Raw genomic sequence first — 60400 nt, forward strand, 5'->3', positions numbered from 1 at the left:
ATTCTGGGAACAAACGACTGTTTGATGCTGCCGCTGTATCTTGAAGCCCAGCAGAAATGAAGAAATTAGTTTAACTGAGCACTGGGTCATCGGGAAAGAGTAGACATATAATAATTTGCATGAAATAAGGCTACTAGTGACTGTATGCGTGTGTACTGCCACTTCTCTGGGATAACCCAGAGACAGTGCCCAGGGTTGTAAATGTTGTTTAAGACCACCGCCTTAACAGAATGGTCTATTTTCACTGAGTTTCTTATGCTAAACTAGGGCATTTAAGGTCATAATCTTTATATGCATGGGACATGTATTGAGTACTGTTTGGCAGACCCTCATTATTGAATCAGACATTACTATGTGAAACACAGTTTTGTTTGTGTGCAACAGAAACATTCATTTTCCCCATGGAATCTACCACAAGCATTTGCAAACCTCTCTTTCCTGGTTTGGTGGTGGGGGGTTCAGAATTAATTTAAAACAACAGAATCTAACAGATGCAGTCCAATGTTCAAATAATTGCCTCGACAGATGAAAAACAGGGCTGTTGTTCTGATTGAGCAACTTAAAAACAAACAGGGGAGTCGGGGAAAGGTTAATTGGAGAGTGTCCAGACTGAGTTATACACTCTGCAGGCCTAGACCTTGTTAGAAAAACAGCTTGTCATGACTTGTGAGATGTGTCTTACATGATAAGAGGCCATTAGTCATGCATATTGAGTCTACTGTAAGTGGTGTGTGGGATTCAAATCTATGAAATCCTAATTCCCAAACATAATTACAACCACTGGCAACAGAGGAAGAATTCTGACAGCAGGGTACCTGCAAATGTGCTTGAAAGGTAGGTTCACAAAACTATATAAAAAAACATGTAGGCTACGAGAACGAATTTTAAACTATAACAGCCTGTATTCTGAGAATAGCATGCCCATAATACAGCTTCTGTTGTAGAAATGTCATATGACATGGTCCGTGTATTTAGTGTTGTATTGTTGCGAAAGGAGTGGTATAGTCTTTGAGATATGTGATATGATCTCTAATGCAATGACTTACTGTATCCTAACTGGGTGTTAACACCTTCAATAATAAATTAATTGCCCGGCAAAACACAGTTTACATGTACACACATAATGTATCACCATGGCGTGTCTTGAACTGTATTTACAGAAGAATAACTGTAGTGTGAGCAATGGGTTTCATTACAAAGACAAATTGCTTGAATATCCCAACATACACCCATCCTCTGACAATTACTGTGATAAATGTGTGCACTAATCCTAATATGATGTGACAATAAAAGGCTTCATGATGAAAATCAACTAGGATAATAATATCACATGTCATTTGCTACCCCTTTATAACTGAATGATGCCTAGGTGGCAATTTGAATGCCACCAGAATAAGTACCACTGTCTGAGATCGAACACTTACTGTGGAGGGTTAGTGGAGCATAGGGCCGTAGCTACACCCCACCAATGGAGGCAGTTCTGACAACTCACCCATCTTCATCTGGGCCCACGGCAGTCCGTCCGCCTTTGCCTCAGTGTCGACTAATCTTCTCCAGGTCTGCTTCAGCCACCCAACTCTTCTGGTCCCCTTGAGATCCCAGTCCAGTGCTTGCCTTGTTGCCAGATGCTGTCTGCTGGATTGGGTTAGGGTGTGTCCAATCCACCCCCTATATTCGAGTATTCTCATCTTGGATGGTGGAGTTATAGTTGGTTCTCTTTGCTGATGTTGTGGAGCACCTCAGGAGGGATGCCGTCTGGACATCCAGGTCTTGATGGCCTTGATGCTTCTTTGGCTGAAGCTTTGGCTGGTGGACTGGTGTTTACCCTACGCTGTCCCGTTGCTGGTGGTATGTCAGGATCAGTTGGTGGAGGTGGTTGGTTGCTGTTGGTCTGTAAGGAACAGTTGGTGGAGGTGGTTGGTCTCCTAATCCTTCACGGTTTACTTGTTTTGGCAATGAACTGGCTGCCTGTATGCTTTCACCAGCAGTGAAAAGATGTTTTTGCGTTGCTGTAGCAGGTAGATTTTACGGGGTGGCGTTGCTACTCCCAAGCTGATGAAACAAAAGAACTAAAACCCTTCAGATCTTAGGAATGTTTTCAGTTTTCAGTGTCCAAGAGAGAGAGAGAGAGAGAGAGCGCGCGAGGGAGAGCGAGCGAGAGAGAGGCTGTCAGTCAAGGACAACACAAAGCAATTAAATTAAAGTTCAAGCCTGTCATACATTTCTCCCAGGGATGCTTACACAGTAACTCAGAGTAACACAATAAGCAGAATTTATCTTCACTGCACGGAGACAATAATATTGGTACGAAATGAAGTGATTGTACAATCAGTAATTGGTACAAACCAAAGTGATTAAACAATCACAATTGTTATTTTGTAAAAAAAAAAAAAAAACCCGAGCAGAGGATCTCTGGGATTTCTGAGGTTTGGCTCAAAATGGCTGAGTCATCCAGAAGTTAAACCAAGCAGGAACCAGCATTAGCCAGGAATCAGGTCTCTGGATGTGGAGAAGTCCAGATGGAAAGTCTGGATCAGGTTTGTTGTTTCCACTGTCACTGGTTGCTCTTAGGAACCTCTTGGGGACTCATGTTCTCTAAAATATCTCCCTGTGATCATTTCCCTTTCATTCATCAAATAGTGACATGCTTCCTTGGAAAAATACAAATTGGCATGAAAATGCAAAATGATGAGCTGCCTTGCATCACGTTGGTCAACTTGACCTCCTGGTCACGTGTGTCAGAGTGTATGATTCAAAGTCAGATCAGAGGGTGTTTGTTGACCTTCCCTACCCTGTACTCAGTGTGCTAAGCATCTACAGTGTTATCAGCCACCTTAGCTGACACTGTGGCTCTCCCAACACCTTGAGATCACAGGGCCAGATGCTTATTGGTCAAAAGATACCCAAGTCAATTTCATATGCATCAGAGAAGACAAGGCCATTACCACCCACTTGTGCCCGAAGCAGACATTATTCCATGATGCCTTATGTCTCCTGTCACGAGGTTCACGGTATAAAAATAAAAAAAGAGAACTCACAAAGAGACGAATCTCATTTATCAGTGTCATTAATCAGAGAGGAAGATGTGCCCCACACACATTACACAGAATGAGCCCATTACAGAGATAAAAGGCAAAGGATCTGTCATCGCCTCCTGTATAAGGAAGGCGTCATCTCTGTCCCTTGGGTTTGTACTGTGGAGATGGAGTGTAGGCTTATGAGAATGACGCCAGTGATGTTACGAGACAATCAAGGGGTCACTTTTCCAGCTGGGTGGGAGATGCAAGAGAGTGCCTTGTTCCTTAGAGTAGGCGTGTTTCGTTTGTATATCTATTTCAGGCTGGAGGTCCAACCAAGTACTCTGCATCAATAAAGATGCACAAAGTTTGCCAAGACAAGCTTTGAACTGAGTTTTGACGGTAAAAGGAATAAAGTCACTTTTTATTCCTTTTCCGACAAAACTTACCAGTAGCCATTTAGGTTTACCATGAAGAGGTTGAGCTGTCATAAGTATTTACTGGTGGGGGGCACTGTGGCGCAAGCAGAAGCCCAGACCACATTCAGGCTTGACACCCATGGAGGACACTGGTTTGATTCCAGCCCAATGTAATTTCTCCTGTCCATTCCCCACCTCTTCTCCCTCTCATTTTTTGTCCCACTCTTCACTGCACTATTGATAAAAGGGAAAAAAGCCCAAAAATAAATAAATAATAAGAATAATTAAAAAACAAATAAATAAAAAACAGTTGCAATACAGAGTCCACCGACACATTTGTTTTGCCTCACTACCAAAGATAATGAAGAGCAGTCGGCTCTCTGTCTACCCGTAGTATTCTTTGTAAAGTGGCTGTTTTAGAAAATACATCCCTAACATAACACTGTAATAATATAAATGAACTACAGATGGGTTCTTGATAGACTCACAAAATAGCATACGACACTTTACCTCTCAAAGTAAAAGAGTTTTTCTAAGGGAACATTGCCTTACAGTTCCCGGTTTTCTCATAGATTCCAGATGGAAAGGTTCCTGTATGCCAAGCGCATTTAGATAGCTTAGACTGTCCAACAGTACGCCACTCTGAGGAGCCTCCAAGAATGCTCCCTTGGATTGTGTGGTCAACATGGAGAGGTTATATTGTTGGATGTGAAAAAAAGTCTCAATTATCCCGTTAAAATGCCTGCCAATGATGACAAATGCTTACGCCAACAGAGGAGTTCAAATTCTGCAAAGCTTTGGAGGTGAATTAAATGTGCCAGCAATTCGACGTGGTTATTATCCAGTTAGATTGGTCCCGCAGGAAACTCCTGAGTTTAAACACAGGACCTCTGACTGGCGAGAGAAAAATAATTCCTTGTTTTTATTTAATTTCCAATCATCAGATATGCAGAGGATAGAAGCGTGTCTCCAGACAGAAACCGTCTGAGTGGTTTTTGGCCTTCAGAACCCCAGGAAAACAGTACCCTGTCAGCTGGTATTAAAAAGTTCAAATGTGAGAGTACCTGTTTGTCTGTGTCTACATTGGATTAGCTGACCCTCTTTGAGATTAGACACCATTTCTATTTGAATGGGCAAACTACCCTGAGAGACACACCCAGCACAATTTCCAATGGTTATTTGCACGGTGTACATAACAATTAGCGTTTGAATACTAAGCACTTCTACAATGGGTTCAGACAATATTATTATGCAAGTGCAACTGTAATAGATAGAGGACAATTCAAATGTGAACGTTTCCGACCTTTGCTGCTGACTCATTCAACTCTTCCTCATGTCAAGGAAGCCACAGCTGTAGGAAGTGACAAATATGAGCTGATCTCCTTGAAGCGTCTGGCTGGGGCAGATGAGTGTGCTTTACCTCAAACACTTTCTCAGATGTGGCTTAGGAGTGCCAAGGCTTATTTTCCAGAGGCAGCCTGAGGAATCACACTTGCAATCACAGGCGTATTCCATGACGCCACCCAGAACCAAACAAAAGACATCTGCCCTCTCCCTCCAACACACCAGCAGCATTCTTTTGAAGTCTAAAGGGGATGGTTTATTGCTTGGTGTGTGTGTGTGTTTGTGTGTGTGTGTGTGTGTGTGTGTGTGTGTGTGTGTGTGTGTGTGTGTGTGTGTGTGTGTGTGTGTGTGTGTTTGTGTGTCTGTGTCTGTGTCTGTGTCTGTGTCTGTGTCTGTGTCTGTGTCTGTGTCTGTGTCTGTGTCTGTGTCTGTGTCTGTGTCTGTGTCTGTGTCTGTGTCTGTATGTCTGTATGTCTGTTTCTGTGCACGTGCGTGTTAAGTGTGTCAGAGTGGATATGGATGTGGGGGATATTGTGTGTGTCAGAGAGAGAGATAGTGATAGAGAGAGAGAGAGAGTCAGTGAGAAGGAAGGAAAGAGAAGAAGAAATGTTTTTGTTAACGGTCATATCCTAAAAGGGGGTTAAGAACAGACACGACCCCAAAGCAGCCCCTCTCTCCTCTCCTCTCATCCCCTCTCCTCACCTCCACCCACTTCCTCACACCCTCCACTCCCAAGTCCCATCTCTGCTCTTCCTCCTCTGCTGTTTTATTTGAAGTCAACTCCCAAGGAGCCGTGATAGCTAAAACAGATGCCACGCTGTGGTTGTGTACCTCATATTTTAAAGAGTTTGCAAAGCATCGCAGGGTCCGCTCCCATTACAGTGTCAGAATCAATATGCCACATCCAATGGGACAATGACTGTAAATTGAAAGTAGGCCTCCTCAAGTTCTGTGTGGGATTTGGGTTATCTTAATTTCCTCTACATCTGATCCAGTCAGTGGTAATTTGGGATATCAGTATAATATAAAAACAATAAAGATGTTTTGCAGATGTTTAACATATTATGACATGTCATGACTAAGATTTATCTGTTCTCTTTTTGCTATGGCAAAATGAATAGCCCATTGCGTTAAAACCCCTGGGTGGTTTGTAGCATAGACATATATAGTGTATATATGTCTATGGTTTGTAGCCCTTTAGATTGGAGCCTATATTGCACCAAAATCAAACTTCTAGTCACAATTAATAATCAACAACAGTTTTCATAAATGATGGCAATTAACTGCACGTGTACATTTCAGTGTGTAATCCAAACATATTTTCTAGTTTACAGTAACCCTTGCAATGGCTTCATACTGACTCGGAGTTCTAATTTTACTTCCTATTTGTTGTGTCTGTGTGAGCAAATCAATACAAACGTGGATGTTTATGTCTCTTGGGTCTGCGGGTGTGGATGTTCAAACGTTTTCCCCCATCGCCACAGAACGTTTAACTGTAAGACCGTAACTAAATAGCTTTCATATCACTATAGTTTCTGAGGGATTAGGCATGCCCATCTGTTAGATCTGGAGTTGATCATAGTGTTTTGTTTAGGAATCAGATTAATTGTGTCAATTTTGCTCTTATATGCTGTCTGAAACCTCTCCCTGTCTTCTTGTGAAGTGTGTGTTATGGTTCCTACTAAACAGTCTTCCAAATAATTTCAAAAGTAAATAGACCTTCAGCCTGGGTGGCACAGGACTTGCACGGCAGGAGAATAGGGCTCAGTATGTCTCTGGTAGCAAACAGGCTTTCTTCTGTAGACAATGTGTAAATCAATTTGCCAATAAATCCTTATAAGGAATTTTAACATACTTTACAGTGTGTTTTAGTGCAGTTTGTTCTGGTCACGTGAAACGTCTTCGCCTTGCACTGTTTATACTGAAGGACTTTAAAGTGGGAGATAGAAACATTTCCAATAGGTCTGGAAATCTATATTTATTAAAAATAATGTATGGTCAGACCAAATTTGGTGGTATATAGTGTAGTATATAGCATAGTTGCTTATATAGTGTAATCAACCAGTGAAGAAATCAGTGGGATGTATGAGTTGACTTTGCTGTTTAATCTCTACAGGGCCACTGGTAATTGGTATTGCACAATAATGTCTCATGAAAAGTCGAGTTGCTTCCCTTGAGGCCTCTTTCACTCTGAAGTTAATCAAGTGGCTTCTCATTGGTCTCAGTGACTCACGTAGTTCCCAGAAGGCACAGGGAGCGCACGCCTAGGATTCTTGAACCCTGACTGTGTCCATATCTACCTCGCCGCATGCCGTCATCAGGGCGACTTCATCAACCACGGCTCTGTTGTATCTACTGTGGTCAAGGTGTGCTGAGCAGGTGATTCACACTTCTATCATTTTAACCAAAAGAGAAATCACAGCTTTACAGGTAAATGCCAGTTCAGTTGTCTTTGTCAGTGAGTTCTCAAGCATGTCCTCTTCATCATTTATTTATTTATTATTTTACAGTACAGGATGTAGGATACACAGTCACAGCACTCAGATGTGTAATGTGTCAGCTGGCATTACACACAAAACATACAGTTTTTGTGTACTTTTATTGCCACACTATAAAGAGTAAGAGAGTGTTTGGTGTTTTAAGTGTAAATCTGTGCAAAGCTTTTCCTAGAGTTTAGCACAGCCTTGCAGCAGAGACTTAATTTCACTAAATGGTCGGGTTAACCGTTGCCAGTTTACAGTTGTTGCCTCTAATATTCCCCTAATACTCTCAATGTTGCGACTCATGACACTCATAGTACCACAGTATTAGTATTAGTTGTGTAGGAACAACACATGGAGTGTGCACCTATCTATACCAAGTCTCAATTTCCTGATTACTGTAAGTTGGATTAATTTTAGTGGAGGCCCTACCTCTGCATATTATTATTCTCACGGCCAATTAGGCAGTGAACACAAATATAATATATATATACTGTATATATATTATAAATAATGAAACAGACATTCACTGCACATGTTTCAATAATACTGATTAAACACAGAAATCTGATCGGTCAATCACATGTTGATGTAAGAAGACAAATCATATGCGGATGCATCAAAGAAAAAGAAATGAAAGACATGAAAAGGAACAAATATCCCACCAAGGGATATCAGGTGTTTCATTTTGGGAAAAGAAGTAATACTGAATAAACAAACTCTTCATTTGACCAGGGTTCATTCATCATTCATTTGAAATGGCACAGAATCTTTTATTGTGGCTCCTCTAACCTGTTACTGTTTCATCTAACGGACTAACTATACTAGTGTGGAAATGGTTCACTCTATTTGTGGATAATTAACATCTGGTCAAATGAATAAATGCAGCTGTGCTACTGTGTCAACAGGTTTTATCGTTAGTCATCGGAACTCTAGTCTCCCCCTGACGTGTTACCTTAGGAATAGCCTGCGATATGAATAGGAGTTTCCTACTCAGAAGACCGCTAGTCTGGATTAAGACACCCTTCCTGGCTTGAGAGTGATTCCCTCATGGTTCCCTCTTGCTTCAATGAACTTGAGGCACGTATTGATCTGAAATGTTGACTCACAATTCTGGTACATTTCCTTTCGGATCCAAACTCAATATAGGGTTTGTCTTAGTCACCTCCCATAAAATTACTTGACTGACAATGACACTAAAAGGGCATGCCACAGAGACCTGTCATGACGATTCAAAGAAAAACTTTTCCCATTTAAAGGTTAGAGAAACATTCCTGTGTGCGAAATAAGATAATTAGTCATCCAAGTAGGTTAATTTGCTTACGGTGTACGGTTTTGTTTTTCCGTCCTGTGACATTGGGAAGCTCCCAGTTAAAAAATGCAGTGCACATGTCATCACTCGAGGTCACAGTGGATAGCACCTCCACTCAGGGTGGTTAGCTCTCCGTCGTGCCAATTTTCAACTCGGGAGTTCGTAATCACAGACTCTTGTTCCCTGCTTGGCACTGAGCCAACCCTCAAATTTGCTTAAGCCGAACAACAGCAGGATGGAGCTGTTCTCTTTCCCAGGCTTTGTCTCTATCTCTGAAGAATGACAATTTTGGGTGACTGTGGGAGGCGTGGACGAATATGGGATCACCAGTGTGAGATAGTCAGCATAGACAATTAAGGGAAAATGTGTGTTTATAGCTAGAGGACTTCTCCAGTCATGATGATCAAGACTATGTCATTTCTCTTTCGCAGACATGCATTCCACTTATCACCTTTCACGTCAAAGCAATTACAATAAGTAAAATATAAATCTGAAGCTCTTTTTTTTTCCATAAACACTAATCACAAGGGGATACACTGTCTTCTCCACAGATAATAAGAGTGAGGAGAGAAAGTTGTTTTTGTTAGTCAGAGAAAATCTGAACAAGAGCCAATGAACTAAAGCATTTCCTTTCATATCTGTGCTGTTAGTTACGTAAACAAGCACGTCTCATGAACTGAAATCCTGCACACTCAGGTTTTTTAAGTTTATGTCCAAGTGTGTGAATAGCGAAACACAATAGGCAGGATAGGCAGGATAGGCAGGACCACACAGGATTTATGGATATATCTTCTGTCTGTTTGCTAAAGTCCATCCAGTAAACAGTTACGCTATGCGGTCAGCCTGAGTGCAGTGACCCAGTATACAAATGACTTTGACATGGGGCCTTTCTTCGGTGAGTTACTGTACTGAACTGTTGTACTGACGTCTATTTAGAATACTTCATCCCCAATCATAGCTGCAAGATCACCAAGCCTCTCCTAATATTCAGCGAATTTGCATTGCATGTGTTGACTGAATGCACGATTCCACATAACCATCGCTCATACAGGCAGCTGGCTTAACGGCTGTGGAAGATGAATCGTATTTAAAAATGATCATAAACACAATGACAACAGTGGAAGCAGCAAACGCTGTGTGAAGGAGCCAGTGCCTCTTACTCTTGGAGTAATTGGCATGCTTTGAGAATGCAGAACTATGTGGAAGCAGTCCAGACTGCTGTGATGGTTATGTAACGACTGATGGCAACCAACAATGGCCTGATGGCAGACACACATGGCAGTGTGCAGCATTGGATACTGGTCATTGAGAAGAGCTTGGGTTCAACTGTAAATTGCCTGTCTTACCTCGAGACTGCTCTTCACTTGACATTGAACTATGCAGGTATTTTGAAAAACGCTGTCTGAAGCTGGTCTTCTGCATCTACACATACAGCTACCCAGCTAGATTGCTCTAAACCAAATGAACTTTCTGTAAATAAACGATGAAATCCATCTGAAGGAATAATCTGGAACCCACAACATTTGTGCCTTTGTACTCAAACTGCTCTGGTGATATGACACAGCAATCATACAGACCAGACTGTCATTGTGTATTGTCAACAGAGTTTACACAGATCAACATTCTCAACTTTCTCCCTATGTCTTTCTCCCCCCCCCCCCCCCCCCCCCCTCTCTCTCTCTCTATCTTGCTGTCTCTTTCTCCCCCTCTCTCTCTCTCTCTCGCTGTCTCTTTCTCTCTCTCTCTCTCTCTCTCTCTCTCTCTCTCTCTTTCTCCCCCTCTCTCCTTGTTTACTCTGTGCAGCCTGTTCCCAGTGAGGGCCCTGTGTTCTGCAGCAGCTCACGCAGGATGGCTTGGATGTTTGCTTGGCATCGGCGGCCTTGGCAGGACAATAGGCCGGATTCTCGCCGCTCGCCCGCCCGCCAGCCTGCCCGCCCGCACGCTGTGGGAGGCAACAAACAAGACGAGTCGATGAGTGAGAAGTGAAGAGGCTGCTGGGATATGTCATCTCTCGGCCGGACGGAGCGGGAGAGAAAGCGTGCGTGCGTGGGAGGCTGGACACGTTGCCCCTGAACAATAACCACCATGAGACTCCATTCTGTCCTTCATGAGATGGAGACTGCTGGACAAACAGGGCCCAACTGAAGGGTTGAGAGTTGAGAGTGAAAGCTGCTACTGTGTAATGAGTCACTGTTAAGGAGGACACTCGTGCACAGTGTTGAATGTTGAATGGACCTGGTGCTAAGCTGTTAGCTCTGGGCTGTGGGCTGTGGGCGTTGTGCCCAGGATGCGTCAGCCTTGTGACTGACGCTCAGTAAATCTATGTTATAGAGATAATGAGGAAAACATGGTTTCCTTGAAAGGTTAATGGAACATTTGTAATGAGTGTGTTTACGTGTGATTCATGCAGTAACATGAAGCCCTGCTGAATATTCTGCTCACTGCTTCTGTGCGGATTTCAGATTCCTATGAAAATCAAAATGATAACATCTACTAGTAACAATGATATAAAACCACATATACAAGTGTGCATGGAAATTCCACACATTCTGTCCATGGAGCACAGACTGGCAACATTATGAAGAGGGAAACTAACTGTCCCATGAATCTTTCACCTTGAAGACTCTCCCTTCTCACCCTGTGGCGTTCTGGGCTGCGTGCCAAGTGACAGGAGATGAAAACGCCTGAACGAAGCCCAGCGATACCTAAAAAACAAAACCAGAACAACCAAAAGCTTCAAGGCAGAGGGGGCTGGCCACGCCCTGGAGTCAGTAGCAACCCAATGTTTTCACAAAGTCCCGCTGAGGATATGTACTGTGTATGTAAAAAGTGACTGATCTGAATGTTTGACATTTGAAAATATATATGTGGAAAGTGAGGAAAGTTAAGCGAAGCCTTCCAGAAGTGTCAGGAAAAGCACAACATTTAACATGACTGAGATCTGACATATAACTGTATGTACATCATATACATTTATAAATAACCTGTCCAACCACCTCATGGCGACATTTATAAAAACATGCAAAACCATACAGTCTTCAATGCAACTTTATGTACATGACATGTCTGTCACAGCCACAGAGAAGCTTCAGACCCTCTGAAACTGAATGGCCAGATCAAACAGATGGCCATGAACTGATCTTCATCTGGTCATTTATTTTTGAGTTCTCACAGCCTGTCTCTCAGTGCCAAACAGAAACACATCACAGTCAAGTAACAAGCATTGTGTCAGTCCATTCAAAACATCATGCGAGCAAGGCTGTGTTGTATGAAATAGATCTCAACACTTGTGAGGTAAGTGGGAGATGGCCCTCATAACAGGTGTCATGGCTGCTGACCCCGGTTTATCTGGTTCACTAGCAGTTCTCATAACAGGTGTCATGGTTACGCACCCAGGTGTCACTAGCAGTTCCACTCATGCTCAAATACTGCCTCCTATAGATCTGTCAGCGGCGTCAAATGCACGTAATTTATGTCAGAAATTACAGCCTTTCACTCCTGGCTTCCTATCGCAGGCAAAAGTGAGAAAACTATAACTCAATATCTCTCTGACACTCTTGTTTGTGCCTACACATCTTGCAGGCCTGGATTAAAGATTGAGAAATAGACATTTGCAGTTCTATTTGTGGTCAGTGGAATTGAGTATCAAAGAATGATTGAATATTTTTTTTCAAATCAAACACAAATAACTCAATAACACGGACCAAACATCAATGTAAATGCTTTCTGTGCTGTCCTTTATTTCAATTTTATTTCGATATATTTTCATATTTAACATGGTCAACTGGATTGATTATTGGTGAAATGTACCCAGCATCTGAGTACTTTAATATACTTTACACACACCATCAGTCAAATAGTTATCGGTTGTCTGTGTAAAGAAGGACTGAAGTTCCCTCTTCGCCATTTCTCTGTGTCTCCCTGAGCGTGTCTCCAAAAGGGCTAGGGGCTCAGAAATGGATATCCTTTTGGTGGGAGTGAGACAGTCAACGTATGAAGTGAAAAATGGACTATGAGACCCTTGTGTTGTGATACGTGAGCAGCATGTCCCAGTTCAATGCTGGGTGTGGCCAGGTTCACAAAGTATGTATGGCCATTATGGCTCTAGATATATTAGACTACATTCAGCATTTTTAAGGTAGACTATTCTGATGTTAGACTAAATGAAATTCCCCCCCCCCAAAAAAAAACACAAACTAAAGTTATAGAGAAGTTATAGAGTGTTTGGCAAGGGACATGTTGAGTGTCAAAGACTGCCCGTTCCGAATACCCTATTGTAATCTTAAAAATGAAAGAAGCTTTAGGAATGGTGTGATCTCATTGGTCATGGGGAAAGTGTATGTTAGTGGGGGTGTTTATGGGAATTTCCCATCCAACGTGATTAAAACCAGGTTTCGTCCATCTGTGGAAGTTTTGCGGCCTTTCACTACTCTTAGCACACTCTACAACTTCTGAGCTTGCAATACAGTGTTAAGTTTAACAACGAATGTAAACTGTGTCTGCTGTGAGAAAACACAGTGCACAGAGCCGTCTGTGTGGACCTCGTATGCATAACTCATCAAAATAACTTTACATTATTACTGTTCATTGCCACAAGTACTTGTTAATTGCCCAAATGTTACACATTTCAATGATTGACGTTGTTATGAATCTAATCAGATCTCACTTAATTTGTTAGTAGTATGTCTCAGATGCACACGCACACGCACACAGACACAGACACAGACACAGACACACACAGACACACACACACAGACACACACACACACACACACACACACACACACACACACACACACACACACACACACACACACACACACACACACACACACACACACACACACACACACACACACACACACACACACACACACACACAGAGACAAACACACACACACACACACACACAGACATATGAAAAAGAGCCATGACAGCAGCAGTGGTGCTGGTGGATGTGGTCTGGCTCCTGTGATCTTAAACTGCGTCAAGTCGAACTGAAGCAGCAATGACTAGCTCTCCACAGGAAATGTCAGCAAAGTGAAGCTCTTAATTCAGGTCATGGTGGCCACTCATGAATCACTGCCACAGGAGGACCCTCACACAGCCATAGATATGTGCAAGCCCTCACACATTAGCACACACACACACACACACACACACACACACACACACACACACACACACACACACACACACAAACAGACAAACATGTGCACATACACACACAAACACTCACTTGCACAGACACACATATGTATACACACACACACACACAAAAACACAGACACACATTTGTACCCACACACACACACACCCAGAAGGATGAGCCAAAGTCTCCAGAGCAGTGGCTGAGAGAGAGAGTCAGAGTTGTAGGCACTAGGACCTGTTGGAGTTCCTCAGAGGAGGTGGAGGACTGGCTACTGGGACTCCTCTCCTCTAACTTTCAGAACAATCAATCTCCCCACAGAGAGTGGGAGCACAGCAGGCGTGAATGGCACTCAACCTGGATGGTCATCTTTAAAGGAGCCAGCAGCAGGACTTTGGGCTTTGGGCTTGCACGGATACACTTCTTGGACTAGTTGAAGGTGGAATATACTACCAAACTTTGCCTGGGACTTGACTCACTCAAGAGTTGAAGAGAGACCTGAGGTAAGAGTGACTGATGATATCTTGCTTGTGGAATAGTTGTGCTGTGGGGGATAGTTGTCGTGGAGGGAGACAGTTTACATACCTGTCAGCTGAGCAAATGTGTTTTTCAAATGTCAGCTTCCATGTTAGTCTTTTTAAACCTGTTGCCCATAGACAGTGTCGAAGAAAGTTCTTTTAGGGATCCAAACTTTTAAGTTTCACTTTTTTTGGGGGGGGCAAGAGGGGACTTGTATTTGATGGTGTATAAAGAAGTTTCTGAAACAGTGAGAGGGTGTGAAGGGGAGAGAGTGAAAGGAACAGTGGGAGAACAGGCTGGCAGTCTTAAGTCCAGCCCGGGTGAGAAAGAGAGTAGGCAGTCGAGTCATTTACAGACTTTCTCCTTAATTGTGCGACAGAGCCTACTGGTTGTGAAGTGCTTGCAGAGCTCTGGATATAGGACGGTGTGGTGGTGTTTCTGGCTGGTTGGGGGTATTCTGTAGAGTTCAGTGGAACTTACTAGTCTACCCCCCTCCTCCCCACCTCTCCCCTCTCCCCAAGGGAGAGACCTCTGGGACATCAGGTTGCTTTTCTCTTTCTCTTTCTTTTTCTCTGTCTTTCTCTCTCTCTGTACATCTTACCATCAGCCTCCTCATGTTACACAACCAGCTCAGCTCTCTCTCTCTTCTCTCTCTCTCTCTCTCTCTCTCTCTCTCTCTCAGCCGCAGCCTTGCTCCAAGCACAGACAGGGAACACGGTTCAGTCTTTATCATTTTCATCTGGGCGGAGACAGTTGTTAGCGTGTCAGCCGGCTTCATAGCTGGTATTCACACCAGGGAATACTCCACACGTATTGGAACAGAGAGTAAACATCAGCCCCAGCAAGTTTAAGGCCATTTTATGAGGAAAGAAAAAACAACTAAATTCACTTCAGATTAACACTAGAAATGGTGCCCAAGATGAATGGAAAAGGCTCCTGTTGGGAACGACACATCAACCTTTTCTGGCATTCAAGCAACCTCTTTAGCAAAGCTCAACAAATACTAACAAAGTTCTAAAAAAATTACCCAAATAATGTTAAAGCGTCTTTTTCTCCATCTATTTACCTAAATTAATTCATAGTACTTTTCTCATAACTTTGGCAACATTGTGAGAACTTACAAACAGCTATGAAGTTACCACCTAAATTCTATATTTGACTGCAGGTGAAAGATGTTAATATTAGTTTCGTATCAAGCCGTTGAGGGTAGCCCTGCCAGAGCCTGAACATGCTGAAGTCATCAGGGCCAAACAGAACTCAAATGCACCCTTCATCCGCAGCAGATGGGCAGTGGCCCTTTTCCCCTTCATACAATGATCTCTGCAATTATTATTTATGAGCCAGCTTTGGTTTCCCATTGAGCCTGAATTAAAGCTTTCCCTTTGTAGTGCTCTGGTCACATCCCACATTGCTGCAGCACCACCTGTAACGCATCCGGCCCTGAACTGGCTCTGAGACGGCAGCGCCAAAGCAGAGCCGGGGTTGGTTCCACTGTCAGCTGCTATCTGGGCACAATCGATGCTGGATGTGGTAATGAGTGTTAATGAGGTCTTCACCGGCACGTGTGGATTACAGCCGAACGCACCTCAGCCAAATCCACCTGGGTGCAGCACTGGCTTCAGCGTGGTAATGGACAGAGTGAAACAGATATCAGATGTCCCTTTCCATCCGCACTCAACTGTAAATGCAATGCATGCAGAGAGAGAGAGAGAGAGAGAGAGAGAGAGAGAGAGAGAGATAGAAAGAGAGAGAGAGAGAGAGATAATTAAAAATGTATGGGAAACAGTAGGAAAATATTTTTTATGTCAAGCGCCTTTGAGAAAACTCCCTTTTGGGAAGAGCTTCCTTTGTGCTTGTCAAGAGGGGTGACCTGAGACAAAGGTCAAGGCTGTGAGAATCCATTGAGCCTTTAGGGCTGTCAACAGGGAGGGAAAGCCACCATACTCTCCCTGGGATGATCATTGGATTACTGTCTGGGAAGCAAATGAAATAATACCAGACATGTTACTTTTCTCTGGGATTTTATGTCCATGCCTGCCTATCTGTCTGCCTTGTGGGCAACAGAAGAATAAGAAGTCATTCTGCCAATTTACACTTTGGAATTTTCAGTCACAAGCTATAATGCAAATTTGAAAACCAGTATAACCTCCTCTCCAAAATATTTTGTGTGATATTTTATTCTGTAACATCTCATATCATACATCTTATCATATATTATTCGAGCATTATAAATATATATCTAAATGAAAAGATTTAGAAATGATTTGCAAAAGTAAATGTATACTCCAACAAGATGAACTTAGTTGTATTCTAGTGTTGTCTTAAGTGAGGCATCCCTTGAGTTAGGGAACGTGTGTAAAGACGTTTTGACCTTCAAAAATGGCCTCATCAATAGAGTCAACAACTTAATTTGTCTTTTTTGAGCGCAAACACCTGCACGCCCCTTAACATTACTATAAGAGTGTGAACATTCAAAATGTCGCTCAGCATCAAAAGATGTTTTGCTTCTTTCTGTTCTATCTTTTGTCATTTATGTATGTAATGTATGCCTCATCCCCCGGCTTATAAATTGAATAAGTGAACAGTTTCATCTTCCCTCAATACCAAATCCCTGTGAAAATACCAATGCATCTCACCATACTTTCTTAATCCTCGGTTTCATTCATCCTTTACAAGCCTGCTTGGAAGCCCTCCACTTCACTCAGCCTGTGAACAGTATGTCTCATCACTATAAGATCTATTTCAACAGCCCAGGGGTGTCCTCTTCCTGCATAACATCACTAACGACTGATTAATGGTTAATCATTTGGTTGGTCACGACTACTATCATAACAATCCTCAGACGAATGAGTGTTGACTCGGGCGGCGTCTTTTGTAAGATCCAGCAGCAACCACAGAAACGGAGGTCTGAGCAAGCCTTCTGTTTTGCTGTCTCACGATGACATGTTCTGCATTGCTTGCCTCTACATGAAGTACACAAACACACATAAAAACCGCATACACACACATCAAAGAACCCACAAAAATATACACACAGGTGAGCACACGCCCATTGCTTTCAGTCTACCGCTTTTGACCTGGTGATTTGCATCGGCCTATGGAGGGCCTATGCACAGACTTGTATTTTAAGGGTAAGTAAACCTGTTGTGAGTCAGAGGACACACTTTCTCTCTCTCTCTATTTGTCTGAGCTCAGACACAACAGGAACAATATGTTTACCTATAGAATCCACTGGAGAAAAAAAATGAATAGGTAAAAACGACATTTCTATACATACACAGCAAAAAAGTAGTTCTGTGGGTACAATCCACAGTTAGTCTCTCTGTGTTTATGTGAAATGGTTTTTTTTGGGATTAATACATTTGTTATGTCTATAATGTTTACACAGACAAGTTATGTCCACCACAAAGCCATTTTAGAGCCAAGTGTATTGCACTGATGCTATCCCACTCGAGAACCAGACTTTTCTCAAACTGGCCCTGGTCTCTAACCCAGAACACATTGGCCCAACAGTATTCTCCCGCAGATATTACATGATCAACTAATCTCTCTTTGAGAGCGCTGCAAAGCCCACGCACCCCATGTCAACACAATATCCTCACAGCACACAAGGCGCTTTGTGTGAATCTTTGAACGCAAACATATGGTGAGGGTCTCTTTCTTTTCTTTGCAGAAGGAAAAACATGTAAAAACACTTTTGTGGCTTAACCTTTTGCAGCCAACCACACAACAACATGGATTCCATTCACCCAGGTCTAATTAGGTATCATTATGGGGGCATAAAACAGCCAAACTCTCTCTCACACACAACTTTGAGATCAGGGCTATGTTGACACCCACTTTGAAGTCATGACGCCCTCCAAATCATTCTCTTCATTCACGTTTTCTCTCAGGACATACAGTCAGAATGCCACCACAGAGTCCATTGAGAAGCATTGAATGGGAGCTTAAGCACCGAATGCAATATTGGAGCAATAAATCAAAGCCACTCCATTGACAAATCCCCCAGCATATTAACAAAAGGTCAGAAATGAATTCACTGCACGTGTTATGGTGATGGCGAGGTTAGATAATTTCGGTTAAGGTAAGGCTAATGGTAGTGTTGGCCACTGGTTTCAATTAGCTCCACTACAAAAGGCAAAAAGATCCAGGAGGAGAACGGTTGGGCTGGTGAAATGGTTGGAAGAACATGCTCAATCGTGGGAGCAGATCAGGAAGTTGGATATTTCTGAGTGAAAGTAAAAGGGGTCTGGTACCATTCCTCTCTCTGTCTCTCTGTCTCTCTGTCTCTCTCTCTCTCCTTCACTCTGTGCACAGTGTGCATTCCTGTCTACATGTCGCTCTCCAATTCCACTGTGAAAGATTACATTCTCACCAGCTAAAGGAAATTATGGCAGAGCTCATGCCAAAAATGAACGGGCTTGTCATGAGAACTTTGTTCAATGTCAAGGTTGCCAAAAAGCAGTAGTCTGGAAAAGATGTTCACCAGGCACTCAAGGTCTCACCACCCACAAAGTATTTTGAGTGTGTGTTTGTCGGGGGGTGAGAGGTATGGAGGAACCTCTAAAAGTACAATTCAGCCGTTCCAAAGCATCCACTGGCAACCTGTTGGGTTATGTATCAGGGCTTGTAATGTGCATTGGGAGAGTTCGTTATGAGGACATTAAACACCGCCACACTTCTTCACAGAAATTCACAGGCAATTGAAGAGCAATGGCTCAATAGGGACAAGCAAGGGCTTGAGTGGGTGAAGAGTGAAGGAGGTCTTTTATCATTTCTTTTCATTTCTTTCTTTTTTCCTTTTCTTTTTTAAGTTGAAAATCAATATTTCTGGAAATGTTTAGCAAATGCCTTTTTTTCAATTCATACTTTTTTGAGAACATTTTTAGTCTCGTTTTTTTAAGCTTAGAACCTTTGACATTGTTGCAGATCACTTAATGTGTTAAACATGTTATGCCAAGTTAATTTCCTCAGTGAGCACAAATTTGTTTATAGTCTTTTTCTGCATACCACATTGTTGGAACAGCAGTCATCAAAAATGGTGTATAACTAAATGTATATATAATTGGCCATTTGGATTGGATTGTTCTGTGTGATGTGAGTTTTCAGGGATTGTTCTGTCACTCACCTTTAACTAAGTTACAGTTATTCATATATCTGGTAACAAACAAAAGCATGTGAATAAATATGAAGTGTATAAGGTATTTCAACTGAAAAAGACATTTTGCTGCTATTGTTTTTGGCTTTGTTTATCATTGAGGACGTGATATGATGCGATTCATATAAAAACCCTCTAAAAAAACATTTATAAGCACTGAACTGCAATGAATTGCACATTTTGAATCTTATATCAGTACAACATTGCATATGTCATTTTGTGAGGCAAATGGTATTATATTAACAGGGAAAAAACAATAGCCACACAGAGTATGAGAGAGCTGTGTTTGATGCAAAGATGTTCAGGTACATTTTTAATTTTGAATAACATCTAGAAGGTAACCCCAGAGTTTAAGTATTTATGTGTGATTTGATCATTTCTGCCACTCTTTTTCTCACTCCACCCGAGTTAACCTGAAGATCAGTATGTTTATCTGCCTTTAGAGGATAGCTGATGTTAAATGATTATATCATGGTAGTGGTTCAATCTAACACTGTCATGAAGCTTCACTCCCAAGTTATGGATGGCTTGTTCATGTGAGGAGTGAATATGACAAGTCCTTAAAGTGATGATTGGCTTTGATTAAACAACATACATTTTCTCACTAAAATAAATACATTAAATCACTGAAGTTTTCGAAAGGAAATATAATCTGATCTCATTTAATCGGATAATCAAAGAAAGGACCAGCAACTTCCTGAGGTTATGATTGGGGTGACTAAAGTAGAATGGTTTTATTCGGTTATTTAACACTGTCAGGAAGCTGAAGCTACATTCCCAAGTTATGGATGACACACGTTGTGAGAACCAAAAATATATATATACTGTATATACTAAAAAGTCTATAAACATTAAATCATAAATAAATCATCTGTGCTTAATTAAATCACATATTGAATTTATCAGTTGAAAGGTGTCATCCCAATAGAGAACACTTCATCATCCTGACACATGAATGTTAGGTCGAAATCATAAAAACCGATGTAGCCAAACACTAATATTTTTAAAGTTTTCTTTTTATAAGCACGTATAATGTGTATTGTTGTATGTTTTGTGCAAGTGTTATGGAGTTCTTCAATACAAGAATTAACATATATATATATATGAATATAAAGCTATTTACTATTTTGTTTTTAAAAGTCAATCAAATCATTAGATCCCGCAGAAAAACTGTCTTGGAAAATAAAAGGGGGAATTTAGCTACCATTACGTCAGCCTGCAGTGAGTTGCACATAAACCTGTTTTACACACTGCAGCCATTACACATAAATCAACAACTTTGCCTTTGTGAAAACTGCTACAGTCTAACTGGACTGCTGATTTTTACTGGCATCCTGTTAGTTTCAAACCACTGAAATTATTTTTGTTCATTCCCACAGAAATCTACTTTTCCTGTCATCCTCTAATAGCTAATTCAAATGTTATTGTTTGTTTGAAAACTGATACGTTCCAAGAGGCCATGCTTTCAATGAGGCATGTACTTTTGGCTGGTGTCCCTACAATAACGAGCCAGATATACTTGGTAATTATTTTTTCTCAGTAAATGTACAGTTTACTTTACTGCAAGGATTTGACTGTCTGTTTGTGTGATTGTGAGTGAGTGTGAAGATGGGTAAGTGTGTTTGTATGGATATGGGTGTGTGTGTTAGTGGGTACATGTGTGCATGTGTGCGTGGGTGGGTGTTTAAAAAAAAAAGTGTCCGTTTGCTTGTTTCTACTTGAGTGCCAGAAAATAAAGGCGATTCATGCAGCTGTACTAACGGAGTGGAGAAGATCCTTCAATTATGTTATCTATATGATGCACTTCAGCATTTCCTAAGAACACATCAAGATTGTCCTTGCAAGAACTATAATTGAATCCCGCACTGCACTGGCAAGCAAATCACTGATGTTTTCCAAAGGAAAAATTATCTGATCTCATTTAATTGGATAATCAAACAAAGGACAACCAACTTCCTGAGGTTAAGATTGGGGTAACTAAAGTGCATTGTTTTATTAGTTTATGTATTAATAGTTGAGGAAAGAGAAGATCGTTTCATGACACTATTTTTCAGTAACACTTATATAAAGACAACTATCTCTCAGGTTTACATTCTAGATACATGTATCATGATATACACATTTAACATATCATGATATACACATTATGCAAAAAGCAGATCTGTTTTAACTATAATGACTTAATGAATGCACTATTTCCAGAAATTTTGCAGAATTGATTTGATCAGGGATTACTTGTGCAATGTCCACTCCGGTACCAGGAACCTGGAATAAGATTGATTATCCTCTACGGACCCAGAGAGAGCACCTGGCCAAGACAAGGAATGGACAGTCTGTTGCCTACCATCTGCTTTCATTGTTAAGCAAACATCTCAATGATATTAGCAGTCAACTCATCCAGGAAGCTGTCCTTTAGCTTTTCAAAATGTTCGACTGGGAGGAGTAGGGGGTATATGCTAGTAGTGCTGGGAGCCGTGTGATAGAATGATTCATGGGCAACAAAATGAATATAACCCAATCCAAATTTGTGTGATCAGGGACACTCAAAAAGGTAGTGTAAACAGGGGTGAAATGTGCATATTTTTGAAAATTTTGAAAAAATGCGCATTTCTACGGATACAAAGTTATTTAAACACGCAAACCAGCGACACCCAATGGTGAGATCATGAAAAAAAGCTCAGTCCCAGATTAAATGTAAGTAAATTAAATATCACCACATATCACTACATTTCATAATGCCTGCCTACTGAGTATGGGTATGAGTATAGGAAAAAATAGAAACCCTGGCATCCTGCATTTGCCCCAAACCACCTATCCACTAGTCTATTAATGATTTTATAAGGTCACACTGATGTCAATTTCGCTGATTGCCACCACGCTATGAATTGTGCTCATGGTGACTTATGCCAGGTGAAATTTGTGCAAAATAATGTGAAGACGTTTTTTTTTTACCATTAAAATTAACTCCTTTCAAGCACAGGGTGTAGGCACCCACCTCATCCCGTCTTCTCTTTTCTTTTGATATAGGAGACCATTTCCTCCAAATAGGTAAACCAGCAGAAAAATGTATTATATTAAATGATAGACCCCATGCCCATTGCTTATATGTACAATTACATATGTATTATATTAAATGATAGACCCCATGCCCATTGCTTATATGTACAATTATTTAATGAAGTTTCAATGACTTTGTTTGCCCACAAGGTGGACAAAATGAAAAGGTCTGTCATTTGGCATCCATGATAAAAACAAGACAAATGGTAGGCTATACCTTTTCATCAAGCTAATTTAATACAGAACACATTTCTCTCAGTACATTTTTTGATTGGTGTATTTTCTCATGTTAGACTTCACTTCACTCCACAAATTTAGACTTCTTTTTGCAAGCTGAGGTCTCCATCTTTCCCTCAACTATTATCCAATAATGGGTACTTATTCAAGCATATTCAAGAATCATTTTTCATTGACCATATATGGATGACTGTGGAAAGTCACTGGAAGGAGTATGGTGCTCGTGCACGCATGCACAATTACTGCATGTAGGTGTGTGCGGAATGGTTTTATAAATACGAATATCTCCGTGCGTATGAAGACCCTAAGTTCTGTACACACACAATGTTTTTCGGATGGAATTCACGTTGAGTTTTATAATGAGGCCCAAGGACACCATTTAGGTTGGACCACTGTGAATAGGTCCGTGTTGGAGGTCCTGGAACTGCGGCAAAATCAGCCTTTTGGTCCAGTGCCCAGGGGACACAAAAAGCCTGACTAGTGGCTTTTAGTTAGAGACAGCAACATGACAACATGTTATTTGTGTTACAGCTGAGCATTCTTCCAACTCTACTTAAGCAAAGATTATGTCATGACAAGAATCAATTGACCTCTGTAATATGGGTTTATTGTTACTTTATACTCATGTTATGTATCATGGTTTCCAATCTTGTCATTCCTTAAAAAGAAAATTGGCAAGGCACAATAATGGGAATGGTTAACTTGGAGAAGGCCCATAGTGCAATTACTGAAGTATCCTTAACCGCTTGGCTGGGCGATGCTGCCTCGCGATGCTATTGTGTACTGATAGCAGTGGTGGTCCGTCAAGGCCAGCAAGGCCTTCTCTGCCTAAACATCATCAGAAAATAAATGTAATAAAATACATAAAGATGTATTAAATTATTCCCCATAGTCCATTCTCTTCATTCCATAGCTTCCAGCGTTGTTTATTTATGTTAGAGCTTTCATCCAATCATATTTCAGCTATCATGTGTTGCCAGGCTCCAAGAAATCTTCCCCGAGGCCTTCAGAATTAACAGTGAAGGTGCCTGTATATCTGATTGGTTATCACAACTGGCTGTTTCAGTTCATTTAAGTTGAATGAACTGAAACAGACAGTTGTGATAACCAATCAGATTTCGAGTTGGCGACATTGGGGCCAGCTTGCAGGCATCACGTTGAACGTGACACGTACACGTTCTTTGATTGGATACGCTCTAGTGCGGCAGACTGAGGCAGTGCCTCAGGAAGTGCTCATTTTAGTTGCAGATGGTGGTGGTGAATTAGCTTATTTTCAACCCACAATGGCTGAAGGAGGAGATATCGATCTGGGGCCGTATTCACAAAGCATTTTATCTTACCACTAAGAGTGCTCCTAACTCGCGCTAAAACATTTTACGTAGGAGTAATTTCTTAAAAGTGATTCACAACGCCTCTGAGACCTACTCATACTAAGGATAATACAAACTCCTAAGCTTAAGATAAAAGCACCGTTGCTATGGATGACGTCGATTCTCATGCACGAGTTTAGAAGGGGTGAGGACGGTGATTGGTTGTTGACAGGCTCTCTCATTAAAAACTCATTTGTGACGTCCCTCTAACAATCCCACTATATCAACTGAAAATAAGAGAATAAGCTAGGCTTCAAATTAAGTCATATTAAATAGTTATGGACAGTGCAGTTAGCAGAATGCACACGCATGATGACAAGTTTGTGCATCCAACGGGAATGACACTTTGCACGTTAAGAGAAAAAGAAAGCGATCAATATAAAATATGGCAATTGCATGTAATCAAGGCAGTAATAATTAAAGCACCCAGCAAACTGTTAGGCTATTATATTTCCAGCCCTTGACCACTTCAAATATCAGCACATACGGCCCTTCAAGCGAAACGAACGTGAAACGTAGCCTAAGCGAAAGCCTACTGGTCCCAGGACCAATAGCCACTGTCACCCCAGCGGCATCCAGCTGGTAAGTTCTCAAAAACTTGCTGCAGACCGCTCTCCGTTAAAATGCACGAGTCATCGGTACATCCAGGCCACGGTGGACAAAAACGTCCTCACCTTTGATGGGGCAATTATTGTAATGTGTGTCCCGTCACTGGACATTCCTGCGATCGCCATGGAATTTACTTTGATCTTGTGTAATTGGCGATTGTCCAAAGGCAACTGGATAAACTGTTGGATGATGTGGGGTCTACAGTGCGTTGATAGTTTGATGAATTAAACGGCTGACTAATGATTCCCAGTGTCGTCATTTGCGTTTTCCGCGAAGCCAAATAGGCTATCTTTATGTTTCCAAACATTTCACTTCGGGACACATCGTTGTTTAAAGGCGTCATTGCATCCCGCGCTAATTCTACGACAATATTAATACCTTCACTGCACAAGCAATGTCTTTTATCAATTCCAAGTCGGCTGCAGCCATTTTACGATTTTTTGTGAATAAGTCTTAGTGACTTAGGAGTCCTCATGAGGAGTTTTAAGCTGTCTTAGACTTAGGTGCTACTTTTAGGGATAAAATACTTTGTGAATTGCTCTTAGTAAAAAAAAATAGGAGTCCTAAATTTAAGACTGACACGCCCATTATTTTTAGGAGTTTCTCCTAAATTCGCCACTTATGAGCTACTTTTAGCCCTAAGATTCTTTGTGAATACGGCCCCTGGTCGCTAATATAATAGAAACGCCATTTTCAAGACGGACCTTTCAAGAAAAACTGGATATCGTGAGAATCGGGTCAGTTTAATGAAACTGCTTTGCAGGTGGGACAATGCGATGTTTAGTGGACAAACTTGTTAAAGCTCACATAGGCTACTTTCGGTGGACTTAATACAACTTTGTAGACTGATACCTGAAAATCACCTTTTATTTTTAAGTTGTCCAGTATCCAAGCGATCTTATAACTGAGAGTTTACTACTCTTAATTTATTGTTAATACGGCTGTATTGATTTTAAAGGCTCCGGAAATATTAATAAAGTCTGTTGTACTCGACTATGTTAAGGGATGCAATGCTCACTTTCTGTATGGTTCGAGAGCCATGGCGTCATAAAGATGGTATTAAGAGGTGGATTCACTCAGCTTAAAGTGCGTATGACAGCTTAAAAAAATGGTAAAAGGCATATAAGTATCAAAACTATACATAAAACATAGTACTTTGAAGTCATGTTTAAACCCGAAGATTGAAAAATGAAGTTTGTACGGAGTTTCAAAGTGTGGTTTTCGCGACTCTTAATGTAAAACAGTTGGCGGCTTACCTGAATCTGCCAGTGACGTGACGTCAGAGTCGGTAGACTTCATTCTAGAACTAGTGATGGAGGGTGAAGAAGTCCGCGATTTCGAGCAAGTTTCTGTCACAGACTCGAGCGAAAATTCAGAAATTGAGGAGGACTATGATCCGGATCAGTTAGTACACGAGATTGTGGGCATTGAACCATACCGATTCGAGCCCTATCTGGATGACGAGCCAGCAGAAGAGGCGAGGTCGTCCCGGCAGATTTCCCGGTCGTCCCGGCAGGCCAATGAGCTCACGAGAAGCAGCCTGAAGACTGCACGCAGCCGTGGAATGTACATGAGCGGCCCATTGAGTTAAAATAAATGTCAACCTAATCTTGTTCCAGTGAAAATCTCCATGTTCTCCGACAGCTGAACCCGGTGGGAGTCCAACCAATATATATAACACTTGTTGTCGATGTACTTCTAACTCATGGTGTCAAACTCACTTTCATTAATCCAGCCTACTGATTTTTGTTTAACTTCCTATCGTGATCTAATTATTTTTATTCAGACGTTATATAACTTTCATGACCACAAATATAAATTGGCCAGCGATTTAAATGTTTTTTTTTGTTCAAAAATGCATGTAGCATGGTCGAAGCAAAGCCTCATGGGAAATGGCACCTGCGTATCGCTCTGCCTTTGTACAGTGAACGTAACTTGGGCCAGATGGGCTCGTTGTGAGCCGGTGGTGGGCCAGTGCAGACAAAATTGTCCTTGTGGATTTTTGTGTCCCACTCTGCCCCTGACAATGTGCATGTGGATGGGGCACACGGAAACGCGGTAGGCGAAATTCCGAGAGATATGCAGAGACTGCAAAACACCGAATGGTAAGGACGACTTTGACCTTGTTGACAGTGACAAAGTTCAAAAGAGTCCCGCCGTTGCGGTCATTTCCATTTCATAACGTGGGGCGGAAGTGAGTTATTTGGGAAGTCGGTAGCTCAGTGGCCTGGAATTCAAATGTTGATTTTAACAAGTATATTTATATATTTTAAATAAACATATATATTGATTGTGTAATACCTCCTTTGTTTTATTTATTTGAAAAATGTTGTATTGAGGTGTCATATGCACTTTAACTGTCGTGTAGTAGGACATCGCTGAAGGCCTAGTCGTGAAATGCACGGACCGCCACTGACTGATAGGGACCGATTTCTAGAGTAAGTATTTGAGTTCAGTATTTGAGTCTGGTAATGATTTACTAACAACAACAGCCTTTTGTTTTTAGGATTCGACACTACTGTGACTGGGGGAATAGTTGTTCCTTCTCATTTAGCCTATTCAAGTAGCATTTCATTGATCCGAACATGACTGAGCTTTGCACCCTGATCAGACAGAGTCTGCTTTGGAAAGTGAAAACATATTACCTGTGAAAAAGTCAAGTTTTGCATTACATCAGATTCATAATTACGTCAGTTATCTCCTGAGATTTTCTCCACTGATTGCTAGCAACGCCAGCATGCATCAATGAGAAGGAGAGGATGCAGTAATGGGGAAATTTTACTTCAAATATATTCTATAATACTCTTCAACCCAGGGCTGGATCACTGCTCATTATAATGGAGGCAATAACATCCAACCATGTAATAATTGCTGTAAAAAATCTGTAACTGATGTTGCTGATAGCGTTTGTTTGGTGTAGTTATGGTCTAGATCAACCAAATAGAGAAACATCAAATGATCTGCAGGGCTTTAGATAGCTAGATATTTTTTGTATGGTAGCTCCAGGCACACACCCTGTCTGTTTACAGTCAGTTTGTCCATGACCTAAGAGAACTTCCCATCTGCATTGTACTTCATTGCCAATAGCAGTCAAACCTAAGTTGATGTACTGGGTGGTTCAGATGTTTAATAATCCAGAAAACACAGCAATGTTTGATACGGTTGGTAAATAAGTGAGGTCAACAAAAGAAGATTAGAGATTTCCTAAGAAGTGAACTTCCACACATGTTTGCACATGACCTCACTCAGAAGAACTCACTCACTGAAAGTGATTTATCAGCTGTGTTCTAGGCACGCATTCAAGCCATAATGAACAGCGCAAGAAATTGAAATGTCACAGGGCACTTTAGTCCCTTATGGAGGAGCCGGAAGAACCGTCAGCCTTAGACCTCTCAAATGTCAAATGTAAACTGCATATGCAGGATAACTCATCTGATTCATTGTCATTGAGACTCCAGACATATGCGCCACTGTTGCGGGCGCTCTGTCTTGAATTGCAGGCGGGAAGTTAGCAAGGAACCCCTTTGATCAGGGGCCTGTGCAGAACTTCTTCTGGCGTGGCGAATCCAAAAGCGACGCTCGGAGCATTGTGTCATGCGTGACATGTTCGTAAATGTCTGCCGGGGCGTTCATAACCCTGCTCCGGACAGGGGGGGTTCAAGCATGCCCCGTCCCCCGTTCCCAAAAACACAATGAGAAACTTATCTTATTGCGCTGCTGGATGAGAGTGGCTATTGTCTGCTGCAGTACAGTAGTTTTACAGCTCCACAGAGCAGCTCTGTTGTGTGAGCGGGTCCCTGTGGCCAGACACGGTCAGCTAATTACACCCGATGAGTGGGGCAAAGAGCAGGACAGTGAGTGTGCAGTGTGCTCAGGGCTTCAGCCTCTGCTGCCTGGGTTTTCCCCCAAGCAAGGAGAGAGAGAGATGTGATCTATCTCTCTCATTCTCTCTCTTTTTATCTAACTCCTTCTTTCTGTGCCTGCCTTTTCGCTTCACTCTCCTTTCTCTATCTCTCTTTCTCTATTTCTCTATTTCTCTGCCTCTCTTTTATATCCATCTGTCCTTCCCTGTCTGTCCTCTGTCTCCCTTTCTCTGTCTACCTCACTATCTCAATCTCCGTCTTTCATTCCCTCTCCCTCTCTCTCTCCAGTTCTCTGACTATCTGTCTGCATCTCTCTCTCTATCACCTGGCGATAAGGAAGTAGCCATCCATCTCTTACAAGGCTTCATAATCTCCCTCCCTCTGTCAACACCAGTGAAGAGGTGTGTACTTTTGCAAAAGACACTGTTGACATATGGAGGCAAAACAACAGACTGCTGTTGCCATTGGAAAACACATCATGACAGCTCTGCAGGAGCCGAGGCCAGGTGACTGTCGTTTCCTTTAGGAAATGGAACATGATTCATCTAAGGCTAACCAGACTGTATGCATAGTGTGGACACTACTGAGCACAAATGCAAACACAGATACACAACACACACATACGCGTGCATGCACACACACATGCATGCACAAACATGCACACGCACACGCACACACACACACACAAAGGCAAGCACTGATGCATAACTTTCCTTATGTCATCACATTCATTAAAACACCACTCTGCAGACAGTGTAATTCTCATGCAACCTTTCAATTCCGGAGGTTCCTTAGTTCTGCATGTTTCCTGTTCCTTAGAAATAACTGTAACTGTGTATTTACTGTGTTCTGTAAATAGAGGATGTAAACATGGACCATGTGGCTCAGTAGATTACAATTTTACTACCAGGAATGCATGATTTTAAATACATTGCGGGCAGCTCTGCAAACATCCCTTAAAACGTATTCTTCTTCACTGGCATCCTTTTTATTTTTTTAGAAATCCACATGAAAAAAATTATAAACGGAGATATACAAATCTGAGTATTCCTTGATGTTAAGGGAAAGTGTATTTCCCTCAAAAAATTTAGATTTGACATACTTGGGGCCCTATCTTGCACCCAGCGCAATTGACATTGTCACCGACGCATGTATCATTCCTATCTTGCACCCGGCGCACAGCGCGATTTTCCCTCCAGAGGCGCGCTTCGAAATGAACTTGCGTCGACATGGGCGGGGGCGGAACAGAGAAGGCGTTTCTCTGGCGCAAGTGGTATTTTGCAGTTTCAAAAAAAACGCCGTGCGCCGTGCGCCATTGACCAAAAAAAAGCTGGTCTAATGTGAGGCGCAATGTCTAAAGTCTGTAACGCGTATTCAGAACGCTATGTTAAGGGCGCATGTGCTTGCCCGCACAGTATAGGACCTGTAGGCTACACTTTACTTCTGTCGTCTTCACGAGAGATTTACACCAATTGTTTGGCAAGCCATATAATTACAAGGAAAATAAAGTATTTACCACATGAGGAAATCATTGTGATATCCGTATCCAAGACATTTAAAAACTAGGCATACATCTAGCGTACACAATTGACCCAAATGATTCAGGTTAATTGAAGCTGCGTGGCATTTGATTTATTGTATGGCTTTGTTGCATTTATTTAATGCCAGTATTATTATAAATCTTGTAAACTCATCTCTGTGTATGTGGACTTTATTTATGTACCTTGGGTTTGGTCAGCTGGTGCACTGGCTTGGGTGCCGATTTCCATGCCCCCAAATCCCTGCACGCTCTCAGGCGTGAGGGTAGACGTGGCGATGTCCTCTGCTGCCGTCAGATCCTGGGTCGAGGCAGATCCACCTCCCGTGAAGGCACGAGAACGTGTGTTACCTTCCAGCTTGGATGTCCCACGTCTCCGGACGTCATTATAGCGTTTTCGGCAACGTTTTCGGGTGCCCCGTTGCAGAAACAATCACGGCAATATCTTGACATGCTTGCTTGACTTTGCTTACTTTTGGAGGGTTTCTCGCATCCTCATATATATCTATCTTCCGGCTTTTTACAAAGCCATACAATAAATCAAATGTCACGCAGCTTCAATTAACCTGAATCATTTGGGTCAATGTGTAGGCTACATGTATGCTTATTTTTAAAATATCTTGGATATGGATTTCACAATGATTTCCTCAAGTGGTAAATACTTTATTTTCCTTGTAATTATATATGGCTTGCCAAAAAATTGGTGTAAATCTCACGTCGGTCTCCTCGGCTGTGAACTTCTCCGGTCTTCCACCAGGTAATTCCGCCATCAAAATAACAAGCCGCTATGGACTATGCGCTTCTCGCTCTTAAAGGGAATGTGAAATGACGCTCCGATTGGTTTATTGCATATTACGCCCAAACCACACCTATGGCTGAGTAACCTCCTTTGGACCAACCCTTTTGACACTTGCGCTGGACGCAAGTGTGTTTTTTCCGCCGTTAAAATAGCAACTGCGCCATAGAGCCGCCCACACAGCTACTTGCGCTTGGCGCCGTCCTACTTGCGTTTCTGATCGGCAAGATAGGGCCCTTGGATGGATACGTCTTGTGTTATGAAAGCGAATATCGAAATCTGCACTTATTACTGAGCATGAAATCTCTGAGCTTAACCTCATCAAATTTGTCAACACATCAAATCTGTGACTAACCAGCAGATATCTGTGTGTTATGTCAAGGTGAGCTTAAAACATGGGAACTGAGAGAATTCACAGAGGGTGGTCTCGATGACAGGAAGCATAAACACTGATGAAACTGGATAAGAGTGCTAGCCACAACACCGCCCGCTTGCCGTCCCCATGTTTTCCTAAGCACATATAAAGGGAAACACTGTGACTTTTTGGTCCACAGATATTTAAACCCAGGTGTGGGTTTGGAGACGGGGGTCGGGGGGCGCTAGGTTGACAGGGTTTTCACATCTAAAAAACACTGAAAACGTTTTCCTTCAGGCTCCATCCCCCACCTTATGATTTCCTGGCATTGGAACAAGCAAATACCAAGCACTGGCAATACTTTTAGTCAAAACCTGTTCCACTCAACCTCCCTGACCTTAAGTGTTCATGTTGGGCAGTGTTTACACAGGCGACCCAGTAGAGCGCATACACCACATATTTTTAGCATTAAAATACAAAGCACACTCCAGGCAATGTAAATAGCGGGTCGCCTTCGTCATCCTGTATTAATCAAGTGAGTGTGTGTTTATATCTGGTGCACATGTGAAGGGGCTCAGCAGCGCTGCAGCTCTGGGTAGACATTGACCACTTCACAACTGAGAGGGGTGGGCTCAGGTCCTTCCCTGACTGGGCCCTGTCTGGGCAGGCAGGCAGGTAGCCTCATGGTCCGTGTCAGGCTCAGGCCTGGGCTCTGGTTCTGGCATATTGCTGAGGTGTTTGATTGCAGGATATCTGCTGATCCAGCAGCACTTACTGTAACCCTTAATCAGAGCAGCATGGGGCCCCTCCAGGGTTTGGGTTGATGTTAAACTCTTTGGCAGAAAGCAAAGTGCAAATGTCAGGGGAAAAATCAAATATGTGTTACATTACAGAAACACTTGGCTCTTAACCTGGCTTTGCACGCTGGCAAGGTCTGTTGGTACATCATCTCTATGCAAGTTTTTAAAAAGGGCCTAAAATATGATGACTCCACAAACTAAGAAAATACTGAAATGCAAGCAATATAACAACAAACTCTATGGTTGAACATTTGGTTATTCAATTGAATGGTCAACGGTTACATGTAGTTACAGAAGCAGTTATAAAACCATCCACGAACCTATGAGGAGACTGTGTAGACTATTCACAAAGGAAGGTTTTTATTTTAACAAGCACTTGAGGTAAAGTTTGAAGTAAATTTTTTGTAAAAACGAAAGTGATAAATAGCTAGCAGACTTTAGGAGGATTTAGGCTGTGACTATGAGCATGACTGAAGACTCTTTAGAGAGAAGAAGGCATTTTTTTCTCCAGAAGGATTCTGTCATCTCAGATCACCTCAGTCTTTCCCAACTCTCAGTGATAAACAAGACATAGTGTAGGATCCTCATAGCAGTAAAAAAAAAAAAAAAAAAAAAGTCAAAAAATCACAAGGCAGTAAACTAAGAAAGTCGATCTGCAAAAAGCATTAGAATGACATATCTTTTCAGCCAGTGAGAATGGGTGGTAGAATCACGGTAGAAACATTACACGGGTAATAGACATCTAAATACTGAACCTGACTACTGGGTTGTGCAAAAAGGAATTATTTCACGATGTGTAACACCACATGAAAAGTGAAGACTGTGGTGGTGACTCTCACTCTCTATCTCCTTTCGAGCTTCCTTTTGATATGCATCTACTGTTATGTGAAGACTGATCATGTCATCCAACACAAAACAATAAATGCCTTTTGTAACATGAGGGCTGGAATTGTTTTTTTTTGTTTGCAGAGAGCCTGCCAAATGGACGGCCCTATGAATGTGATTCTAGATTCACCCTTACTATATTAAGGATGTCTTTCCCACCAAAGAGGATTCATTCAGCTGGATCCGTATAGAAGCACCAGTATTTTATTATTTTCTTGCTTGAGATGACAATAGGTACGACCATGACTAAACTTGAGGAATGCAAGGAATTCTGCCCAATATTTCCCTCTATTGGCAGTCTCTTCTTTTATCCTCCTCTGTGTACAACAATCCCATCCAATAAAGGATCCACCAGTAGAACACCCACACCAAGAGCATCTGAGTTCTCATGAGCCTGGGATAGATCACCAACACAAGACCACATGAGGGAAAACTTTATTCTGACGTTCCATTCGAGAGTGAAGGAAAAAACGGTTGTGTGGCTTACAAGTCACAGGCACCTACATTTGAACTGTGGGAGGTGTGTGTGTTATTCACCTAGCATAAATAAGCTTACCAAATATACCTTAGCGCGTATTAACTGCAGGGGATTTCCCATCAGTGCGAAGCCACAGCCCTCTGCAGCACGTACTGTACCTTGCCCTGGACGGTTGTTCAGTGCGCTGCTTTCATCTCCCCAAAGGAAGGTAGTCATGAATAGGGCCCGGCTTTCGTGGAGGAGGTGAGCGGCGTGCACTTTGACATTTAAAACCTACCGGTGGCCAAGCGATAACGCTGACCCTCGGGCCTGAGCCTCTTCAAAGGGGGGGGGGGGGGGGGGGGGGGGGGTGGAGTCGGAGGGGAGGACATGGCTTGGGTTACTCGCAGTGCTGCGATTGTGTGTGAAGTTTACCATATGAATACGGCACAGGTCTTTCGGGGGACCGTTTGGGGACCGGCCCATGGCGTCTTTGTGTCACTTGGGGTTGGCTGTCAGTCTTGGCAGATGGCATTCAGTAAACTGGGTCCATTAGAACTAATGAGGTCAGGGTCACTGGCTGTGGGTGGCTAGGATTGTGCTACTGGCAATATTTCAAACCAGGGTCCCCATATTTTTACTGTGTCTGTGAAAGGCTAAGGCAATGGCTATGAATTATAAAAGTCTCGGGAGGGTGAGGAAGACCTTCTTTATCTGGAGGGAGCCTCTGTTCCCCCATAACTTTGTCCAAGGGCTAAAAGTCATGAATGGATGAAGAAGCAATGCATGTGTTCTCCCAGGAGACGTAAGGAATGATAGAAACAGGGTCATAAACTTGCAGGAGGCTACCCAAAATGCTACAGAGAGTACCATGCACATTTTTGGTCTAACACAAGAGGAGACTAAACTGGGTGGATGATGTATGGTAGGGTGAGGTTAACATGAATGCCTCTGGTCCCCTTAGAGCCCATTCTCATCACGGATATCATGCTAAAGTCTTAAACGCTTTAAGATGTCTTAGATATGTTCCCAGGCATTGAATGGGAGGTTCAGAAGATTTAACCATTATGACTGAAGGTCAGAGTGCAGGCCACTTTAGTCTCTTTAAGTCCCACTCTATTCTTCCGTCGTCCAATGTGTTTCTGCTTAACTTCTGTCTAAATTTAAAGTTCCTCTCCTGGAAGTAATTAAACCCCTACAAACTAATCTCTGTTCCTCAAAATCACATATTTAGAAGTTGTTTTTATTCAAATCCCTTTGTGGCGTTTAAATGTCTTGGATCGAACTCTACACCTTTGCATCATTTAATATTCTCGGAGCTATAAATGTGCTCCTGGCTTTGTCCACCTGGCTTTTCCTCTGATATGTGAAGTATGAAACCCAGACTGTCTGATTACATTTCCCTGGCTTTTCCTCTGATATGGTAGTCAGGCAAGTTAAAACTCTCTTTACTGGGTTTGTGGCGATGGGAAAAAAACAAGGAATTTCACGGACAATAGCATATGGTAAATGGGGTGACAGTTACTGTTTTATGTATCTATGTCAGGATATTGTATGGTGGCGGGATGTTTTAACTCGAACTCGTCTGTCTGTTATAGGCTGCATTGCACATTGTGTGCACAGTATGCCTCACATGGCGAATGGCCAAACAAATATGTGTAGGCTACTTGCAAGTATAGGTATCCCCCTGTTTGCTTCAAACCATACTTATGGCCAGTCAGTTTTCAGGTCACGTTTTAGGCCACAGTCCCTGTTTTTTTGGATCAAATACCCACAAAAGGATTGTATCATTTGAGCCGTGCTTCAAAGTTCACTCAGATTCATACAAAATTGCCTCAAAACTTCTAAAGAAAGAATTGAATCATTCTTATTCTCATGTGCTCACGCTGACATCAGTGAAATGAGGCAGCCAGTGTAGAAGTGCCAATTCCAATTTACTGTAACTCCCTAAAGACATTTGTTTGTTTGTATAGAGACAGTAATGCTACTCACCTCTCTTCTCCGACTGACTTTGACTCTGACTGACTTTGATCACCACCTTAAGTTCATTGTTTCCAGATGGTGGGTTTAGTTATTTTCAGTTGTTTCAACAGTTTTCAGTTGGTGACTCAAAAGTGTTTCAGTTTGAATATTGTCATCATGGGATTAGATTAGAGAAAGGTTTTTCAGCTCATATGACTTCATGAGCAGTTTCAATTGATTTATTCTATTTTCAGTCTGATTCTGACTTTGATTTTAGCTTTTCCAGTAATTTATCTTTATGGCACCATATTTATTGTATGGCACCATACAAGCTACAACTGCCACTGGAACCCATTATAAACTGGCCTATATAGTGAAATAATATTCTGGTGTGTTAAATATCACACATTCTGTGCAGATACATTTCAAAATGTGTGTGTGTGTGTGTGTGTGTGTCTGGTGTGTGTGTGTGTACAGGGTAAAGCGTGGAGGAGCAGGGGCAGTCCTGATGGCTGGTGCTTGGGGAGCCGCCTGTGCCGGACCCTGGCTCTAGGAGCCCGTCAGGAGACATTCACCTGGAGACTTTTCACAGGTGCTCCTTCAAAATGTGCATCACTCCGCCACTAGTGCACCACACACTGCCCTCAGGAGGGCACTTCTAATGCCAGACACAGTTTGTAAATGCTTCTAGGGTTGACCATTAGCGTGTCCAAACAAGCTGTTTTCATTTCATTTGTCCCCACTTCAATGTCCAGCAAAAGGTTGCACTCTTACAGTAATCTAGATAAAAATAATAGTATGATCATTTCAAAACTCAAACTTTGAGGCCAATGCTGTGCTATATCCATCCAGATCTACATTGTATACCTCTGACAGGCAGAATGAAACATCACTCTGATCATGATCCTCTAATTATGATCTTGATCCTGATGTAATCCTGATCCTGATCTAATCCTAAATTTGATCTTGCTTTTGACCCTGACTCTGATCGTTCCCAGGACGTGTGCCCATGAGGTCGTCGACACTGGTCCTGCTCTTCCTGATCAGCGTCCAGGCTGCACTGAACATGGGAGAGGATGCCCCGGCGCCGCCAACACACCTTCCACACCACCACCACCACCACCAGCAGCAGCACCAGCGGCGCAAGACTGCCCAACAGTCCCAATCCCTGCCGCACTCACACTCACGGCCCGTCGGCCGGCGCCAATCCCGGGATGCCCAGGCTGACCTCATCCCCACAGTGGACACCAAACTCTTTAACAAGCGGCGTTATCGTTCGCCCCGCGTGATATTCAGTGATGTGGTGCCACCAGACAACGAGCCAGTGGGGCTGGACACAGGCCGGGAGCAGGGGGAGGGGTGGGACCGGGGCCCCCGCGTGCGGCGGCGGGCAGACCAGTTCTTGCACCGCGGCGAGTACTCTGTGTGCGACAGCGTGAACCACTGGGTGAGCAACATGACCCACGCCACGGACATGGCGGGTAACGAGGTGACGGTGCTGCCGGACGTTCGCATTGACAACGTGGTGAAGAAGCAGCTCTTTTACGAGACCACGTGCCGATTCGCCACCAAACCCGGCGGGGGAGGGGGGGCAGGAGGCAAAGGAGGCAAAGGAGGCGGAGGCAAATGGGGGAATGGCAGCAGAGGCGGGGGCCAGTCGGGGTCCTCATCGTCAGGGTGCCGGGGCATCGACAGCCGCCATTGGAACTCCTACTGCACCAACACACACACATACGTGCGTGCGCTCACCATCTTCCAGAAGCAGATCACCTGGCGATTCATACGCATCAACGTCGCCTGCGTGTGCGTCCTCAGCCGCAAGTCATGGCCGAGAGGCTGAGTTCAGGACAGCTGCTGCAGCCTCCCCAGGACCTTTTCCCCACCCCCCTCCATTACTCACACACCTATCGATCACCACAGCTTTACTGCCAATCATCTGGCCAGGACCAATCCCATCAAGCCACATATGCCCGTCCTCCAAGGCCCCACCCCACACCCTACCTCACGCTGTAAATTATTGTTTGTTTTAAGTTATAAGGACTGCATGTCATATTTATATAGTTTATACAGTCAAAATATAAATATAAATATATATATATATGTGTGTATATACAGTATGCTTAAAAGAAATCCCGCTTTTTTTGTTGTGTTGTTGTTGATGCTGTTATTTATTAAACACCTCAGTATGTGTATTAGGTAACGTCCTTATGTCTGGTTTCTAAAGCAACGTTACTTTTCTGGATAAATTGTAACTCGAAGGGTCCGATGAAGCATTTCCATGACGATGCGACAAAGTTGAAGTCCGTCAGTGTGACTCAGTTATAAAGAGTTACAGCTGTCCATTTAGGCCTTCTCAGTCAGTTATCTCTTCATGTGGGTATCTGTGACCACAAATTAAAACAGAGAGCCATTTTGGGCACTAGGCACAGGATCCCATGACTCACTGAAGAGAGGACCATTCAAGTCAAAATCCCATCTGCTGAGCCATAAAAGGTGACAACAGGGCCATTAAGTCGAGTTATACGTCGCACTATGCAATATATTTGTATTTTGTGGAGTAGAGGAGAGAACAACATATGGTGGAAATCCTTGTTTCTACTAGAAATCTTTCGATTCTGGGCTTGGATAAAAAATGCGAGCATTTTTGTTTCATGCTGCTTTCAAAAACCACAAAAGTGCCAAGGTGGAACATATTGAAGGGGTGTGCCTATAAAGGGACTTGCTGCAATCCCTTCCAGTCGTTTATCTTCAAACCACATTCCACAGATCATAACAAACCTTGATGTGTGTGTGTGTGTGTTTGCATGTGTGTGTGTGTCTGTGGGTGTGTGTCTGTATGTCTGTGTGTGCTATTATTTTCATATGTTTTAACCAATGAGCCAGAACGTGCACAAAAAAAAATACTGGGCTGGTTGCTTACAAGAACAGAGGGTCTGACAGGGACGCTCTTCCAGTTGGAACCCCTCTCAGGCAGCGCAGGGGTCATGCAGGTCGCCCGGGCAAAATATACAATAGGAAGGAGACAGATTATCGCCTGGCCACGGATCCACAGAGCACCCGTCACCATGGAGCTGATATGTAAACCAAAGCCGCAGCCGTACCAACGGGGTCAGGTGCACGCGGAGGAATGGGGCTGCAAAGAACATCTGGAAAACTGAGGGTGTGTGTGTAGTGTGTGCAGTGTGGTGTGTGTAGTGTGGTGTGGTGTGGTGTGGTGTGGTGTGTTTGTGTGTGTGTGTGTGGTGGGCGGAGCGGTCTGGCATTGATGTTGGGAGGGGCGGTAAGGGACTGTTTTGTTTGAGGGTCTGTGAAGACTCTCTGACAAGCCCTGCTCCAATCGCAATGGCCTCATCAACAGAGATGTTTACATTGTGGGACTGGGGGTCAACAAAGAGAGTTTAGCTCAAGGCACCACTGAGTTCTGCTTGAGACAAGAGGAAGACATCTGTCAAGATCAGGGTACATGGAGAAGTGATCTTTTCCGTTCACTTAGCAAGCCCTAGAATAGGTGTCAGTAGCTTGATCCTGGATGAATAACCAATATTAAATCACCTTTTGCTTATCTGGTGACCTGTTGGACAATTTCTTACTGATATACTGATTGCATATAGCTAAGAGTCAACATTGGAAATCTACGGATTGTTCATCTAGTAAAAGCCTGCATTATATCAGATGCACGGTTTGAAACATTGTTTACATTGTCTTTAGCATCTTGGTGTTAGCATTTGGAATGGGGGATAGGGTCACCATGTCATCCATAGCTGTTTGCTGTTAACCATCACCCTCACTCACCCTCTCTCTCCAACAATGCCACCAGCCTTGCTGGAACTTGCCTGACACTCACTGCACCACAAATGTTCCACTTGTACAAAGCATTCATGGCAAGATTCCAAAAGAGTACCTCACACACATTCCATTGGTGGAATTTTAACATTAGAAGATCAAACAGAACTGGTTCAAAAAACTTGACTGGAGTCCAATGTATGCCTCACTGGCACCAGGGCAGGACAGTTGGCTCAGACCGCCCACAACAGTTGATCACAGCACACACCTTTGTGCTTCCCTTAAATATGTTACAATAAAGGTTCCCTGCTGTACTATACATCCAAACCGCACAGCTTTACAGTAATGTAATGTAGAAAACATGTAAAATATCTAAGATCCTTAATTTGTAATTTTATGAAGATATTAGGGTGAGAGATAATTGGGTCTTAACATATCAGATCAATAATTATTGGATTCCCTGATGTGCAAAGATGTGATGAAAGCATCTTCATAAACATGCTGCATAATTTAAGAAATACTACAGTGGTAATGGACTGTTCGACGGGGGGAGGGGGTGTGGCGGTTAATGATCTACCCTGACAGCTTCACGGTTTCAAGTGTTAAGGCAGAATATTTGCGCAGGGGGGGGGGGGGGGGGGGGGGGGGGCGGCGATTACAAATATGAAAAAAAGGGGTACGCAACTGTAAAATGTTTGGGAACCACTGCCTTACGCCACTGACTAGGGCCCGTCATAAAAGCCTGCACCTGGGCCAATCTTAAATAAAGTACGCTACGCCACTGCAACTGCTACCTGGTTAGCAATATAATGGTGGGCCAATAATGTTCTTCCTCATTCAATAATATATTAGAGAAGATATTTTAGCCCATTGAAACACAGAGAGCCAACTTATAGCTAACTGGCATGCTAAATTCTACTGTGGCATATAGCAGGAGTGATGTATGTGTGGTATCCTGTACTTCTATGTTGTGCTTGTTATGTGACATACTACCAGTGTTTGAAGTGTAGAGTGCTTATCTGTAGATTAAGTTTAAATGTTCTAATTTTGAGTGTTTGTTGTTTTCCCTCTCATATTAATGTCTACACATATTTATATTTAGTGATGTGGAATCAGTGTAATTTGTAAATGCCCCGTTGTGATTTTCCTTGTGTTTCTTAGCATCTTTGTCCATCCCAAGTCAGTGTGACGTGTCTGTGTATATAAGCCTGCTCCCATTGCCATTCTGTATCAGTGTCTGAATGCTTGTGTCTCTATGTTAATAAACGGCAAGAAAGCCAAAGATACTCCTGACTCTGCGAAGATCGCTACATTGGTGTCAGAAGTGTGACCTGGAGATGACCACGCTCGAGAAGACGGGAGAATGGCTGGAGGACCTGGAGTTAGGGCCATGACTTGATAGCCTGAACGAGCCCCGAGCCCAGGAGCAGCAGCCATGAGTGGCAGATTGAACCAGCGCCACCCGCGCCAGCCGGAGATCAATGGAGCCAGCCCCGCCCCAACTGCCAACCAGCTAACCTCCGGTGCCATGATGACGGAGACGCCACAGCAGACAACCACGAAGCTATCGGGCTTTAATGGAGAGGGACTGCTGGAGACTTACCCCATCCAGGTGCAGCTGACAGCAAACTTCCAGGGCTGGTCAGCGGATGAAACTGGGGTCCAGGTGGCGCTCGCATTGGAAGGGAAGGCACTCCAGCTGTTACTGGATCTGCCGCCTGGGGAACATGTGCGCCACCCTGCCATTAAAGGAGCCTTGCAAAGTTGATTCCGCCGCCAGGTGTAAACTGATGCCTGGGATAAACTTGTGTGATGAGTGATTTGTCCCAGAGTGATTTTCCTTGTGTTTTTGCATCTTTGTTCACCCAAAGTTAGTCTGACGTGTCTGTGTCAAATCAGCCAAATCAGTGTCTGAATACTTGTTCCACTATGTTAAAGGCACCCAGTGCAACATTAGGGCATCAAAATGGAAATATTCTGGATAAGACAATCTTCATGATATTGACATTTACTTCACCATATTAGCACATTTGCATCATTATTTGATACTTTGGGCGTTAAAAAAGCTCTAAAACTAGCCGCAAGAGCGTAGCCCTTTATTTACTGGTGCCACCAATAAATAAAGATTTGGGGAAAAAAAGGCGTCTCCCCACTGGCGGCGCTGGCAGCGTGATTTTCTATCAGTTCTCACCACACGGCGATTGTTGTTGTTTACGATTTTTTATCAGTTCTCACCACACAACGACGTCTCATCTTTGCCCCTTGAATGTAAATATGTAATGTTATGGAGTTATTGAAACTTACTACGTGTAAAAAAGACTAGAAATTGAATGTTTATTTTATCGAGTCTCAAGCCTATAAAGTTGCACTGGGTGCCTTTTATAATAGGCAAGAAAGCCAAAGATACACCTGAAGGGTTTTATAAAGAGTTATTGGTTTTCTGGTTACCATCCCACAGTTAAATCAGTTTAAAACCCTCTATTCTCAGAAAGGCTTACCTGATATGTTGGATTGCACAGGAAACAAAAAACATGACATGGACTTTGGGCAGCCACCAATATAAATTCAGCACAAGGATTTGTATGGCTGGTGCACTTTAAGGTTTTAGCGGTAAAGGAAGTAGACCTAAACGTGTGAGAAATGTAATACACAGTCAGCTCTTGGTGGAAACTTTTGAGAACGCTTAGCACCCGTTAAGTCGTTGTGTCTCCAGAAGATGACATTCATTTTCATCGTACCGCGGCTCTGTTTCAAAAAGATAAAGATCCCGCTGTGATTACACTGATGGCAGAAGCGCCAGAACTTTCCAGAGATCTAATAGGCGGAGCGCTGCCTTACATACACAGAGCTCTTCAGCGTGAGGGCTCAGCCAACACATCTAATGTTCCTCAGCAGAGTCTGATCAGACTAGTGATGGGAATTTTGAGTCACTTAAAGGACTATGAAACTTCTGAGTGAATCACTAAAAAGATTTTAGTCAGCTTATCTACCTTACCTTACACGTTAAACACGGCCTGAAAGTAGCGTTAATGCTGTTACAAATGTCGAAAATGAATTTGACGACGGTCCTGCTTGCTGTATCAATCAATTGAGGAGGAGCAAACTAATCCAGCAGGATGTCCCCCTGATCTAATAACTAAATCTGAATCCGGCTCCGTGGTTTACGGATCTGCGCTTGTTCTGAGTTGATTGTTTCAGATTCAATCTAGTAATCTGAATCAGGACCCATCGGACTCATACCGAATGGGTCGGACCCGTTTCCGGTTGGGTGAAAGACTAACTCAAAGGACTCAGGTGAAATGGGTCAGACTCCTATCCAGTTGAGTGAAAGACAGCCCCAGCTTTCAACAGAGAACAGCTTTCAACAGAGCTTTGTCTGCGCTCCCTCGAAACCATGATTCTTTATATCAATTGATTATTATTATCCGTCGTCCATTTCTTGTTATTATTGATTTTTTTAAAATATTCCAGCTCAGCTATGCTTTTACAACAAGCAAGCATGATTTCAAGGTTTGTGTGACTTCCTCAAAACTTTCTCTCTCTCTCTTTCTTTTCTCTAGGTATACAGGCCTACGGGAGTAACCAAAGGAGACATGTAGCCTATGCGAGAAGTACAAGGAGGTGTTGTCTGCTCTCATCATCCTCTCTCAGCAGGTCTTCAGAGCTGTGCAAAAGGATGCACCACAGCTAATAGGCATTTTCACTCCCTCGCCACTCACTTTGCCCACTTATTTAGCATAGCTCTTTTGGGGCCTCAGCATCAAAGCAGAGTAAAGGAGTGTGCTTGGCAGCATGCTGAGACTTGACTTTTTTTTTTTTCATTTCACGACTTTAAAATATCTCACAACTGAAATTAGGACAGCACACAGAAGACATACTTCTCATGTAGTGAGGGGGGAAAACTCACGTTTACTCGCTCGCTCCAATAGAACCGACGTGTTTCGACACTTCATTTTCGTCTCTTGAACCACCTTTAAAATTGGGTTACTTTTGCAGTAGTCAGTTCACTCGCTCCCCTCAGGAAACATTAAAAAAAGTTTCATAGGACAGTCAGTCTCTGTTGGGTAGTGTTACTCTAGCACACCGGACCCAAGGTTATCAGTCACAGATGTTTCGCAGATTGGGATCACTTCTCTTGTTATTTGATCTGTGTGAGTTACAACTCTGCCACCTAGTGGCTACAGATGAGCGATTTTGAAAAAACACAATCCTCATCAGCAGTGTTTAGAGATTTATAGAATTGTGTAAAACGCTTTGAAAGATTCCAGATACCTTGCATGTCAGTTGAATCATGGTTGTCTGGCATGATTTCTCGGTTGTTTATGCATTTCAATTGCATGGCATAGATTTCGAAATGCTGAATCAAATCACTTGCAGATGTGATAGAGGCTGCACATCACAGACAATACACGCCAAAAGTGCATGGGCTGAATGTTAACAATGCAGACCAAAAAGGCATGGGCTAAATGTATACTATACACACCAGAAAAGCATGGGCTGAATATAAACAATACATACCACAGCCTTTTGTAAGGTATAATGACACTATTCACTACTCAAGGCAGATCAAAGATATTGGCATGATTCACTTTGTCACAAGCTTGTCTTTCAATGCCATGACATTGTAGATAAGCATCCATTTTAGAAGCTGACGACATCTGTCTAATATGAAATGAGAGGAATGGCACAAGACATCGGTGGAATGACCTGGGGCATTTTCCATAGTTGTGATATGATCTAACATATCATCACAATATGCAAATCTCAAAACATAAATACACAATCATACACAATCTCAGCTTCAAACAAACACTATATGATGGCCCTGAAGTTTGTTCAGTCAACAAGTGTTTTGCATCTCTGTTTTGTATTGTGTCTTCAACTCCAGACCTCTTTCTCAACAGCAGAGCCAGGCATACCAAAAAGACAACCGGTTTTGGTGAAGTCTTCATTCTCTGTGTCTCTCGGCAATAAGCATCTGATGGATGAGCTCTTGAGGAAGTTTCAGTTGGCTCTAAGACACAAGCACATCTGCCTCCCTTCACCTCTGGGTGGTTTCACTGATGCAAGAGCACGTAGGATAATATTTCACACTATTTCTCAGCTAAGTATCATACCTCAGGAAGATGTTATCATATATAATATATGTCATTGATATGACTCCACAGTGATACATGTGCAATGCAAACAGTGCTGATGCGTGCCTATTCACTATGATGGTGGATAAACTGTCTTTTCTCTCTGACACAATATTTTTTGGGGGTTGATAGGCAATGACTTTTCAGTTGCTTGGCAACCACTTCAACTTGATAAAGGACACCCTGAAAGAGATGAAGAGATAAATTAAGTTGCTTTAAAATAAAAAATCTTACTTTTTTAGTGCGTGTGCACAGTCATTTGGGTATCTGGAGAGCCTCTCCAACCCACAGACTGTAAACCAAGTCAGTTTTCTTTTTTTGGGGGGGGGGGGGGGGGGGGTCGCTTAGGTCAAAAAACAGATGATTCAACAAGCCATTCAGATATGGCACCCCTTCTTACAAAATGCTCATCAGAATTATACGCGCCCTGCCGCTGACTGTAGACTGTAAGTCCCCAGTTGGTTCAGGCATTTCAAAGCATAACTTGGTTCAAACCCTGCGGTGGTTACAGGCATACAGACAATCTGACCATTCAAACACTGACACTGTCTTTAGTGAACAACAAAGTGGAGTCAGGTTTGCCTTCTGAACTAGATTGATAGGATTGACAAATCTGCAGCTGTTAACATCTGCAACAGGAGGTGGTGACAGCCGTGAAAAAGTAAGCAGACATCACCAGTTAACATGATAACCAGGTAATCTGGAACAGTGGGAAGATCGAATAAAATACATTAAATATTGCTGCGACTGGTGTATTGGCAAATAAATCTGGACAGTTGGTTGCGGTACATCATGTGGCCTGCTAGACGGACCCACAGAAGAGATGCACAGTTGACATACATCTTAACTCTCCAACCTCACTTCAGAAGTATAGATTTATTGACCTCCGGTTACTTGATAATGTGATGTCCTTCATTATCTTTACGTAGTTTTTGAAAGTTGAAATTGCTTTTAATTTTTGAATTTGGCATAAATAACCTGAAATGGAATGTCTGTTTTTATATATCTACACTATAGATTCTACAGCATGCAGTGTCCTACACTGGTGTTGGTATTGGCACCTCAACTGTTGCCTTCACAGCTTTACAACCATTCCTTACATCCACACCAATAAAGAGGCCATGTTAGCAGGGATGGGCAGTACTTATATTACTTGTATTTGAAATTCGTGTTATAATGACTTTGTTTATTTTGTAATTTGTATTTGATAGGTCCTATAAAAAAACGAACATAATTTGAACAAAATACTTTAGAGTAGAGTCATTTTGTATTTAAAATACTCAAAATACTTTCTTCTACCACGAAACCATCTGATATGCCTCTGAATGTCATTGTCGAATCAGGCAACAGTCAGGCAAAAGTGGTGCTTCAAATGGCCTGCCCCTTTTTGGGGCGAAATGGAAATCGCCCCAGATCTCTCTCGTTGACTCTCATGTTACATTTTTTTTTTTCACAAAACAGGGCTGTTCTCGAAAACTTAGATAGCTTTCTTGATCCTTCTCAATTAATCGTCATAAACGCCAATTTAAAGGAGGTTCTTTCAAAGAGTGAATCGAGTTGTTGCACTGAACGTTAGCCATATTGACAGAATATGGCCGTGTCTATTACCGCGCACTTTACAAAGTACACTGCAATACGGTGCATAGTGCACACTAAGCACTAACATCTGTAGTAGGTTCTGTCGCTGATTAGTGTTGTCTCAAACAGAACACTGACGGACACAAATGTGCAAGCCTTTTACCCATAAAGCTGTGCGCCAGCTTCCTCCGGCCAACTGGACATTTTAAACAAAGATGGCGGACCAAACTCCACTGACAGCCGTGTTTTGTATGTAAATGTACATCTTTTGGTGTTTTCTCACTTAGATATTTCAAAATGTACAGAGAAATAGGCACTGTACTATCAGATAACATCGTTATTGTAACCAGCAATAGTGGTTGAAGTGATTTGCAAATTGTCAGTCAGTCAACTTTCCAAACTGAGAAGCTGCCGAAAGGGCTCCTCCTCTTCCGCTGCGTAGCCAAAATGGCGCCCGTTTAGGGCGAGTAGTGTCCATCGTTTCCCACTGCATTTTTTAACCGTTTGCAATGCACCATCTGGGTACTTTCAGTGCCCTGAATTCTGCTGGTTCTGTCAGTGTGCATGCCCTTAGCACTGAAAGTCAGTGTTTAAAGTGTTCAAGTACGTGGTAACAGACACGGCCTGTGACTTGATTAAAGCCGTATGACGTCCTTATGCGCAATTACGTATGACGGAAGCACGGTGGGGCGGAAGCCATAGAGATTGCATTGAGAGCCCTTTTTTGTGATAACATGAGAGGCACACAGCTGCTGCCTGCAAATATATATATATACATATTCAATCAAGATGTTGTATTTTAATAGCTTTGCTTAGTTACACTTTTTGTGGGGTTCACCTGAGCTTTTTGTACATTATATAGCCCAAACCTGAATGCTCAGCTATACCAAACAGTGTGAAAACGGTATTGTGAAAGTATTTTCTATATTTTAAATACAATACATGTATTGTATTTTGTTACATTTTCTGGCACCAGTATTTTATGGGACGCCGTTTGTAAAATGTTGCATGTTCTAAAATCCTGCTCAGTTTTGTTACATTTAGCATTATCATAAGGGAGGAAAAAGCACGACAATATTCAAGTCATTTTTTCAAACATTTAGAGAGAAATTCATGTAAATTAATTTCCAAGGAAAGTTTTTGGCAGTAACATAAAGTTGTTAAATAATATGAATCTTTCATCTAAATGTGAATGTTAAATGTTATATATATATATATATATATATATATATATATATGTAAATGTTAAATGTAAACGTAAATGTTTAATGTTATATATAAATGTTAAATATAAGTGTTAAATGTAAATGTTAAATGTAAATACAAATATCAAGTGCTAAATGTATGTTAAATGTAAATGTAATGTTCATTCTGCATGTCAGATTTGACGACAGAACATTACAATATTTACGGTAATTCATAGCTTTCAGTCACGGGAATACAATGGGTACCTTGCGGGCAAAAAGAACAGCTGAACAGCGAAGATGTCGACCCAGTAGACATCTACGAGCAGCGTAGCCTTCTCAATTACGATCGCCATCAAACACAGATCATACCACAATAGCCAGACAGAGATATCTAGAAAAATTTGGGGAACTTGTGATCCCTTTACTGCACCCGCTGATATTTTTATTTCTACATTGTCGAAGTCCCTGCCTGAGCTCCAGTTTGGAGATATTTACATCTAATAGAAAATCTGTCCCCCTACACACCTCAAAAACTGAAAGCCTACAAAAGCTCAGATAGTTATTTAGATTTCAGAAGGGGATGGGTTCATTACGATGTCGTCTGGAAGGTGGGGGATATGTTCCACTATATTTTCACTGGCATTATAGTAGTTGGATGACGAAATACAGTAGCCTAGCCTACTAGCTTAGGTAGGCTAACTTGTCGCAACCTCACAGCAGAAGCCTGATAATCCAATTGTAATCGTGTTGATGCTTTGTTTCTTGACTTTATTTCTTGATCTATTCCCCCTTTAGGTAATTATTCTGATAAATGAGGCGACCAAAACAGGGTTACTGCTTTTATTGCAAGCTCCAACGATAAGGCTACTTTACTGCTTGTCTAAGAAGGATCAAACACTCAAATAATAATAGAATGCCAATATTATGCCTTGCATGTTGGTCGGTTGTTTATGCATTTCAATTACATGGCATACAACAATGTTTTTAAAATTTCGAAATGCTGTATCAAATCACTTGCAGATGTGATAGAGGCTGCACATCACAGACAATACACACCAAAAGTGCATGGGCTGAAAGATAACATACAAAAACAAAAAAACGCCTTGGGCTGAATGTATACTATACACACCAGAAGAGCATGGGCTGAATATAAACTATGACTACCACAGCCTTTTGTAAGGTATAGTGACATTCTTCACTACTCGAGGCAGAGCAAAGATATTGGCATGATTCACTTTGTCACAAGCTTGTCTTTCAATGCCATGACATTGTAGATAAGGATCCATTTTAGAAGCTGACGACATCTGTCTAATATGAAATGGGAGGAATGGCACAAGACATCAGTGGAATGACCTGAGGCATTTTCCATAGTTGTGATATGATCCAACATATCATCACAATATGCAAATCTCTTTGGTAAAACATAAATACACAATATTTTTTCCTCAACTTCAAACAAACACCATATGCTGGCCCTGGAGTCAAGAAGTGTTTTGCATCTCTGTTCTTGTATTGTGTCTTCAACTCCAGACCTCTTTCTCAACAGAAGAGCCATGAATACCAAAAAGACATCCGGAAGTCTTCATTCTCTGTGTCTCTCGGCAATAAGCATTTGATGAATGTGCTCTTTAAAAGTTTCAGTTGGCTCTAAGACACAAGCAAATCTGCCTCCCTTCACCTCTGGGCGGTTTCACTGATGCAAGAGCACGTAGGAATATATTTCACAATATATCAGGTCCTAAGTATCATACCTCAGGAAGATGTTTGATATAAATCCACAGTAATAAAGGTATCTGTCACGAGCAAGGCAGACATATTCAACTGATTATTTATATATTTAGTCAACAATAAATTAACCCATGACACATTTATAGTATGTCTATCTTCTTTGAAACCTAACTGATAACACAAATTCAGATGTTTTTGTTGACAATATATTTGCCTAACAATCAGGACTGCCGTACCAGGTAAGACATTGAATAACTCTGTGGTGTTTGCTTTAACAATCTTTCTGTCAGTAAAAGTCTAGAATGCTTTGTATGCTTTCAGTGTTCGATATGTAACACTTTAAGTGACAACAACAAAAAATGTACCCGAAGCAATGTAAGATGGGGGGAACAGTAATGTATTGCATTTTCTTTCTTACTCATATTTGTATGAAAAAAATTGAAAAATATAAAATGATATGATCTATTAACCCTTTGAGGTAAAGGCCATAGTCTGCTCCATAGATGCTGAATGCATTTTGCTGCGAGAACACTTTCAAACACACAGTTTCAGGGCCAGGATGATCCACCAAGCCAACATGATGGTTCTGAATCTGCTGTAGTCCTCTTGTAAATCGGACAGGGCAACTGACATAGAGACAAGATAACGACTGCATACAGTCTCATTCAACAACCGTTCAGATCACCGTTGGAATCTCCCTACAGCAGACATTCTCACGCTCTGTAGTCATATTCGCAAATTTCCCACGAATGCACCTGTGTCAGGAAAGAGATTTAAAGAAACAGGCACTCAAATAACTACAAAGCGTTACAAAATATGACCGCCGAACAGTAGGTTTTGGCACAGAATGAGTCATGGTTGTCAGTGTGTTTTTATGTGTTTTGTGTGTGTACATTGGTTTGTGTTTCATTTTTATGTATTAAAGGAATTATTTGTGATAGATTTTGATTTGGTTATGTAATGTTTTTTACTTTTTTGTGGATTGTTTTGGTATATTTGTCTTTTGCAATGTAGTTAGAACAGGTCACATAAAGTTGTTAAGAAAAGTTGAATTGACCCAAATACATATGTCTACTGTGTGTGTATGTATGCATACGAATGTCTACTGTGTATGTGTGTGTATCTGTGGCAGTTTTGACCATGCAATATGGTGCAGTTTTGAACATGTCAGCCAGAGATACCTGCAATTACATCACCTCATGTTTGCTTTTTCATTTTTAACTAGGTGGCGCTATACATAAAAAGAGTGGTTATGGGATGGGTTGACATGGCCCCTTAAGACAAACATACAAAAAAACATGTGGCCCTCCTTAGCCCTACAGTTCTCGGGATATTCGAAGAAAACTGTGTCAGGCCACCTACAGGCCAGTTGGTGTAGTCACATAAAAAAAAAAAATTGTATGGCCTCCCATGGATGGAATTACACGAAACTTGGCATGCATTCAGAGGGTCTCAAAATGATCCACCACTTTTCAATTTCGTGCACTTTCGACAATATATGCATAAGTTATAAATGACTGGAGTTGTGAAGAGTGCATAGTTTGAGGGTCTGCCACGCCCACACCCTTCAAACTTTGTTAATGATTCTCATAACTTTTAATTCCCCATTGCCTGACCACGTTTGAAGGCATTACCATTAAATCTGTAGGAGGAGTTCAATCACATGCGAGGTGTGGAAACAAAGTGAAGTTTCCAACCACCAACAGGTGGCGCTATAGGTGATATCAGTCAGGCATATGTACGGGTTCGGGCCGGATCCAGCGGCCACCCTATGACATTTTCTCTGGATCAAACAATGTACGCAAGAGTTATACGAGACTGTGTTTTGTGGCAAGCACTGGCAAGTTGGCAAAGTTTGAGGGTCTGCCACGCCCACACCTTCCGACTAATGAGAAAATCTTCTATAACTTTTAGTCGCCCATGGCTGAAGAGTACCTGACCACATTTCAAGGCGTTACCGTTAAATCTGTCGGAGGAGTTCGATTATATGCGAGGTGTGCAAACGCCGTCAAAACGCATCTTCCACTCAAAATGGCCGACTTCCTGTGGACCTGCCACCATGGCGTCAAGATGGCTTTTTGGTGCGTCCAAGCATGATGAAGACGTGCACCGAATTCCGTCAAGCTACGCCAAAATAACCCCAATGCGCAGGTGTTTTTTGCAATGTTCTAGGGGCGCTACAGAGCCATTTTGCTCCATCCATGGACAAAAACTCTACCAAAGATGGACGGTTACAGGCTTGATGTCCCCTGGCAAATTTGGTAATTTTTCAAGCACTTTGACACATATGCGATTAAAACACCTCATTTTTGCTTTTTAATTTTTAACTAGGTGGCGCTATACATGTATTGACTGGTTATGGTATGGGTTGACATGGCCCCTTAACACAAACATACAAGAACAATTTGGCCCTCCCAGGCCCTATGGTTCTCGGGATATTCGAAGAAAACAGTGTCGCGCCACCTACATGCCAGTTGGTGTACAACCAAATAAATCAATTTATTGCATGCAAAAAAAATGTGGTCCTCCTAGGCTCTACGGTTTTCGACTTATTCACAGAAAACTGAATCACCCCACCCTCTTTAAAAGGGGTCCCGTCCGACGGGGGTGCAACAGATCAAAACGAAAATCAATGGTTCCATGCTAATCTAGTGGGGCTACATGCCCACCAAATTTCGTGCAATGTTGCGCGGCAGTCATAATAATAGAATGCCATTAATGGTGGCCACAGCATAAGAATGCCAGTAATGGTGGCCACAGCATTTGTGACAGTGGATGGATTAAGCATTGCTTGATGACTTTCATGCGCGGTGTGCAGTCACACTGCTTTCTGGAAAATGAAGTCCACAATTCAGTTTAGCATTTTCCTTTATATTTCAGACATGAACAATCAAAATCTTTCTGTTATAAAAAGCTACTAGTCATGACCACCAGGAATTGCTCTCCTACAATAAGTGTCATGTCTTATGCCTTTCTCCTCATGAATGGACATTTAGTTGTGTATAATTTACAAAAATAGTTTTTAAGTTTGGTGATGGTAGATTAAGCAAGTGGCTTTAAGTTTCAAGTTTCCCCATTTCCCTAAAAAACTAGTGTGTGTTTTCCCAGGTTCTCACAATGTCATAATTTGTATCCACCACTAGATGGCAATAAATAAATGACTTATGTAGTCTGTCAACATGCATACTTGGTGAGAAGATGTATAGCAGGAATGAGGCTCACAATTGGAACATATTCATCATCCCACTCTTTAAAGCACTGTCTGTCTCATAATAGTTATTATGACCGCCGCGCAACAGCTTTTTTATGACCGCCGCGCGACAGAGTTTTTTTTCAGGTTTTTTTTTTTTTATTTCTGTTTGCCGATTTTCTGTCAACGATTCCCGGGTCACTGAAACACCGAGGTGCACGAAATTTGGTGGGCATGTAGCCCCACTAGATGAGCGGGGAACCATTGATTTTTGTTTTGATCCATTGCACCCCGTCGGACTGGACCCGTTTTAGAGAGGGTGGGGCGATTTAGTTTTCTGTGAATAAGTCGAAAACCGTAGGGCTTAGGAGGACCACATTTTTTTGTATGTTGGTCTTAAGAGGCCACGTCAACCATTCCACTACCACTTATTTCATGTATAGCGCCACCTAGTTACAAATGAAAAAGCAAAAATTGAGTGTTGTAAAACATTTTAATTGTAAGTTGACAAGGTCAGAACTGCACGAAATCGGAGGTGTGGGATCATTATGACACCTTCTGACTGCACGTTAAGTTTCGTGGAATTCCGTTAACGGGGGGGCATGCAATAAATTGATTTATATGATTATACACCAACTGGCCTGTAGGTGGCGCGAAACAGTTTTCTTCGAATATCCCGAGAACCGTAGGGCCTTGGAGGGCCAAATTGTTCTTGTATGTTTGTGTCAAGGGGCCATGTCAACCCATACCATAACCCGTCATTACATGTATAGCGCCACCTAGATAAAAATTAAAAAGCAAAACTTAGGTGTTTTAATCGAATATATGTCAAAGTGCTCGGAAAATTACCAAATTTGCCAGGAACATCAAGCATGTAACTGTCCATCTTCGGTAGAGTTTTTGTCCATGGATGAAGCAAAATGGCTCTGTAGCGCCCCCTAGAACATTGCAAAAAACCCTGCACATTGGGGTTATTTTGGCGTAGCTTGACGGAATTCGGTACACGTCTTCATCATGCTTGGACGCACCAAAAAGTCTCTTGACGCCATGGTGGCAGGTCCACAGGAAGTCGGCCATTTTGAGTGGAAGATGTATTTTGACGGCGTTTGCACACCTCGCATCTGATCGAACTCCTCCGACAGCTTTAATGGTAACGCCTTGAAATGTGGTCCGGCTACTCTTCAGCCATGGGCGACTAAAAGTTATATTGGATTTTCTCAGTAGTCGGAAGGTGTGGGCGTGGCAGACCCTCAAACTTTGCCAACTTGTTAGTGCTTGCCACAAAACACAAAGGGCCTGATTTACTAATATGCGAGCGCTGCTTAATCTGCGTTCGCAAATTAACGCACAGTGTTTTTGCGCATTTTCCTTGGTATTTATCAACCCAGATCGCGCTGGGCAATCTGTGTTTACTCCGCCCTATATAGGGCCTGATTTACTAACACTGCGACAGCTGCTTAAACTGCTGTCGCATATCAACGCACGGCGTTTTTGCGCATTTTCCGTGGTATTTATTTAGGAAGAGAAAATGAAGGTTCAGCGAGGTGGAGATATATATATATATTGGTTCACGTTCGCTCAATCACTGAACCTGATTCAATGTGTGTGCTGCTATATTGTTGTTCTGCCCGCCATCACCTACAGCGAGATGTTTAAATGAACACGATTAAATGCTATTGGTGGCATTAATGCATAGACTGTCTATTATAACAATATAGATTTGTACATGGCGAGATTAATCATTTCTACAAGGGACAATGGTTCACTACAATATGGTTCCGATTACGTTCGGAAAGTTTGCGATTTCAAAGTCCACAATTGCGTTCAGAGCCGAACTCGCGGCATTGTATGGGTAGCTAGCAATAGTCAAGGCTCTGTGTGTGTGGGTGTGTGTGTGTGCGCGAGTTCAATGGCTCTCTCTCTCTCTCTCGCTCCTGCGGGCAACGAGAGTGAAGTGTCTTTCTCCCGTGTCTGCGGGGCAACGTGAGTTATAAGTCAATGTTAATGTTGACGGTGGAAAGGGGAATTCACTTTTCCACAAACTGGTTGAAATTATCCGGAGGCCAATATTTGCAAATTAGTTTTAACAACTGATGGAAGGGAATGTGATCGCTGGGTGGAGGGTTGGATGTCTCTCTGATCTGGTCCAGTAATTGAAGTATTGCGTGGCTGGTTAACCTGTACCGTCTAATGATTTGTGGTTCATTTAACTGAAAATGTGTTATACGAGTTGAAAAAAATATTTCTGTGCGCTGTCTCTGTCTTCTTTCTTCGCCTTGCTGTTATCACTGCTGCCATATCAACGTTTTCAGACTCAATGGAAATGCGCTTGCTGGTTAAGACGTGCTTTTATGAGGTGGAGAATTAGCGCGCAAATCGGAGACTTGCGCTCGACAGGCAGTTTAGTAAATACCACGCATTACATCATTAGGCGCACTTACCTTCTCTCCTCCCATGTAAAGTGCGTTTTACGCCTACGTTACCACCCACGTCCAGGTAACCTCCCCTGTTCACACCCACAGGCGTTAATATGCGCTGCGTCCCCTTAGTAAATACCGTTTTATGTTTACGACCGCTATTTTACGCCAGAAATGGGCGCAATCCTGTTAGTAAATCAGGCCCAAAGTCTCTTATAACTCAATCGCATATATGTCAAAGTCCTCGAAAAATTACCAAATTTGCCATGGACATCAAGCCAGAAAAATATACCAAAACAATCCACAAAAAAGAAGTACACAAAACATTACATTACCAAATCATCAAAATCTATCACAAATAATTCCTTTAATACATAAAAATGAAACACAAACCAATGTACACACACAAAACACATAAAAACACACAAACACACTGACAACCATGACTCATTCTGTGTTAAAACCTACTGAACAGTTCGGCGGTCATATTTTGTAACGCTTTGCGTTACGTCTAGTTATAAAATGTACTAATAGACCAAACACAACCTTTCTGAATACATTATTTAAAATATTCAGTGGAGTTAGGAAATAGTTTATGCTTTATTCTGTCCTTACTCAACAGTTGGGCCTTAGTATTGAGTGTAGCCTACAACACTACACAAATCTTCAAAAGAGATTAAACATTTTAAGCAAGAGCTGCCTGGCGCTGTTACAAAGCCCACCTCACAGGCTATGTGTGTTCCCTGCGGATGTCTTTGTTTCTCCCTCCGGAGCATCTGCTTGCTCTCTACACCAGCCTGACAGAAATGTGTTTATGAGAGCGGGCAATCTGTCTTGTGAGGGTAGCTTGTCTTGGCTGTGAAGGCACTGCTGATAACAAGAAGACCGCCAGACACTGACAATCATGACACACGCTGGTCAAGTCTACTGAAGAAACAAACCTATAAGGAATACTATGGCATGACAGAAAAAAAGAACAAAGCAAACATATCACATTAGTACACTTTAAAATACAAATAAATGAATTACTTTGTATTAACTTGATTAAATGTTTTGTTTTTTGTTAGTTTGTTGAATATACTGTTTTAACATCAATATGCTGAGTGGTGTAGGCTACCTTTAATCTCCAATGATCCAAGCTATTGTGCCAGTTTACAGTACTAAAGGGTGTGGTGAGGACAGGAAGTGTCCAATAGCACCAACACAGAGATTAAATATATACAGGTTTTTTAATTTTTTACTTCTAAATCATCTCATAGTATCATGAATATACATGTAAAGCGTTGCCTAGTGTTGAACTCTAACAGTTAGGCTGACATTCCTAACAGCTATCATACTGTTACAGTGAACTCATTTCTCAAATCTTAAAGCTCCTATATCAATTCTGCTCACTTGTTGCCGAGAAAGATTTTGAGACAATGGTGGCTTGTGTGAGCATGTCTGAGACCCTGTTTACAACTTTTCAGAAGGTTAAACCTGTCCATGACTGTACGCATCCCCTAAGAAGAGACGTCTGACCTAACTGGACACTTGTCTTCGCACACAGGCCTTTCTGCCTGACCTAACTGGACACTCGTCTCTGCACACAGGCCTTTCTAGCTGACCTAACTGGACACTCGTCTTTCAGTTTAGTAAGCTGAGATATCACACAGGTCACCTACCACGATGCACTATAAAAAAGAGGAGTTGCTGAGCTCTCCAGTAGTGCTTAGCAAACTACAAAGTTAAAAGCAAGGACTTTTGTTGTGTATGAATTTGATATCCTCTACAGTACAGAGGGCGGATGCCTTCATCAGATATGGGCCTATATTTATAGTCAAGAATGACATCGGATATCTTACAAAATACATTTTATTTTTCATTTGGAGTTTTTTGGCTCTTACCTCCCAGCGTAGCTAAAGGTTTACATCACCATAAAGATTGTCAACTGCCCCCTTCAGATGATGTCTAGCAGCACAGAAGTTGCCTCAAATAATATTGTCCCTTTTCCAGACATGAGTTTGCATGCTTACCTTAGCTGACATTTGTAAAAAGAAAATCATTCTACATGGATATGCTAACAAAATACATCTGCGATATATCATTCAAAACTAGCTTACCTTCTCATTCAGGGATTGAGAGGAGCTCAGGGAGTTAATGAACATGTGTGTGTGTGTGTGTGTGTGTGTGTGTGTGTGTGTGTGTGTGTGTGTGTGTGTGTGTGTGTGTGTGTGTGTGTGTGTGCGTGTGTATGTGTGTGTGTGTGTGTGTGTGTGTGAGCGAGTGTGAAAGAATGCAATTGTGACAGGGTCCTGAGCAGTGTCTCAGCTGTTCCAGAATCTTTTCTGGCCTGAGATCTTGGATGGTTTTCCTGTGATCTGCTCAGGCCACTCTCCAGGTTTATAGGTCATGTCACCAAGTGCTTGTGTGACAGCTGGAATTACTTTTGCCTTCACTTTAGATATCCTTCCTAATTTCTTCTTACACACTGTTACCATTCTTACATTGTCAGCTTTTCAGGTCCAGCCTATACCAACTTGGTTCTCAGTGACCTCTGCGGCACGGCTATGATTAGTACCTCAGTACTGTCCTTTTGTCCAGCTTATTTTGACTTGCTGTACCTCTTCTATTTGCCAGTACATCCTCATCCTCTTGACATGGGAATACCACTTCTTGTTTCTCACTGAACTGTCCTACCTGATATTGCCTAAGGATCTCTCTTAGCATTTCAGCATTGAGATCCATTTTGCTGATGTGCTTAGTGATGTTTTAACAAGACTCAGCTTTGCTCCTTCTGGTGTTTGGACACTGGACTTGGGCTTTACTGAACTAGGTGGAATCACGGGAGGAGTTGTATTGCTTTTAAGACTGCTTAGTTTACTGTGCCAGACAGGTCTCTAATGGCAGGTAAGGCAGATGTGTTGATGGAATTGAGCAATTTTATTTTCTATATATTTTTATTATAATTATAAAATTAGTGATGTTAATATAATTGTTATTATTCGCTGTGAAATTGTAAAATCTTTCAAATTAAGATGCTTCTCTTTTGGTGGTACACTATAAAAAAAATATTTTCTGACATTTGTACACACAATTATATTGCGCAAACTCACAATCGTGTTTTTTTCAGAGTATACCTGAAATATATATGAGCGTGTACAGTGACAGTAATGCTCAACGTAAGGTTGATGTTAATTGATTGCATGTTAAACTTAAATTTACAACATATGCTAAGGAGCAATTAATGCCTGTACATTGCAGTGGTGAGTTACATCACTGAGTTCCTGGTTCTATGGATTGTGGGTAAATCTTAACAGTGTATGAGCTTGATAACTATGCAGGTGATTTTTTTAGAGAATGATTAGGATTACAATCATAACAAAGCAAATTGGCCAATTCTGAGGGAGATTTTTGGACTGGAGAAAATGTGTTGCTGGGTACACACTGAGAAGTTGAGGGAGGGGAATTATGTATTGAAGCCCCTGCATGCCCCCACAAAGCTGGTAACATCTTTGCTGCATTGGAGGAGGGGGCTGGGGGAGTGGTTCTAACTAAAAGAGAAAAAGTGTGCAGTGTGGTTTCATGCGAAAAGAAAAGATGTATGGAGGTGCCACCAATGAATGACTAACGTATAAATCAGCACACCCAGGTCAGAGCTGGGCACTTGCTTTTCTGTGCTTATCTTCCCTGCTGTGGAAGGTAGTGGGGTCTTGAATTTATATAAAGTGAGGCAAGAATTTTACACTGAATCTGAATCTGAAGAAATCATGTAAAGTTAGCAGAATTTCTCAACAGAAATCGATCAAATATGCTTGTATCTTTCTAAGGACGCACTATAAAAATGACTTAAACTATTCCAGGGTATGTCTGAAACAATGTGATTGTGGATTTGTTCAATATAATCGCAAAACATTGCATTACTTTTTTTTGTATGTAGCGCCCCCTTGCTCTATTGGCATTCATGTGACGCTATCTTGAGTATCTGATATCAAACAATATAAACTCCTTAAATTATTTATTTTCAGTATTGGTTCTCATGCATGTGTTTATACTTGTCTTATAGATAGAAATTACCTCTAACCAGCTCTGTTTAAGAGATGAACACAATAGAATGGGCCTCATTCTCGATAATTTTCTGAAGTTTCTTCTGAAATGTTTCTTACGGACATCGGAAAAACAACGTAAGGAAAACAACGTAAGGAAAACACCCCCGCCGCATTCCTGCACGCTTGAAAATGCGTTCATAAGCATGCAGCTAAAGTCTTCTATGCTGTGCTCCCCCGGAATAGTTTCTTAAATTGATGCGCGTTCTTAAGAAAGTGGATTTGCATACATACACGCCCCACCCACACGCTCCTTATGAAGGCACGCAACCGTAGAAACGTGTGCTGTCGGAATCCACACGAAAGCAACTCGTAAGGCGAGTCATGTCTTAGTGGAAAGCGAGCACAAAACGCAGATCTAACTTAACCGGTGCAGAGGTGGAGGTACTGCAGGATGTAGATGTGTCCATTCTATTCAACTATGACTATTTTAACACAAGGCTATCTTGTGGTTTTTTAAGGAATCGCATTTGAGAAAACTTTTGCCGATTTACGACTGCTATTTCGTGTTCTGAAAGTCTTCTGAAGTTCAGAAGAAAACCCAGATGAGTAAACTATCGAGAATGGCAAACGTTTTCCTAAATCCACCGAAGTGGAGTTCAGAAGAAAGTCCTTCTTAAATTCTTCTCAACTGCGTTCGAGAATAAGGCCCAATGATTTTAAAATTGCATGAACTATTTACTCATTTATACAGCTAACAAAATAAACATGAATCTCAATGCTTATAAACAAACCAAACATGTTTGTACAAAACTGTTTAAATCATGAAATACATTCAAATTAACGTACTTTCAAATATCACAAATTAAATAATGGGTCGTTATAGCCTCTATGAAAATAAATAAAGCCAGCAGAAATAAAACCTTATACCCCAATCAAGTTTGTTCCAGGCCTGGTGTAGTTTGAGTTCGTTGAAGCCAGAAACTATGACGGCTTCTTCACTTTGCCAAGCAAAAGAAAAAATGCACTCACAGATTCCACGATTCGTCAGCATGCACGGCTCCTCTCGTCTGACGACACGTTTACACAGGGCATATGACCAGGCGTAATTCATCTCGCTCTCATTGGGATTGAATGGGAGATGAAATTCCGGCTGTTTGCCCGTCACGCCGAAGAATACGCCTCAGCATCCGATTCAAGGTTGCCGATTCTTGAACTTTATGCAAATGAGAAACACACGAGAGCCAATCAGTTCAGCGTGTGTGTGATTTGGAAGCCACCGTTGTTCAGAGGGGCGGTCTCGGGAGTCTGTTACTGGGAAATATTTTATGTGAATAAAGGTTTACACAACTTTTTGCGCTGTCTGAACAAACAGTGAGTACCGTGTTGCAGCCAGATAGAGAGTCTGACGAAGCGTAGGAAAGTTTATCTCACTGCTGTCTCGTCTGTGTTGCACAGATCATTTTCAGTTCACGATGTTGGCTGACAAGCAAAGCCCACGAACATCCCAGAAAAGCTAGCTATCTCACGCACATTTACTAGCTCACGCTAATCAAGATGGCAGGCTGGCAGAACGTTGACTCCTTGCCGAAGTAATTGTTCCAAACAGTCTGACCCTCAGATAAACAAATAAAGTAAAACACATTCAAATCCTTTTTTTCAGCCTAAGACAAATACAAATATTTTAACAACATTGCTACTGTATACATTTTTTTGATCACCAAAATAAATTTCACACAAAATAACACAGTCCATAAATTACATCTACTCTGCCAAATATAAACCAACTGTAAGATCGACAATAAATGTTTATAACCATTTAATTCTATTCTTAACTTATTAACTTTTAATTCTCTAACCTATGAACTTATTCTATTCTATTTATGAATACATTTAAATTACTACCTTATGCTTCACCCCAAAGGGGGACAAGTAGTTCTAGTAAATAATTTTTACAGTGCTAGGTGTGGTAGTAATTTTGTTGTGTACATTTGTGCTGTACAATTGAGTCGGGCTGCCGATAGCAACACA

At 42.0% G+C, this 60400-nt stretch overlaps 1 protein-coding gene across 1 annotated transcript; it reads left to right on the plus strand.

Annotated features, from left to right (window-relative positions):
* Positions 1-35807: 35807 nt before the first annotated feature.
* ngfa (nerve growth factor a (beta polypeptide)) lies at positions 35808-37166 on the plus strand (the record flags this gene model as incomplete). The annotated part of the gene is made up of 2 exons (XM_080854321.1): positions 35808-35918; positions 36325-37166. The coding sequence occupies exon 2, from the start codon at positions 36336-36338 to the stop codon at positions 37164-37166; it is 831 nt and encodes a 276-aa protein (XP_080710447.1). The 5' UTR covers positions 35808-35918; positions 36325-36335.
* Between the last annotated feature and the right edge of the window lie 23234 nt (positions 37167-60400).

Source organism: Sprattus sprattus, assembly GCF_963457725.1.
Source record: "Sprattus sprattus genome assembly, chromosome: 16".
Taxonomy (NCBI): domain Eukaryota; kingdom Metazoa; phylum Chordata; class Actinopteri; order Clupeiformes; family Clupeidae; genus Sprattus; species Sprattus sprattus.